The 70,942-nt window shown below is 39.7% G+C and overlaps 5 protein-coding genes and 1 pseudogene across 7 annotated transcripts; 2 read left to right on the forward strand and 4 right to left on the reverse strand.

Annotated features, from left to right (window-relative positions):
* Window positions 1-607: 607 nt before the first annotated feature.
* Window positions 608-12,970, reverse strand: LOC114827739 (cytochrome c6, chloroplastic-like). The gene is made up of 6 exons (XM_029110159.2): window positions 12,838-12,970; window positions 12,640-12,769; window positions 12,149-12,246; window positions 12,027-12,058; window positions 1,164-1,227; window positions 608-1,071 (listed from the first exon to the last, which is right to left on the reverse strand). Exons 1-6 carry the CDS (start codon window positions 12,892-12,894, stop codon window positions 922-924), a joined length of 531 nt encoding a protein of 176 aa, XP_028965992.1. The 5' UTR covers window positions 12,895-12,970; the 3' UTR covers window positions 608-921.
* A 789-nt stretch (window positions 12,971-13,759) lies between these two features.
* On the forward strand, window positions 13,760-18,470 carry LOC114827740 (lecithin-cholesterol acyltransferase-like 4). Its single transcript, XM_029110160.2, has 11 exons — window positions 13,760-14,189; window positions 14,748-14,839; window positions 15,356-15,474; window positions 15,644-15,779; window positions 15,944-15,995; window positions 16,242-16,342; window positions 16,701-16,883; window positions 17,182-17,339; window positions 17,498-17,552; window positions 17,647-17,700; window positions 17,810-18,470. The coding sequence occupies exons 1-11, from the start codon at window positions 13,949-13,951 to the stop codon at window positions 18,221-18,223; spliced, it is 1,605 nt and encodes a 534-aa protein (XP_028965993.1). The 5' UTR covers window positions 13,760-13,948; the 3' UTR covers window positions 18,224-18,470.
* An 882-nt stretch (window positions 18,471-19,352) lies between these two features.
* Window positions 19,353-20,439, reverse strand: LOC114827741 (cysteine-rich and transmembrane domain-containing protein WIH2-like). Of its 3 annotated transcripts, none has more exons than XM_070807281.1 (4): window positions 20,268-20,429; window positions 19,902-20,151; window positions 19,764-19,871; window positions 19,353-19,658 (listed from the first exon to the last, which is right to left on the reverse strand). In XM_070807281.1, exons 1-4 carry the CDS (start codon window positions 20,299-20,301, stop codon window positions 19,595-19,597), a joined length of 456 nt encoding a protein of 151 aa, XP_070663382.1. In that variant the 5' UTR covers window positions 20,302-20,429; the 3' UTR covers window positions 19,353-19,594. The 3 variants fall into 3 exon arrangements, with proteins under 3 accessions (XP_070663382.1, XP_070663381.1, XP_070663380.1); XM_070807280.1 differs by having other exon boundaries at window positions 19,353-19,537; window positions 19,572-19,658; window positions 19,764-20,151; XM_070807279.1 differs by having other exon boundaries at window positions 19,764-20,151; window positions 20,268-20,439.
* Window positions 20,440-21,943: 1,504 nt separating this feature from the next.
* Window positions 21,944-26,345, forward strand: LOC114827742 (phosphatase IMPL1, chloroplastic-like). Its single transcript, XM_029110162.2, has 10 exons — window positions 21,944-22,384; window positions 22,877-22,944; window positions 23,134-23,267; window positions 23,675-23,763; window positions 24,083-24,140; window positions 24,240-24,292; window positions 24,435-24,533; window positions 24,674-24,787; window positions 25,558-25,659; window positions 26,005-26,345. The coding sequence occupies exons 1-10, from the start codon at window positions 22,079-22,081 to the stop codon at window positions 26,101-26,103; spliced, it is 1,122 nt and encodes a 373-aa protein (XP_028965995.1). The 5' UTR covers window positions 21,944-22,078; the 3' UTR covers window positions 26,104-26,345.
* Window positions 26,346-33,858: 7,513 nt separating this feature from the next.
* Window positions 33,859-42,847, reverse strand: LOC114827743 (protein PHLOEM PROTEIN 2-LIKE A9-like; annotated as a pseudogene).
* A 26,508-nt stretch (window positions 42,848-69,355) lies between these two features.
* LOC103413972 (protein PHLOEM PROTEIN 2-LIKE A9-like) lies at window positions 69,356-70,729 on the reverse strand. The gene is made up of 3 exons (XM_008352398.4): window positions 70,531-70,729; window positions 70,331-70,410; window positions 69,356-69,971 (listed from the first exon to the last, which is right to left on the reverse strand). Exons 1-3 carry the CDS (start codon window positions 70,585-70,587, stop codon window positions 69,566-69,568), a joined length of 543 nt encoding a protein of 180 aa, XP_008350620.1. The 5' UTR covers window positions 70,588-70,729; the 3' UTR covers window positions 69,356-69,565.
* Between the last annotated feature and the right edge of the window lie 213 nt (window positions 70,730-70,942).

Below are 70,942 nucleotides of genomic sequence, written 5' to 3' on the forward strand. Positions count from 1 at the left end.
GGCACAAAAGTTGAATTGGGGTTGGATCATCCTCCCACAACTCAAACCAACGACTTCATGTGCATGTGACTAGAAAGTCAAAACCCAACCCAGTCATGCCTTCTAATTACTTGACATTTAGCCCAACCCAGTCATTTGCCCTCTCCTTTCCTGTCCTCTCCCTCAGGAACAAAATCATAAGCCAACCCCAACAGAATTTTTTGCTAATCCTCTTAGCCCGACCCGCATAACAATCCGTGATTGACTTAAATACTCAACATGACATCCCAAGTCAAGGCATGAGCAGGCTTTAGATACCGCCAGCGCAGTACTCCAGGTGCAGGGAAGTCATTTTCCATGAGCTAGTGCCCAAATTAAATCATCTTCTACTTCAATGGAAGATGTTGGAAGCAGAAGCTGCTCATCCAACCTTTTCCATGGTCCAATTTGGAAGCAGAGGTTCCAACAGATGACCTTCTTTATGCATTCACGACATACATGTTCTATTTCCTTGTATGACACATCACATTTAGTGATCGAGTGAGATCGAAAAATCAATGTCTCTCCTCACTCCTCAGACTTCACACGTGTCATTACAAGACTGAATCAAAACAGTGCTCGATCTACATATCTGTAGAATTTCCATTAAGATCATGAATCATTGAAGTATAAGGTTTACAAATTACAATCCTAAGAAATATGAATATATGAAACCAAGCTCATGAACGTGCAAGAAATTACACAAAAGGCGTAAAGGCAGAAATGGAACATTATCTTCCTTGCATGTAATCCAGCATTACGTCGATCAGTGTTCATTTTTGAGAAGTGAACATGGCGTAGAAGGAGAGTGTAAGAACACTAGCTACACTAAATCATAAACCAACAGATTCATGCCAGAATTAATGTACCGATTGAATATATGCAAATAAACAAAGAAGCATTTTACCGAAAACTTGAGTCAGCAATTACAATGTTCGGCCAGTTTTGATCAGCCTGTAACTTCACAAACTCAGCCAAAATCTTTATCTCTTCATCCTGCAAACGGGCTCCAAACGTGCACTGGCCCCTTGGTGCGCATTTCTTATCAAAACCCTAAAAATTCCCACAACATACACTATCTTCAATTAGATGCAAACATGATGGTTTGAAGGAAAAGTTTTCAAATTAGAATTGGAAAAACTTACCGGCATTCTTCCATTGCCAAAGTAAGTAACACGGTGTATCTCCTCTTCTATGTCAATTCCGTTTCTACAGAACAAAATGTTCAGTTCTTTTTTATCATTTAGTTAATTTAAGACAACTAAAATCATGGCATACTATTACACTCATTCAATATCAAGTAGTTCAAAAAGCTGAAACAGGTCCAAATTAAGAAAACATGGCCTTGTTTCTTCCTCCTTAGTCATGATGAAAGGACTAAATTACATTGCACATACATGGCTGAAAGCAACATCGTACTAAAAAATTCTCCAATATCGATCATTCAATTCCATTACAGAAGGGTATTCAAATTGTTATCTGTTTGCCTTGTTAAGATGCATGTTTCTAACCAAACAATTGATGGAAGTTGCGCCCCATTGATAAAAAACTTATGATTATATTTCTTAATGAATAAGATTACAACAGATGGTTATATATACAATACAACCAATAAACCTATGAAAAATGACAGCTCACCTAACTAATTTACAGCTCATGAAAATTAGCCATAACAGAAAAGTATCTTCTAAGTTTTATCTTTTACAATATTAGCCTTAATATCCCCCCTCAAACTAAATTGAGGGTGGCAAAGAGCAAGTTTGTGCCGGAGAAGATGAAACCGAGGCTTGGACAGAGGCTTTGTGCAAATATCAGCAAGTTGATCCTGTGTGCAGATGAAATGGACTGAAAGCTCTTTAGACAAAACTTTCTCTCGGATATAGTGGTAATCAAGTTCAACATGCTTGGTCCGAGCATGAAAGACAGGATTCTTAGCAAGATGCAGAGCAGAAATATTGTCACACCAAAGCTTAGGAGGAGAGGGAAGTTGCAGACCAACATCAATCAAAAGCTTGCAGATCCAGGTTAGTTCAGCAGCAGAATTAGTTAGCGAACGATACTCAGCTTCAGTTGAAGAGCGAGCCACAGTAGGCTGTTTCTTAGCACTCCAGCTAAGTAAAGAGTTACCTAGAAAGATACAGAAACCACCAGTTGATCGTCGATCCAGGTGACAGCCTACCCAATCAGCATCAGAAAAGGCATTGATGCTAAGAGGTGTGGCAGTTTTAGAAAACCACAGACCAAGCTCAAGAGTACCCTTTAGGTACCTAAGAATTCTCTTGACAGTTTGAAGATGTGATTCCCGGGGTTGATGCATGAACTGACACACCAAGTTGACTGCAAAGGAAAGGTCAGGCCGAGACCAAGTGAGGTATTGCAACCCACCAACAAGAGATCGATATTCCGTGGAATCAGATAATAAGGGAGACTCATGATCCAGAGAAGAAGTGCTGATGGGAGTTGCACAAGGTTTGACACCATCCATTTTGGATTTCTGAAGCAGATCCAAAATGTATTTTGTCTGAGAAATAAAAATACCAGAGGATGATCGTTTTACTTCAATGCCAAGAAAATAGTGAAGAGGGCCCAAATCCTTGATAGGAAACAAAGCACTGAGCTGAGAAATAGTAGCTTGACAAGCTTGAGCATCAGGACCGGTAACAAGGATATCATCAACATATACAAGAATGAATACCAAGGTAGGATCATTTTTAACAAAAAGAGAATGATCATTCTGCGAACCATGGAAACCAAGAGAGGAAAGAGCAGAATATAGTTTCTCATACCATGCCTGAGGGGCTTGTTTGAGCCCATACAAGGATTTGTGCAGTCGACAAACATGAGTTGGCTTTGTAGGATCTTCAAAGCCGGATGGCTGAACCATAAACACAGATTTAGAGAGGGTCTCGTGCAGAAAAGCATTGCTGACATCCAATTGATTGAGAAACCAATCGAATTGAGCTGCCATAGTAAGAAGTAACCGAATAGTGACAGGTTTTGCAACTGGACTGAAAGTCTCTGTATAATCCAAACTTTGTTGTTGATGAAACCCTTTGGCAACAAGTCGGGCTTTATACCGGGCAATAGTACCCTCGGGGTTCCTCTTGATGCGGAAAACCCATTTGCAACCTACCAAGTTTTGAGAGGGCTGGGATGGAACAAGAGACCAAGTCCCAGTGTTGAGCAAGGCATTGTACTCTTCCTGCATAGCCTGTCGCCAATGAGAGTGTTTGGAGGCTTGTAAGTAGGTATGTGGAATATAGTCTAGGGATAGAGAAGAGGGAAGATGATGTTTGGTGGCTGTGTAGGCTTTAGGCTTGTGAATCCCAGATTTAGAGCGGGTTTGCATAGGGTGATTATTAACCGAAGGTGAAGAAGGGTGAGGAACTTGAGGTGGCAGAGAAGGGGATGAAGGTGGGGAAGGAGGGGGTGCATGATTAGGATTAGAAGAAGAGGAAGAAAGGGACTGAGACAAAGATGTGGGAACAAGATTGGTAAAGGTTAAAGATGTGGGAATGGGATTGGGACAAGTACTTAGAGGGGGAGACAAAGAGGGAGAGGTGAGAATGTGATGAAAAGGAAAGTGGAGTTCATCAAAAAGCACATAACGGGAGACATAAATCCTTCGAGTAACAACATCGAGACACTTGTAACCTTTAGTTGCAAACTGTACCCCAAAAGTTTTGAGTGTACATAAGGTTTTAACCAGGGACAGCACTTGCAACCAAATATTTTGAGTGTATGATAATCCGAAAATTTGTGAAAGAGAGATTCCCAAGGAGAACACTTTAAGGCAGCGGGAAGCCGATTAATTAAATATATAGCTGTAGTAAAGGCATCAATCCAAAATTTATGGGGAATTTTAGAGGCAGCAAGAAGGGTTCTTGCGGTCTCAATGATGTGCCTGTGCTTCCTTTCAGCACAACCATTCTGTTCCGGGGTGTGGGGACAGGTAAGTTGATGTATGATACCATGTGTTTTCAAGAAACTGGAGAACTGAGTATTGGTAAATTCCCCACCAGAATCGGATTGCAGAGTCACAATTGTGGATGCAAATTTCTTCCTCCTCGATCTTGGACGATTTTGCACCTACAAAACAATTAACACCTTAGGTTAAGGCCAAGAGCCTCACGCGCCCACGATGAATGGGGGGGCTTTGGCCGAAGAACCTCCGATGCCAAAGTTAGAATTTAGAGAGAAAGAGTGTTTAGAGAATTTTGGGATTTTTGCCAAAGTGTTGGAATTAGCTTTTTGGTGAGAATGAGAGTATATTTATAGGGATAGGAGGTGGCTAGGGTTTTTAGGTTTAATTTAGGTTTAATTAGCCAATTTATTATGATAAATTTGCTAATTAAACATAAAGGGAATAAATGGATGGTTATAGAATCAATTAGCTAGCTTAATTGGGGTAGTAAAGTGGGAAAAGATAGGGAAGGTAGAAAGCTTAAGGGGATGGCCGGCCATGTGATGTTTTAGGGTTGAATTGGTTGTATTTTGTGGTTAATTGGATATAATGGATGATTTAATTGAGAATTAATGGGTTAATTAGGCAATAAACCCATTAATTAGCCAATTAACATAATTTAAAGGGAATGTGTTTGGGAATTACCTTGTAGAAAGGATTTGATGAGATGGACTTTGAATTGTTACCTATTTTGGGCACTTCTGTCTTGGTTGAAAGAGGGTTGCCCGCTGCTTGCGCGTAGGAACCTCGTTGTACTGCAAGGGTATTTTTTTCCTTTTTGTCCAAAAAAACCATGTGTCGCCTTGTGAATATTTTTGGCTCCACAAATGCCCCCACACCTGTTGGGTTGCTCGCAGAAAAGGGCAGCAGGTGTAGAGATTTTCTTGCTTTAGGAAACTTAGGACTGCTTCCTATTTTGATGTAGATTCTCTCTTTAGTAGGAAATTAGATCCTTCTAGGAAAGGGAAATAAATTTCTCTCAAAGCCTATTTAAGTCCACCTTAAGTGGGTTATTAAATCAACTTTGGAGAGCGATTTCTTCTACCCTACAAGAGAGAGATATCTTAGAGGATATTTGTTCCCCCTCCTCTAGCAATCTTCTACATCTTGCCCGTGCAAAGGACCGTCTTTCGTTGTTTTCTTCGTCTTTTTCGTGCCGCACCAATGTAAGAAAAATTTAATTTTTCTTGCCTTATTCTTGGATAGTGCTATTGCGGGGTAGCCATCGGGGTGGTGCGGCACGTCGGCTGGTAGGGGCCAAGAGCTAGCTTGGCATAAGCTGAGGAGATGTCGTGGCAGGGACCACTGCTTGGGCAGCTTGGCTTGGCTTGAGCCAAGGGCAACTTGTGCAGCTGGGGTCGAGGATTGTGGCGCTAGGGCACAGTGTTAGGCGAGCCGCATGGCTCATGTCCTTTAGGCTCTTGGACCTGAATCGGGCCAGGCTGGCGATTGAGAGAAATAAGGAGATTGCGGGTCTCTTGGGCTGCTGGAATATTGGGCATGCAGGCCTTCTGCCTGCTGGAATGCTGGGTTGAGCTCCCATGCTGAGTACCATGAATGTCGTTGGCTGCTTAGTCTTCTTTGCTGAAAGAAATGTGGGTTGCTCCAGAAAGATGAGGTAAAGAGGATCAAGGCGGATGCATTGGCTCGTCTGATCGCTGTCGTGGAGCTTACTATGAATGAAGATGGAAAGAAGAGATCTTCCCCGCCTGCTCATGAAATGCCTAGTTAAGAAAAAACTGAAGACTTCTTCTGCTGCTCATGAGGGTCCGCTTGCTACCGAGAGGTATGTGATTGACATGACTTCTTCTAATGGGAAGAAAAATAAGGCTGCTAGATCTGAGCATGTGGCATCTTCCATGTTGAGAATGGCTAGTACAATTATGGATAAGATTGCTCAGCGTAAAGGTTTTATCATGCCCCCAGTGCCGAAGTCTGTACCAGGACGTTCTTTGGGAGCCAAGTCCGGTTCACCTTTGTAGAGACTTGCTATTATGAAGAGTGGTAAGGTGGACTCTGCTGTTAAAGTGGCGCCAAAGCCTGCTCCCTTTGCTGCTGAGATTGATTCGCCTCAGATTCAAGATCTTAAGCTTGCAATTTCTGAGCTTCGTTTCGCTGCTTATGCTAAGAAGGGAGTGGATGAGCTGCAGCGCGTCTGTGTTAGTCTGCTTAAGAAGAATGAGCAGTTGAAGGGTGAGAATGATGGGCTTGAGGTTTTAAGACCTTCTCTATTTCTCCGAAAGACTTGCTTGCTTTTACTTTTAAGGCTTCCATTGGTGAAGTAGTTGGAGAAGTTAGTGCCCAGAATGGGGCAGCCGGGGGTGAAGCGCGGGATGATGTCGTTGCTAAGAGTGTTACGGCTGTTGAAGGTGTGGCGACCGAGTAGTCGTGGGATGTCCAAGCTGCTGTAGTGTAGTATTTTAGGTAGCCTTTAGGATTTTCTTTGTTTTTCCTTGTAGCTCTTGTTTTGCTTGAACTCCTTCGGCCTTTGCTAGTTGTTTATAAACATGTTTTCCTTCGTTTTTCTTCATCTTCACTTCTTTTGTTCATGCCCTAACCTTTAGACTTGATAGACCAGTGGCAGGCATGCTACTTTTTTATAAGCAGACAAGCTCGCATAGCCTATGCAGCCGTAGGTGTTGGTGTAGAACTTTGCAAAGTTGTTAGCCATAGGGTTGGCAGCCGGATGCCTTACTTACAGAAGAAGACAAGTCCGCGTAACCACTAGGCTGTTAACCTTGACTTTCTTCAATTCCGTAGGTTGCGTAGCAAGTATCACAACACTTTAGGACTTGGTGTAGGTTGTTCCGCGCTTGGCAGAGGTGAAGCTTATCGACTACGTAGCATGTCGGCAGTGGATAAAACTTCGTATATGCGCGCTAGCTTGTTTAACCTTTCACAAGAATGTGCGGTTGTATAAGTCTAGCGCGGCTTTACTGCTTGAAGGGCAAGCCGTAGGCAGTCTTCCGGAATCCGTAGGCTACCTTAGTGCACTCGGTAGCAACTTTAGGATTCCAGGGTAGCCGTCCATCGGATGTACTGCATAATGTGCCATCTCCGTCTCTAGGGCCCGGTTCCCCACGGATTAGGCCAAGAGACCCAAAATCCTTCAGTTAGCTAAGCCTTGAAAAAGACCATTGCGGCTACTTCTAAGAATCCCGACGCAAGCCATCGTGCATCTAGTTATACTAGGGCAGCCAGGCTCATCCACGTCTGGATATTCGGAGTGTAAAGTTTATCCTCCCGTCTTGGAGAGCTGACCCATATGGGTGTCAGGGAATTGGTTTACCCTCTCGCACTGGAGAGCAATTAGTTTACCCTCTCGCACTGGAGAGCATGGTTGGTCCCTCGAGGGGTGCAATTCCTGCGATGGGTCCCTAAGAAGGGCACGGTCTTCTTTTGAAGTGCTGGAGTGATCACTTGTTGTAAGCATGCAGCCGAGCCAAGTTGTGATTACTTCTGAATTCCTCATTGAAAAACGAGTGAAACGAACGAGAACTTAGCTGTAAGGTAGGAACTGCATAACAACTGGATAGTCCTCGACTTGTGAGGTGGTGCCCGTCGAGCTTCTTAAGTCTTCGGGCTTTGATGTAGTCGGAGGTCACACATGGTACTTCTTCAGATTGTAGGCGCTCCACTACTTTTCGATCTTTTTATCGTTTCATGGTAGCGGGGGTATAATTACTCTTACCGCCTATTCTGCTGAGCTTGTACGGACCTTTCCAGATGAGATCCATCTTCTTAGATGTTTCGGCCTGCCTATTGCCTTGAGGATATCTCAGCATGGACATATGCTGCTTGATGCCATATTTTTTGAAGAACTTCGCCAAATCTTTGCCCACGAATTGCAGGCCGTTGTTGGTGACGATGGATTAAGGGATGCCAAATCGGTAAATGATGTTCCTCCATATGAAGCGCTCTATGTCCGTCTGAATCGTGGTCGTCATGGGCTATGCTTCCACCTATTTGGTGAAGTAGTCGGTTGCCACGAACCACAGCTGCTCGCAAGCCTTTGTAGTTGGATGCGTCGTTGACATGCGAATGCCAGAAATCTCCATTAAGGGAATATGTGCAGCTAAAGTGTGCTCGACTGCATTCGGGGCATCGTTGGGTCGAGTTGTTGAGTTCGTCAGAAAACTTTGCATCTGCCAGGGTCTACGCCTTTATCGTCGCCGGTTTGGATTCGGCGGAATAGTGCGCCATGATGATGACTGCAGGTAACTGTAGAATACAGGTAGTCGGGCCCCCAGCTCTTCTCGCATGATGGTAGAGCTTATTGCTACTTTAGATACCGTCAAACATGCGAATAAGTCCTCCGCTGCTTCTAGGGAGGTGATGTCGGGTACTTCTTCAAGTCCTTGAATGTGCATTGGCGAGCCTCATCCCAAAGTGCATGCTTCTCTGCTAAAGCAAAAGAGTCTGCCAGAGTTAGATCTTCTTTCATGATCAATTTTCCGAATAGCGGGTGGTCTGCTGGAAGTCCTTTTTGGAAGGCTGTTCTAGCTATCGAGTCGTTGCATCTGACTATTTTTGCCTTCTCTACTTTGAACCTCCTCACATAGTCGCGAAGCGACTCCTTTGGGTTCTTCTTGACGTCGAACAAATGGTCAGATTTCTTTTTGATCGAGCGATAGGATGAATATTCTTTGGTGAAAACCAAAGAAAGTTCGTAGAAATTCCGGATGGATTGTGGCGGCAGGGTGTAGAACCAATCTTGCGCCTCGCCTTGTAGAGTGGTGGCGAATATCTTGCATATGAGATCATCGTTGTTTCGATAAAGGATCATTTCACTTTGGTAACGTTTTAAGTGTCTCTCCGGGTCTTCATCCCCTTTGAAAGATGTGAAATGTGGCATGCTGAACTCGCGTGGAGGCTCTGCCTGCTCAATCTCCTCCGTGAAGGGTGACATGCTTATGTTGGTTATGTTCCGTCGTAGTGCCTCGTCAGTGACCTCATTTGTGGAATTTTCTAAATTTCTAGCCATTATATTTTGCTTATACGTTTTATTAAAGAACCTTTGCAAGTAAAAAATTCTAATAATAAGAACGTATGAAAAATATTCAAATGGACTAAAAAATAAAGAAAAAACCTTTTTGTGCGAGAGTCTTCTACGAGTATGGATTTCAACTCTCAATGAAAGCACCAATTTGTGGATGCAAATTTCTTCCTCCTCGATCTTGGACGATTTTGCATCTACAAAACAATTAACACCTTAGGTTAAGGCCAAGAGCCTCACGCGCCCACGATGAATGGGGGGGCTTTGGCCGAAGAACCTCCGATGCCAAAGTTAGAATTTAGAGAGAAAGAGTGTTTAGAGAATTTTGGGATTTTTGCCAAAGTGTTGGAATTAGCTTTTTGGTGAGAATGAGAGTATATTTATAGGGATAGGAGGTGGCTAGGGTTTTTAGGTTTAATTTAGGTTTAATTAGCCAATTTATTATGATAAATTTGCTAATTAAACATAAAGGGAATAAATGGATGGTTATAGAATCAATTAGCTAGCTTAATTGGGGTAGTAAAGTGGGAAAAGATAGGGAAGGTAGAAAGCTTAAGGGGATGGCCGGCCATGTGATGTTTTAGGGTTGAATTGGTTGTATTTTGTGGTTATTTGGATATAATGGATGATTTAATTGAGAATTAATGGGTTAATTAGGCAATAAACCCATTAATTAGCCAATTAACATAATTTAAAGGGAATGTGTTTGGGAATTACCTTGTAGAAAGGATTTGATGAGATGGACTTTGAATTGTTACCTATTTTGGGCACTTCTGTCTTGGTTGAAAGAGGGTTGCCCGCTGCTTGCGCGTAGGAACCTCGTTGTACTGCAAGGGTATTTTTTTCCTTTTTGTCCAAAAAAACCACGTGTCGCCTTGTGAATATTTTTGGCTCCACAACAATCTTAGTGCACAAAAGATTCTCAACCATAGATTTGAATTGAGTAAACACAATGAAAGCTTCAGACTTGTATTTAAGTGGAAAGAACCAACAATATTTGGAGAAATCATCAACAAAAATGATATAGTATCGGAAACCTTGAACAGAACTAACTGGTGATGGTCCCCATATATCAGTATGAAAAACTCTAAAGGCTTGCTTGATGAACAAGAAACAGAAGGAAATGGTAATTTTGAACATTTTCCCATTGCACAACTGGAACACAAAGACTGATGGGAACTACCAGTGAAAGAAATACAAGAAGTGGAAGTAATCTTATTCATTATTCTAGATGAATGATGGCCTAATCTTTGATGCCATATATCCTAAGATGTCTTGGATGTTGCTGCAAAAGCATGTTGAGTACTAGCAGAAGAAATTGTAGTAGGAAATGGATAGAATCCATCGCGTACAGGTCCGTTAAAAAGCACCTTCTCCGAAGAAAGGTCATTCACAAGAAAGTGGAAAGGATACAGATGAACTGAGCATTGATTATCAAGAATGAATTTGTTGGCAGAAAGCAAATCTTGCTTTAATGCAGGAACATGTAAAACATTCTTAAGATCAAAGCAGTGAGTATTAGTAGAGGCACGAGAAGAGCCAAGATGAAGAATAGGCAAACCTTTGCCATCGCCAATTTATACCTGTTCAAGACCAGAGTAGGATTCAGGATTTTGCAGTTTGGCATAGGAGTTTGTCATGTGAGAAGAAGCTCCAGAATCAAGCAACCAGGTGTGTTGAGATGCAGAGGTAGTAGCACAGAAAACAGATTGGGATGGAGCATCAAAATTAGGGTTGAGGCACTGAGAACACTCCTTAGCTTCATGGTCAAATTGCTTGCAAATTTGACAAGTCAGTCTTCTTCCAGAAGTAAAGGAATTGGAATTGTTGTTGAATCTGAAGCCACGATTATGAGAATACCTCTGATTATTAGGTCTAGGGTAGTGATTACGTTGATTGTTACCCCTGAAATTTCCTCGATTCTGCGAATTTCGGAGATGTGAGCCATGGCCTTGATTGGAGGAACTCTGAGCAATGTAAGCCTAAGAATTAGGAGGATCAGTAGGTGTAGGCAAAATACTCGTAGAAGTATTGAAGGCTTGGATCGGTGCAGAGGAAAATTTCTTCCGATTTTTTATCTGAATTTCTTTGCTCAACAAAAGATCGTGTAGTTCATCAAGAGTTGTAGAATCGACTCGGAATTGAACAACATCAACAAATGAGTCAAATTCAGGAGGCAAACCATGAAGTGTGACAGAAATTAACTCAGAATCATCAACCGGAGCACCAGTGCTGGCCAAAGCGTCAGCAATTTCTTCAATTTGTTGAAGAAACAAGGCGGCGGAGGACTCGCCTTTGGTAATGGTGTGAAGCCGAGATCGGAGCTCATGAATGTGAGAGTGCGATGCCGTCGCAAGTCTTGATTCAAGTTTATACCATAGCTCGCGAGAAGAATTGACACCAACAGTATAAGGAATCAATGAATCAGAAAGAGTCGAATTTATCCAGATTAGGATATTCTGATCATTTTCATACCAAGAAACAAAATCAGGATTCAAGGTAGAAGTGCGATTTCCAGAGGAATCACAGAGGTACTTCGGCGGAGCCACCTGAGATCTATCGACAATACCGGTGAGATTATAGCGCCGGAAGATCAGAGCAAATAGTGCACTCCAGGTGAGATAGTTGGTGGTAGTGAGCTTAATCGGCACCATTGAACCAATATTCTGGATAGTAATGGAAGAAGGTGACGAAGAAACGGCTGGAGAAGGAGGAGAAACAGAGACATTATCAGAGGAAGGAGATGCAGACGCCGCCATTGATGACGATTAGGGTTACGATTTGGGGAAGAAAGAGGCGGTGCGAAAGCAGTTTAGGGAAAGGATCGAGAGAGAGTCGTGAGACAGATGGCGAGAGATACCATGATAAAAAAAATTATGATTATATTTCTTAATGAATAAGATTACAACAGATGGTTATATATACAACCAATAAACCTATGAAAAATGACAGCTCACCTAACTAATTTACAGCTCATGAAAATTAGCCATAACAGAAAAGTATCTTCTAAGTTTTGTCTTTTACAATATTAGCCTTAATACCCATTACCTTTGTAGATCTTTAGTAAAGAGTGTTGAGCCCTAGAAAGAAGAGGAAACAACGAGATAAGAACAAATAAATATTTTGAGCTTAAACATGTGAGATCTGTTTACAGGTAAATGGAGGCTTACTGGTTGTATTATGTTACCACCTGCAGCATGGCATCCAATGCAAGTTTTACGAAATAATGCAGCTCCTTTTTGAACATCTACGGCTCGTGCATGTGAGACTGCACAACAGCAACAACAACAACAACCAAATTTGATAAAATATTTGTTTCAATCTATATCCTTTTACCTGCAACGGGGTATTGTGTTCGAATCCCCCCTCGACCACATAGAGACTATCTAGATTCGAAACTAAACCGACTACAACTACTATTAAAGCACAGAACTACATGGTTTTAACTGATTAACCTATTATCTGTAGAGCAGCAGAGCCAAAACATCATAAACAAAGTTTACAAACATGCCCAACACCAAAGCATCACTGCATCAAAAGCAATGGCAGTGTTGGAAATTTGAGGGAAATGCAGGAGGAATGATTAAACTATGTACGGGAGGATAAACCCTGAGGAATTTTGTGACAAGTGTGTGGTTGGTTACTTAACACTAGTAATTACCAGGAGTGATGGAGAGTGGAGATAAGGTCAGAACTGCAGCCATTAGAGGGGGAGCCAAGCTCTTGAGAAACTCCCGTTCTTCTTGCTTTTGGGGAATTGGGTTGTGTCCTCCTCCTTGCTTCACTGCACCCTTTGAGAACATTCTCAAACTTCAGAATCTTCCATCTGCCAATAAAAAGAGAGGGAGAGAGATATTACCTTAGGGAAGCAACAAGTACCGTTACTGCTAGTAGATATCAGAGATGTAAGCTGCATCTCTCTCTCCCTCTTCCTCTCTCTCTCTCCCCCTCTCTCTCTTGGACGACACAGTGAAAATGTGCTTGAAACTTGCAGGCCCAAATGCAAAATAACACAACAATATATGCTCACGGTTTTTTTGTATTTTTTTTTCTCTTTTCTTATTAACAACTCTTTTTTTTTTTTTATTTGATAAAATTTCCATCTTTTTATTTGTTGTTGGACTTCATAGAGGAAAAAGGGTTTACACCACCAAAATGATAAATTTCTTCAAAATAAAATTAGTGTGTCAATATTATTTGTAAATTTTAACAAGAACAGACCAAAATTTTGAATGTTGTGTTATTCGTAAATAGGTGAATTATATATATATTAAACTTCAAAAGTACATAATATGTGAATAATACTAATTTTGATTTAAAAAGCTGCATACTTTGTTGTATCATTTTTACATTTACTGCAATAACTTCATAACATATACGTTTTAGATAACTTGTTTTCGCCAAGGTTGATTAGTAATTTTAATCTAAAATTATAAAAATTATAAATTTAATTACAAGTGATGTCATAGGTGGTGTTGTCAATGCCAATTTGTTTTATGTTTAAAGAGTTGTCAAAGACCAAAATTAATGAAAAACTTACCCACCTTATGGACATGGGTCATCTCAGGATCCATGTATCTTAATCTATCAAATCTATGTATCCGAATCATTGAAATTTAATCAAATGGTTAAAGTTATAATAAATTTTAAAATGTATTTATATTTGTAATCGTTAAATCAAATTTCAATAGTCCAGATACATAACTTTGGTGAATTAGGATGTCTCAACCTTATACGCCGTGTGACCGTATATAGAACCCGTCCAATAATTCTGCCGATTTGTCGTTTTGCGAGTTACATCTCTCTATATCTTGTCATCGTCTCCCCTACTTAACGCGGAATTGCATACCTTCCTTCACGGCTCAGGAGCCCTAATTTCCCCAACTTCCATCAAATTTCAGGCTCCAATTTCAGCATTCGACATCTGTTCAATTCGAAATTCGTAAGTTAGGGTTTTGATTGGGGGCGAAATGGCGATGCTGTTGGAGGATATTTTGAAGTCGGTGGAGCTCTGGTTGAAGCTCATCAAGAAGCCCCAGCCCTACGTGGACCCTCATCTCGACCCGGTTCTGCTGGTTCCTGGTATCGCCGGTTCGGTCTTGAACGCTGTCGATGAAGAGAGTGGTGCGGAGGAGCGCGTCTGGGTTCGGATCCTTAGTGCTGACTACACGTTTCGGACCAAGCTTTGGTCTCGTTTCGATCCTTCAACAGGTAAATTCGTTGATAAGTTTGAAATTCCTGGGAAGAAATTTTGGCTGCTTTGTGTTTGGTTGCTAAGAAAATTATAGAATTTAGAGAGGGAAAATTCTGCTGGTTCTAATTGCACGATAAAGTTTCTTGTGTATACGAGTTGCCATAGTTCAATTTTGTTTCTGAAGCTGAAATTGTCTAACATACAACTTTTTCATATGAAGGGAATGCTTTGTGATACAAATGTGATAACAAAGTATCGTCTTTTTTTTTATTTACATATACGTAATTTGAAAACCAGCTCTGACAATTTGCTGGTTAACTTTTAAGAGTTTGTTACTTCAATTCATGTGTGGCACATGTGCCCTACCTACAATGGTGTATGGCAGGGCACGAAAACATATCAGCTCTAGCTTGAATTGTTTGGAAAGCTTTCTAATGCATTGGTCAATATCCTTGCACTCCCTCACATGCATATAGGAAAAGCGGGTTTTCGATTGGAACTATATGAATGCATTATATATAATTACAGCGGTGCTTCTATGGAGCAATAGAAATAATGATCTATTTGTTAAACAGGTAAAACTGAGTCTATGGATCCAAAAGCAAGGATAGTGGTCCCTGAAGGTAGATATGGACTTCAGGCAATTGACGCCTTGGACCCTGACATGGTATGTTACTACATTGTGTGTTCTAAATTTGCATTACACATGTATAACATATTACTTAAAGAAGATAACTTTGATTTTTTATGGTTCTTTTCATGCATGCTCCTTATTATAGATTTCTTTGTAGGTTCCTTTTTTACACGCCAGACTGATATTTTATACCTTTTGCTTCTTTCCTTGCTAATTCCTACACCAAATGAAACTTCGTTTCTTCCCAACAACAATCTAGAACTCTCAAATAACCCTTTTATTTGTTTTCTATAATTTGTGCAAGCGGTTTTTTTTTTTGGCTATTTATTTGTTATAAGTGGATGATTCATTACATGCCAAACTGATATAGCAGTGTTGTTTAAGTGAAAACTTATAATAATAATAATTTAACTTATCAAAATTTCGTACAGTATTTAATGCTTATATTTCTTGTTATAAGAAATCTTATCTCATGATTTCTTGAGTGGTTTTCTGGAGTAATGAGGTTGAACCAATGATAAAATACTATTGACGGTTTGTCCCTTGCAGGTGATTGGACAGGAAGGTGTATATTATTTCCATGACATGATTGTTGAATTGACCAAGTGGGGTTTCCAAGAGGGGAAAACAATTTTTGGGTTTGGATATGATTTCCGCCAAAGCAACAGGTATCTGCTTTATTTGAATGCCACTTAAAAGTTCAAAAGATTTATTTGAAAGTTTATAAATGGTTTTCGCCCTTTCTCCAACTCAACATCGAATTGTGAAGGATTTGCTTTGTTTAGGTGTCCACCATGGTCATGGTTTTCAATATGGTTATGCTTTGTTGTCATTTAGGCTGCAGGAGACATTGGATCGCTTAGCTGAAAAATTAGAGGCAGTGTATGAGGCTTCTGGAGGGAAAAAGATAACCATCATAACTCATTCTATGGGGGGCCTTCTTGTGAAATGTTTCATGTGCTTGCATAGTGATGTAAGGAGTTCACTCTGCCTCTTGAGTAATAATATTCTTGTTCTTTTTCTTGTTTTGCTAAGGCCACCCCCCTTTCCTTCATTGAATCAAATGCAGCTTAATAATATGGTCTAATTTGTGTGTTACAAATTATATCCTATAATTTGATGCCATTTGTTTCACAGGTTTTTGAGAAATACGTGAACAAGTGGATTGCAATTGCTGCACCATTCCAGGGTAAGTGTTCATGTGCAATTATTATTTGTATAACAAAATGTAAACTGAAGTTTAGTTTGAAGTCAACCTCTAATAGCTAGTTTGAAGTGTATAACAAAATGTAATTTGAAGTTTAGTTTGAAGTCAACCTCTAATAGCTTGTATAATCTCAGTTGTTATGCTGCTCCTAGATTCATTTCTAAAGGTTTAACTATTCAGGTGAAAGATTAAACAAATGCTAATTTGTTGCTTTTCATTGTCGTGCAGGTGCACCTGGATATGTCACATCTACCTTTTTAAATGGAATGTCATTTGTTGATGGGTGGGAACAGAATTTTTTTATATCAAAATGGAGCATGCACCAACTGGTATGAGTCCATTGATATGGGCTGTTAACAACTTAACAATCTAGACCTTAAGCACATACACCCCATTTATGGAATTTGAAACAAAATCGTCATTTTTTATGGGGTGAAGAAACTTATTTGTTAGAAGACAATATTTTTAAATTAAAACAAAAAAAGAACATAAGATGGTAGACGTATTTGAAAGTATAGCATTTGACAAAAAATTCTTCATGAATTAGTTGGATTGTTAAAGGAAGATGCTAGTGGGTCCATAGACACACACATGTATTATATTCCAAGTCTCTGCATTTCACAAACATATATTTCTTCTTTGCATCCATTTTTTTTTTTCTTACTGATGATTGTTGCAATGTTCCAGCTTATTGAGTGCCCATCAATATACGAGTTGATGGCTTGTCTTAATTTTCAATGGGAACATCCTCCGCTTCTGGAAATGTGGAGAGGTAGGCCTGATGGTGACGGGAAATCTCAAATTATGCTAGAGTCTTACCCCCTGGTAGAGAGTGTACAGATTTTTAAGGAAGCTCTTGCAAATAATACGGTAAGCGCCACCATATATTATTTGGTGTTCTTTTGAAATGTAATTTAAAGAAGAGTTTGCTTACATGGTCCCTTCTCTCCTATGAGATGAGGTTGCATTGTCTCTTCTATCCTAGATTTTATTTTTATTTTTTATTCTTCTCTTTAAAGTTAGCCGACCCCACTTAGTGGGAAAAGGCTTTGTTGTTGTTGTATTCTTCTCTTTAAAGTAATAATAATATCTTTATAAATTGGTTTTCCTTTTAATGTACACTTGTATGGGTTATCTAAACTTGCACTGCATGTTTTCATCATGTCAGGTCAATCATAACGGTGAAGATATTCCCCTACCATTTAATATGGAAATCTTGAAATGGGCTAATGAAACACGCAAGATCATATCTCAGGCGAAACTTCCTCCTCAAGTTAAATTCTACAATATATATGGGATGAATCTCGAGACACCTCATAGTGTTTGGTAATACCTCTATGAAATGCTTTAATAAAAAATTTCTGCTGCTTCCCTGCTATTTTAGATAATTCTAGGATAAAAGTTTCAAGTAGTAATAAAACGCTTCCAGGTACGAATTTCTTTTTATCATGGCTTAGTTTAACATCTAAGTCACTACTCTGCAGCTATGGGAATGAAGGAACACCTGTCACAGATCTACAACAGCTGCGATATTTCCAGGTTATTATCGTTTCATGGTGGTGTTATGATGTGTTTGTATGATTTTCAAGGAGATTACAATTATAAAACCTAACCCAATTTCACATTTGATCAGCCTAATTATGTATGCGTTGATGGTGATGGGACAGTCCCAGTGGAATCTGCTAAGGTTTGTCAACTTACCTGCCCATACTTTAAACTGGATTTTCACTCATTCAAATCTGTTTTGGTCATATGAATTGCCAATATTAATAAGCTTCCATTTTTGTGAATTCCAGGCAGATGGGCTTAATGCTGCCGCAAGGGTTGGAGTCCCTGGCGAGCACCGAGGAATTCTCTGTGAGCACCATGTATTCCGGATACTGAAGCACTGGCTGAAGGCAGACCATGACCCGTACTACAACCCTGTAAACGATTATGTGATTCTACCCACTGCATTTGAAATGGAGAAGCACAAAGAGAAAGGTCTGGAAGTAACTTCTCTAAAAGAGGAGTGGGAAATCATCTCAGAATGCCAAGACGCTGATCACAAGAATTCTCATTCAGCCGCCGCTGATGAAAAGCCTGTGGTGAGTTCCATATCCGTTTCTGAAGTGGGAGCTGAGGCCTGCGCAACTCTTACTGTTCACCCTCAGAGCGAGGGAAAGCAGCATGTGGAGCTGAATGCTCTAAGTGTGTCAGTCGATGCCTGAATATAAGTAACGCATCCTCGGTTGTATTTCATGAAACAATGCTCTTCTGTATATATCCATTCATGTGCTCGGATTCGCTTGTGTGATTGTAACGTGTAGATAGGAGCTGCTCATGAAAACAGAGCTGCATTCTTTCGTGAATGTTGGATATGCAGGTGTCCTTGTATATATAACAAGACCTTCAACTCATTGGCAGATAATACAATGAGTTGTTCTAACTGATGTCAAATGACACTTTTGTGCCTTATTTCTTCTCCCTTCGTTTATTGTTCACGCGCAATAGGGTCTTGTATGCGGGTTTAAGTAGTTACGTATATAACGATGAAATGATTTGTCCTAAAATTTCGATGTTATCTTATTTAGACGAGAATGGTGAAGCACTTGATCATCTTCTTTCAAGACCATGCAATTCGACGAACAATAAGAGTCTGTTTGGTACTCTACTTGAATTCAATTTTTTAAACTCAAAAATAATTTTCAAGTTTTAGGCCTTAAAACCTAGTTTGGTAGAATTATTTTCAAAAACTGAACTCAAGATTAATTCAAAAATATAGTCTATTATCTAAAAACATAAAAAGTGAGTTTTTAAACTTAAAACCCACTTCTTTCTTTTCTCTTCCTCCTTCCCTCTCACTCCAAATCTATCTCTCTTTTCTTATTTCTCTTTCCTCTTTTTATTTTTTATTTTTTACCTCTTTCGTATCTTCTTCAATCCGCTCTCTTCATTCTCTCCTCTTCATCTCTATCTCGTCCGATCCTCTCCCTTTTTTCTCTTTCCTTCAATCATCTCTTACTTTCTTTCCTCCTCTCTCCTCTTTCTCCCTCTCCTGCGACCCGCTCATTTTAGATCTTTTTGTCTAGTTTAAGTTGTAAGATTTAAAATTTTTAAATCGCAAACCAATCAAGTTTTTAAGTCTTAAAGAAAATTGTTTTCAAGAAATGTTTTGAGAAATGATAAAAATTTTCAAATAAGATACCAAACAAGCCCTAATTAACTTGCGCATGAAGAAATTTAACTTTTAATTGAACTACTGTGAATCGAGTGGGGAACTTGCTCAATGGATTTCTCTATGTATAGAATAAATCAAGACTTCAAACTGAATTTAAGCGCGCCGGAAATCTATAAAAATCGTGGTTGAAATCGTTGAAATATATTACGAAGTACATAAAATGTGTGTCAAAAATCGTGTGCCATTATATATTACAAAACTTTACACATAAGAGGATGAATCTTCACTGTATGGAAATCAGCTAGCATAGACAGAATTAAGGAAAGATTATTGAGATTTGAGAGACCGGCCGGTCGGTGCACGCACGAACCAGATACAAATCAAATTTATAGTTACAAACGACGGATGATCTTCTAAAAAATTAAAAGATTGAGCAGGGCAAGCAGCATAAATCGCAGAGACAGCAGCAAAACATGGCAGAACAACTGCAATATATATACATAAGAAATAGTTAGTTGATTTTGATTACATATTTTACAGAAATTAATTAATTAAGTAGGAGGATATATTAAGAAAGAATGTTTAATTACCATCCGGCCCAAAATCCACCACCTCTGTGATGGCGATGAGATTTTGGTGGCTGTTGCTGCTGCTGATAGGGAAGTGACTGTTGCTGCTGCTGATAGGGAGGTGGCTGTTGCTGCTGCTGATAGGGAGCTGGCTGTTGCTGCTGCTGATAGGGAGGTGGCTGTTGGTGCTGCTGATAGGGAGCTGGCTGTTGGGGGTATCCAGCTCCAGGACCATCATTTTTCATAGGGTAAGCAACTGGTGGTGCAACAACAACATATGGACCGCCTTGAGTACTAGTATTGTATCCTTGATGAATTTGTGGTGGTGGCGGATACGACGGAGGCAGATACCCTTGGTATGCGCCGGCAGGCGGCGGAGGGTATGAGATGGGGGGTGGTGGATATACCGCTGCAATTCGGTACGTCAAATCAAATTATTATTTTGTTGAAGATAATCATAAGTACTAATTAATATTACTACAACCACTTAAAACAATTTTGTAAATATGTATGGAAGATTTTTACCTGGAGCCTGATTTTGATGGTTGTAGTGACTCATGCTACAGATTTTTTACAGAAAAAATGAATTTAATTAGGAGAATGCGGATTTAGGGTTTTGAGAGCATATGGTTTTATGTATATATAGTTGTTTAGTCCTTCAATATAATTTTTCAGACTTGGCGGCCCCAAACGCGTGAATATATGAAGTTTCGTTGCATTTGTAGGAGAAATCTGAAATTCTGAAATAATCTATCGCCTCCATTTCTCCCTCCCTCTCTCTTAAGGCAGATTCTCTGCCATTCCACTTTCCGTGCCCTTCCGTGCCCTCCTATTTTGTGTAGTCACAGTTAAGCCATCAACATTTTATATTATTTTTTATAGAGATAATAAGACAAAAATGAATAGTTATATAAAATGTTGACGTGACTTAACCGTGATCACACAAACAGGAGGGCACGGGAAGTGGGAGGGCAGAGAATCTACCTCCCTTACATAAAACTCATGCAGACCTATCAGTTTTTGACATGTGGCATACTGACCTGCTCCTCCTTCCTGGTTGCTTGTTTGTTTGTTGGGTGGTTGAAGATGCTTTCAAAGTCAAAGGAGAAGCTTCTCTGCTTTATTTCCATTCAAACTGTGAAGTCTTGAAGATGATGGAGAGAATAAACACAATAGGGGCTCGTTTGTTGCACCGTGTGATGTGGGAGTAGAATAGCTAGGATTAGTAGTCCCGTGCTTGCTTAAATAGTATTAAATTGGATTCAGTTTGACAACTGCTCCACTAAGGTTTCGTTATTAACTTTTTAGCACACATATCCCACCATTTGTATAGTAACACGTAGTGTACCATCCCGTGTACTGGTTACATTGAAAAATCTCTCATCACTAAGGCTTCGTTATTAATCCCGACCGAAAATTTGGTATTAGACGGGACTAGAAAGAAAAGGAGGCTTCCGATTGCACCCCACCCCATCCGCGCTTCACTTAAAAAAATTGCTCTTCTAGATGGACAGCAAGAACATCGGTTTAAATCCTTACATATACCTTACTTCTAAAACTTTCGATCGAGGCTACAAAGTAGAAGTGAAGAAGTCCATCAGATTACAATTAGGCGGATAAAGACCCCCGTTATGAAAGAACGGTAGCTTGCCGAGAAGTGGGTTGCTCGCTCAAAAGCTCCGGGTCGATCGTGGGTAAGGTACAACTGGATTGAAGAAGCCTTTCTAGCCATGGAAATACATGTTGGAGTATAAGCCCCAACCCTTCCGTTTGGTATAAATTTACTTCTTAGATAAACATTGGTATAAATGAGTTTTCAGTATGCACATCCAACCATTTATTACTTTGATGTCTGTCATAATACTAGAGCACATAATAGAACTTCTATGGTATGTAACATCAATCCAATCTCTCAACTTAACACCATCTCTAAATACAAAATTGGATGTAGTTTCATGCCAAATTAACTAAATCATTAGCAAACATGTTAGCTTCTTTGGAAATGTGTGTGTATATTATATAATGGTTAAAATTGCTATCTGCTCAATTAAATGTTACAAACCGATGGTAGCAAAGAAAGAAAAGAAAAAGCAGCAGCAAAACTTAGTGAGTGAAAACATTAGAGAGGTTAAAGTTTTTTTTTTTTTTTTGGGGGGGGTGTAAAATATGAAGGTAAAAGTAAAAAAAAGGGAGGAACAAGTGTCCAAAGTGTGTGGAACACAAAAAGATGCTTCCACCTTCATCACCTGATACCCTTGAGCAAATTTCGTGGCAGAAACACACTGCAAGTTAATACTGAGGAAAAGTAGCAACGCCTTAATCTTCGTTCGGTTCAAATGGGCAGGTCTCTGGTTTTCTCCCCAAACGTTCCTCTGAGAATTTCTCAAATACCCAGATCAATTTTACCGCCCAATAGACCTAACCACTCACTTTTACTGAACTCAAAGCAAAAACTGCAACATGGGTTTCAAAGATTTGGACTTTCAGTTGCCAAACCGGCGAGAAGTCTCTGCACAAAGGCTGTGTTGTCTGAAATTCCGAACCAGGAGCTGTATGTGAAAGTTGGCGCCAATTCAACTGGACCAATTCCAATTGGTCAGCTCGTTGGAGTGGTTGAGAAGGCTGCTAAGACTGGCGCTGAGGTTTTCTCTTTAGCACTCTGCTTTTGTGATTCTTTGAATGTGCCGGCATTTCGTAAATTCTGTAATTTGAAGAAGAACCCAGATGGAATTTGCGTTGTTTCTTCTGGGGAATGCTTGAATTTTATTGTTTTTAATCCTGTTGAGTTAGGTTAATTTGATTTTGGAAGCATTGTTGCCTTTTGATAATGCCTTTGTTTGCTCTGAGAGTGTGTTAATTTACTCCGAAAACGCCTTTTGCCCGTTAAATATATGTTTAGGGGATGAAAGTTGTTAAATTTCATCCTGATAGGAGTTAGCAACTGCATATAGTTAAATTATTTCCACTAAAAAGCGGTATTAAAGGAGAAACATTGCCGTTGCGATATATCATATTATTGTTTTGTTGCTAGAAAGTATGTTGATTCACGCGTTATCTGTAGTATGTGCCGTTTTGTCCATTATTGAATCATCATGAACTTCTTATAGCTTATGGTATTTGCATCTTTTTTTCAGGTTGTGATGGAGGCTGTTAATAAGCCTCGGAATATTACCTATAAAGGACTAACAGACTTAGTCACTGAGTAAGAACTAAATCGACGTGCTTTCACTAGCGGCGTATGCTTTCATCTTTAATTGACTTGTAATGATAACACTTTATAATATAGAGTAGAAGTTTAAGGTTGAACCTTTTACTTACAAGTAAGATTCACTAATCATGAAGGGAAATTCACTTATCAGGAATTTTCGTGTGATATGACAACAATTTGCAGAACAGATAAAAAGAGTGAAGCAGCAATTTTAGAAGTTGTGAGAAAGAACTTCGAAGATCACCTTATTCTTGGAGAGGAGGGTGGAATAACTGGAGATACATCATCTGATTATATGTGGTGCATTGATCCTTTAGGTTAGTATCTTCTAAGGTGCAGTATAGCTATGCTTGTGCATATTGGGGTTTTCAAGACTCTATCAAGTATGATATGGTTTCTGATATTGGTGTTTCGGAACATGATTTACTATAAATCAATTACCAGGTTGTTTCAGCTTTCATAATTCTTGCGTCAATATTTTTGACCATTACTTTTTCCATAACTAATAGTAGCTGTAAACCTTATGTTTATATAGATAGCCGAAAGTTCATATGAGTGAAAGTGTAGAGATGGACATTCTAACGGCTGAAATAAAATTGGAAAGATATTTTAGGGTGGTAGCTGGGGTAGCGTTTTATGTCCAGATACCCGTTATTTAACTAATAGTAGCAGTAACTTGAAAATTCCTTAGTTTTGTCTTATCTAACATCTGATATCTTTGTAGACGGAACAACAAATTTTGCACATGGTTATCCGAGCTTTGCAGTTTCTGTGGGAGTTCTATTTCGAGGAAAACCTGCTGCTGCTGCTGTGGTACTGATCACATAGAATAGATTTTATTTGACATGTTGCTTGCATGATTGCATAATGTGTTAAGATGTCTATTTTATTTTCTTGTACTCCCCCCTCACATATGGGCCTCACTATTAGAGTCAAAAGTGTTATATTTCAAGGTTGCAATGCAATGATTTGAACTCAGGATCTCTTACTTTGTTACCATGACAAATGTTATTGATTTATCATTATTCTCAAAAGCTCAAACTGTTATGTGGACCAACAATTATGTTATACTATAATGTCTATGATTGACATAGTGGGGAAATAACGTGTTGGTTTTCCGTTATATTTTCAGGTAGAGTTCGTTGGGGGGCCTATGTGTTGGAATACTCGCATTTTTTCTGCTAGTGCTGGTATGAAAGTTCTGTCTAAATAGTTGTCTCTGCTTTATTTGATTTTCTAAGTATACAGTGGAGCTTTGATTGATAACCTGTGTTATGAACTTATGATAGGTGGGGGAGCATTTTGTAATGGCCAAAAAATTCACGTGAGCCAAACAGATGAGGTCAGTTATTGATTTTATTAGAAGGAAAAAAGCGTTGAAATTTGTAAGAGAGAATGATGAGCTATCTCATGTGTCAAGGCGTACTCTGTAAAGGTGAAACCATTTCATATTTCATTGAGGCTCATACTTTTCCATACTTCAGGTGGGACGATCACTTCTTGTTACTGGATTTGGTTATGAACATGATGATGCATGGATCACCAACATAGAGTTATTTAAAGAGTTTACCGACATCAGCAGGGTATATGTTCACCTTTTTTTCAGTATCAAGCTATTTTTATTTGTGCTTTAGGATTAATTAACTTCCTAGTTCTCTCTCTCTCTCTCTATGAGTTTAACCCTTTGTTCGCCTTGGTTTTATCCCCATATTGTAATGTTCAGGGTGTTAGAAGGCTCGGTGCAGCTGCAGTAGACATGTGCCATGTAGCTCTTGGGATTGTAGAAGCATACTGGGAATATCGGCTAAAGCCATGGGATATGGCAGCTGGTGTTTTGGTAATGTGTTTTCTCACACATGCATCTGTCAGGGTTTACAGCATAATTATTTTAATCCACAAGCGGTCAAATGAATGCTTATGTGGAAGTATTCATTGTTATAGCACACTCAACAGAACACCTTCATGTTTTCGTTTTGTTAAAACATAATAGTGGCCGTAGCATTTTCTTTTTTATCTCTTAATTTTAGTTTTATTGTTTTTCTAGCAATTTGGTCCGATTTAACTAGCATAATTCTATAGCAATTTGGTCCTATTTAACTAGCATAATATGATATTGTTTCTTTTCTAACAATTTGGTCCGATTTAACTAGCATAATTCTATACCAATTTGGTCCAATTTAACTAGCATAATTCTATAGCAATTTGGTCCTATATAACTAACATAATATGATATTTACTTAGTTTAACTTTCAATACATGGTAAGTTTTTTTTATTTTTTATAGTCTGGTTGTACTTAATACTTGGAAAAAGTTGTGAATACTCAAAGTAATCATCAGGAATCAAGCACGTAACGAAATAATATGTCAATGAATAGTTTATTCATGATGAATATACAAATAGTAGACTTTCTGTCATTTACATATCCTTTACATTTTTATGGCAAGTATTAGGAAGTGTCGTGTAGGAGTAGGACAATCTAAATCTCATGTAACAAGATGCTTAAACTGATGCATGAAGATTTAGTTCCCCTTTCCCTCAGCAGATATTTTAGTGACCAGATGTGTGACTTCAATTATTCATAGAATATGTAATGCAATTTTGAGCAGATAGTTGAAGAGGCCGGAGGATATGTTACGTGCATGGATGGCGGAAAATTTTCTGTATTTGATAGATCTGTCTTGGTATCCAATGGTGTGCTGCATGGCAAGGTTAGTCTTATCTTCTTCTTTATCCAGAATCTGTTTACAAAACCTTATGTGTTGAGATCTAACCACGCTATATAATGCATGATCTTAATTTTCATTGCCCTTCCGTTACTACCACTAATCTCATGAAGAGATAAGTTTTCCTTTCCCTTTTCCATTTTTGTCCTCCAATTTTTGGGTTAGGGTAGGTCGGGGGGAGTGAGTAGAGCAGATGATTACTGTAACTCTGTAACAGAGCTCTGAGTAGTGCTTTAATTTCCTTTGAAAGACGTCGTAGATTGTAATTGTATTAGATGCACTAGTGGGTTTAAAGAAATAATTCTAGAATTTATTTATTGTACAAAGCAGCTTTTGGAGAGGATTGCACCTGCAACTGAGAAATTGAAGAGCAAAGGAATCGATTTCTCATTGTGGTACAAGCCGGAAGATTACACAACAGACATTTGATGCACCTGTCAGTTCTTTTTTCTTTGTTTTTGCCAGTCATGCTGAGAACATATCTTCAACAGGAAGGTGGTCTCTCATTGTTTCATTAGCGACGTTTACTGTAAATTACATGTCAAGCGCAAATGATATGTATTATATATCAGCATGCTTTCCTTTACTGATATGAAAATGGTGTAAATTACAGCATAATGTTTCGTATGTTGCTATAGACAAGTGACCGGAATGGGTTTTAATTGTTCAAATTCAGAAATAATCGTCGTTAATGATCATGGACCGATCTTTGTCGTCGATCCTATGTGAAATCATTTTACTCACTTTACTGAAGAAGTAAGAAATAAAAATGTGAAGTTTGGGGAGTTGTTAAAAGTGTATCATTGTTTTGTTATTCTGTTCCGATCATTTCTTACATATCCACTTCTCTCATTTCTGCTTTAATAAAAAGGCCCAGAACGTTATTTCTGTGCTCATCAGCGAAGTTGTTGAGTACTCTGCAAGGACGAATGACGACGCCCTTGACGATAACTAGCCCTTTCTTCCATTTCCCACCTCACTGCTCGATAAGTTGCTTAAGTTTTGATCATTTGGAGCTAACTTGGTAAGGATCTTTCACTATGGCTTCATAGTTATGTGGGAGCTGCTGCTGCTGCTGCTGCTGCCGCCTGACTTGCTGTGCTGCTGTCCTTTTCTCTACTTCCTTAACTTCTTTCGCTGCTGCGGCTTCCTGGTTGTTATCCACCGACAGTTTGGCCTGATGATCAGCAGCTCTCTCTACTGCTGTGGGTTTAGAGACAGTCGGCTTTGCTTTTGCTCCTTTCTCCGCTTCTACCTTACTGTTAGTCGGTTGCTCACTAGGCTGAGACTGAGTGTGAGGCCTCATCTTGTGACCAACTGGTCCCCATCTCTTCATGCAGTTCTTCAATTCAGTGATGTTTTTACTTTATATAGATAGCAAGACAGGGCTAAACTAGTTGTTTCTACGAGTGAGGACTACAGTTTTTGCTTGAAACCCAAGAAGATCCCCTGCGAACCTTTTATTCTTTGGTTTCGGACTCTCAGAATGTTGATATCAAGCATGATTAGCAAGCAATGGCTTGGAAACTTTGAAATTTTGACCATGTGGGAAAGCACTAGATTGGGAAGACTTTCGGAAAAGCCTTTATTCCATGCGTGGTAAAACTTTTGTTTGTTTACGTGGTAAAAGCTTCATTCTCAAATCAGATATCTGACATCACATCCGATATATTATTCTCCTTTATAATGTAACCATTGTTTTTGCAAGTGATCATGAGTGTGGGAACATAAAATATCACGATCAACAGGAACACGCCACATTTACAACTTATCAAATATGACTACTTTATCCTTGAAGGAATACACAAATCATTAGTCAAATCTTAATGGACGACTAACATGTTACATTCTTTACGAAGGTCTTAGAAGCCCACAATCAACATGCACCTCTGAGCCCAATTCATCGCAAACGGTCGAAGTTGATCGCAGTTCGACCTGCGAAGATTCTCTAAAGCATATTCCAAGAATCTCAAAGGAATATTCCAAGAATTTAAATTGAAGACTCCCGAACAACCTTCAAGCTGACCGGTTTCTACTGCCAGTATCTCTTTTCGGAGGTGAGTTTTTGCTCCTGCAGTTGGAGTTGTTTTAGTAGGATTTGATGATTTTATGAACTAGTTTTCTGAAAAAAATGAAGAACATGAAATGAACAAATGCAGTTGCTCTATGAAGGAGAGTGCATTGCTCTCTATTTCATTCCTTGTATTTTCTTAGATCCGATTACAAGGGGAAGCCATCACGCATAAAGTGTGATGCTAGCAAAGGACAAAGTAATACCGTTAGGATTTCACACGGTTCACTCGTATAAGAGTGATCACGTGCACCGCATGGGTAAACTTAAAAACACCAATCACTAATACACGTGACTAACTCTACATCGTTTAGATGTTCTCATCTAGGCCGTTCATTCCATTTGAATATTGAGGACTTTAATGAAAAATTTCTGGTACTGTTTATTTTAACGAAAAACCACATTTTTACAATAAAAAGTCAATCATGGTACTATTCACTTTATCCTTTATTTTATCTTTATCGTTAAAACTCAAAGAAAGAACATTTGCTTCAATTTCGAGCTACGCACTGTGATGCACTCCAACCCTTTGATCTTCATCAGCAACATCCTTATGCTGCAACAAGTTTGTCACTATATTCTTGTTTAGTTAGTGACTCACAGTGGAACGAAAGGGTTGGGTAACTTGGGTTAATCACGCTAGCTAACTCATGAACCCGAGTTCCAAATCTTCAAAATTGAGTTTGTTTAGTTCTACAAACTAAATAATAATGATTTATCGTATATAAACAGTCACTTTTGTTCAGTACCAGGATGATGATAAACGTCCCTTATTAATCCTGATTAAAGAATAATGTTACGCAGAAACTGGGAATTAATTGCAGCATCAGCACATCTAGCTACATGCGAGTGTAGTTCCCGTAACCTATATATGAGTGCGCTATATGTTTAAATTCCGTGAGCAGTGATTGGTTGTCTTGATGGAATTTCGGCCTTCTGAGTTCTGCGTGTTTTAGTTCCCCTTCCTCCAATTCTTGCTGAGTTGCTGGTGTGGTGCATCCTTTGAAAATTTGGAGCTAAAACCACGCATATATATACTTGGTGTACGTATACACATACATGTATTTCATTAACTGGCTCTGAATATATAAGAAATAATTTATTCATGTGACTGAGATACAAATACATGCTACAGTAGCAAATACTATTAGAGTTTGATTTCGGGTAGATTCAATGGAACAGTAAAATGCACACACAGAGAGCAGAGCTTTCTTCAAAGGTTTCAGTGTATTCAACTTGTTCACAAAACAAAGAGCTCAAAGAGCATGTTTTAACGTTGGAGGAGTGAGAAACAATTTCACCCTCTCACAACATTACAAATCCATCACAACCATTCATTTCAAAGTCATCATATAAGATGCTTGCACATGTCATGAGCTATGACTCATTCTAATCCAATCTAATCTAAATACCAATTGGAATATGATCCAAAGGTTTACATTAGATCCTACACTTTGTTTATAATGAAACTACCACAGCAAATACATTTATACTTCAATACTCCCTTCTAAATGTTTTGCTGATTTCACACCAAGAGCAGTTCTCAAGTATTCGAATCGATCCTTAGGAAGAGCCTTGGTAAAGATGTCTGCCAATTGCTCCTCTGTGCTGCAATAATGCAGTTCAATTGTCCCGTCTTGAATGGCATCTCTTATGAAATGATACCTCCGATTAATATGCCTGGTTTTATGATGAAACACTGGATTCTTAGACATGGCTATGGCAGAAGTGTTGTCACACAACAAAGGTGTAGCCTCCACTTGTTCTTCTCCAAAATCAGATAAAACAAACCTCAACCACATTGCTTGTGTTGTAGCTTCTGCAGCACTTACATACTCGGCCTCTGCAGTAGATAAAGCCACACTGCATTGTTTAACAGAAGCCCAAGAAAACACTCCTGAACCTAAACTGAATGCATAGCCTGAGGTGCTCTTCATGTCATCCAAGCTTCCTGCCCAATCACTATCACAGTAGCCTATCAACACAGCAGCTTTTCCTTTCACATATTCGATTCCAAAATCCAATGTACCTTGCACATATCTCAAGACTCTTTTAGCTGTCCCCATGTGTTTTCTAGTAGGTTTGTGCATGAACCTTGCTAGCAAACATGATGCATACATTAGATCAGGTCTAGTAGCTGTCAAGTATAACAAACTACCAACCACTGTCCTGTACAAACTTTCATCAGCATCCTCACTTCCATCTTCCTTAGATAACTTGTCATCAACTGCAAGTGGTGTTTTTACTGCTTTGCATTCTTTCAATCCAAATTTCTCAAGTAGTGACTTGGCATATTTCTTCTGATGAATAAATATACTCTTATCTGTTTGAACTATGCCTAGACCAAGGAAGTGATGTAACAATCCCAGATCTGACATCTCATATTGCTTCATCATATCCTTCTTAAATTCTTGAATCATTTCATCAGAATTCCCTGTGTAGATAATGTCATCTACATACAGAGATACAATAAGCACACCTGCATCACTGAACTTTGTATACAGAGTAGCTTCACTTTGGCTTTTCTCAAAACCAGATCGATTGAAATAATTGTCTATCTCATCATACCAAGCTCTAGGAGCTTGTTTTAGACCGTATAAAGCATTTTTCAACTTGTAGACCTTATCTTCCTGTCCTTGAACTTCAAATCCCTGTGGTTGATCCACATATACTTCCTCATGCAGTGTACCATTTAGGAATGCAGATTTAACATCCAATTGAAACAACTTCCATTCCTTTTGAGCTGCCAAAGCAATGAGAGTTCTAATGGTATCAAGCCTTGCCACAGGTGCAAAGGTCTCGTTGAAGTCCACTCCGGGCTTTTGAGAATAACCCTTAGCCACTAGCCGTGCCTTGTTCTTCTGTACTGAACCATCCAGATTGAGTTTTGTTTTGTAAACCCATTTTACACCAATTACAGGTTTATCAAATGGTCTTTTGACCAACTCCCATGTATCATTCTTTTCGATCATCTCAATCTCTGTGGACATAGCTTTTCTCCAAGCCTCATCCCCTGATGCTTCTTCAAAACATTCAGGTTCTATCACACAGAAATTGCACCTTTCATAAATTTCATTCAAGCCTCTGAACCTTAATGGAGTATGATCATACATTTGTGAGCTGGTATGATCTATTTGCTCTTCTTGTCTTGAAGAAGAAGCAATAACTTGCTCATGTTGTTCCTGTAGTGATTCTGTGCATTCAAATATTGCATCATCTTCAACAGCTTCAGTCTCATTCTCTTTGCTTCCATCAACATCACTTGGAACTGAGATGGACATAGTCTTCTTATTACCAGATTTCCAATCCCAACAAGAGTTCTCATCAAATATTACATCTCTAGAAATAACAATCTTGTTAGTTTTAGGATTGAACAACCTGTAACCCTTTTCACACGTTCCATAGCCAAGGAATATGCACATTACACTTGTTGCATCCAGTTTCTGCCTCATTTGTGATGGAACCTGTGCATAACATAAAGATCCAAACACTTTTAAATGTTTTACTCCAGGCTTTCTTCCACTGTAAGTTTCAAATGGAGTCTTCTTATTCAAGACCTTGGTAGGACATCTATTGAGAATGTAGACTGCAGTATTCACTGCTTCTGCCCAAAATTCAAATGGAATCCCTTTCTCCAACATCATGCATTTAGCCATTTCTACAATGGTCCTATTTCTTCTCTCAGCAACACCATTCTGTTGAGGAGAATAGGCCACTGTAAGTTGTCTTTCTAGACCAAGATTTTCACAATATTGAGAGAATTCCAGAGAAGTATACTCCCCTCCCCTGTCACTCCTTAATTTCTTCACTTTGAATCCACTTTGTAGTTCAACAGTTGCCTTGAACCTCTTAAATATGCCAAATGCATCAGATTTGTTTCTCAGAAAATAGACCCATCCCATTCTGGTACAATCATCTGTGAAAGTGATGAAAGACTTGTTTCCAGCTTTGGTAAGTGTTTGCATTGGTCCACATATATCAGTATGTATTAACTCCAATGGTAGTGCAGCTCTCCAGTTTGTTTCTTTAGGAAAAGCATCTCTAGAATGCTTTCCAATAGCACATCCCTCACATACTGTGGAATTCACTCTGAGCTCAGGTAAACCAGTCACCATGTCATGCTCTTGAAGTTGCATGAGAGCCTTCATATTTAGATGCCCGAGTCTTCTATGCCATATCTCAGCAGCTTGTTTAACACCTGCCCTCATAGCCATTTGTATTCCTGGTTGCAACTTCAAAGGAAAGCTTCGATTTCCCTTCATAGGAATTTTAACAACCAGATTAGAGCATGTAAAATCTTCATAAATTCTGACTTCAATTCCCCCAAACACAAGGTAATATCCATGCTCCATCATTTGTCCCACACTCAATAGATTCTCCTTTAAACCAGGTACTAACATGATCTCCTTGATGTACCGTTTGCCTTGCTTAGTTGCAACCATTAACTCTCCTTTTCCAACTACATTAACCAACTCCCCTGTGCCCATCTCAACTTTGGCAGTAACACTTCTATCAATGTTCTCCAGTAAATCTTCTCTTCCTGTCATGTGATTACTGCAGCCACTATCAACATACCAAACATCTTCTCCCTTCTTCACTGCAGCAGCCATACACACATAGAACATAGTTGGATTGTTCTCCACTTGTTTGACATAATTTGCCTGTTGAGTAACCTTCTTTGACCTGCAATCCTTAACAAAATGCCCTGGCTTATCACAGTTATGGCACCTTGGTTTTCCCTTGAACCAACACTCTCCAAAATGAAGTTTATCACAGTACTTACATGCATTCTTGACATTATCAGAAGACCCAGTAAATTTTCCTTGATGGTGCACAGATTTGTTATCCCATTTCTTACTCTTTGTCTGCCAGTTCTTTGTGGGTTTAAAACTCTGATTGCCATTGTAATTGTTCTTCCTGGGAGCTATACTTAAACTAGCAAATGCCTTTTCATTTCTATCTTCAGAATGTCTATCAATTCGTTGTTCATACCCCTTTAGGGTAGCAACAACATCCTGCACATCAACACTCTCCAGATCCCTAGTGTTTTCTATCACAGCAACAATACTATCATAAGACTTAGGCAAACTTATCAATAGCTTCTGCACAATTCTTTGATTTCCTATATCTTCACCATAACTTTTCATTTGTGACATAAGATCAAATAATCGCACAACATACACAGAGAATGCTTCATTTTCACCCATACGAGTGTATTCAAAATCTCGCCTTAAACTTTGGAGTTTCACAGATCTCACCTGTTTATCCCCAATAAATTCTTGCTTCAGTGCATCCCAAGCCTCCTTTGCCGTCTCCAGTATGGCGATTCGTGGGAAAATTTCATCGGACACAGAACCTTGAATAATCCCGAGAGCCTTAGCATCCTTGATCATGTTCTCCTTTAGCTGCTTTAGTTCAGCGGCATTGAGTTCTTCATCTTCTTTCTTCACCGGAGGTTTATACCCCGTTTCAACCATATCCCACAGATCGTGAGATCTGAAAATAGTCTTCATCTTTATCTGCCAGAAATCAAAGTTTTCCCCATTGAAAATCGGTGCTCGAAGATCAGCACCACTCGATCCAGCCATATTAGACTTGTTATCGAGTTACCCAGTGATTTTTCAGATTGATCTTCAATCGCAGCAAACTCGATTCTCTGTCGAGTTCCTTAGCTGCAACCCTTGTCACAGATTCACGCCCAGATTGAGATCCAACCTGGCTCTGAGGCCATATTAGAGTTTGATTTCGGGTAGATTCAATGGAACAGTAAAATGCACACACAGAGAGCAGAGCTTTCTTCAAAGGTTTCAGTGTATTCAACTTGTTCACAAAACAAAGAGCTCAAAGAGCATGTTTTAACGTTGGAGGAGTGAGAAACAATTTCACCCTCTCACAACATTACAAATCCATCACAACCATTCATTTCAAAGTCATCATATAAGATGCTTGCACATGTCATGAGCTATGACTCATTCTAATCCAATCTAATCTAAATACCAATTGGAATATGATCCAAAGGTTTACATTAGATCCTACACTTTGTTTATAATGAAACTACCACAGCAAATACATTTATACTTCAATAAATACTTCATACTAGCTAGTATATGATCTCAAATAACCGTATATGAGGTAAGTTATCATTATTAAATAGTCACATATATAAAACCCAACGAAGAAAATATTTCACTACATACGTGTATTGTATATATAGAAAATACCATGGGAACTGCGGACTAATTTAAGCTAAGGTCGAAGTTACTTCTGTCACATTTGCTTGATGAATTTTCAAGCCCCCTTCCATTTTCCACTCCAGATTTCATACAGACCAAAGTGAAGCATGTTATCGACACTAGCGGGCAGAACTTCAATTCTCAATGGCGGGCTGGTTTTGTCAGGAATTGTGAATCTGCCTACATTTGGATCCTGCACTACTTTAACTTTGGTCCATTTGTACTTGCCCCTTTTCCCTACCTTGGCCATCAAGAAAGCTTGTATATCTCTCCAACCAAATGAACTAGGTGCCATTTCTACGTCTAAGCTGATTTGGTACGTCTTCGTAGGTATTAAACTAACTGAGCCTGTTACTTCTAGCCAAGAAACCTGTTTCAACTCCGTAGGGTCATTAGAGTCACCTTTGGATAGCCTGCAAAATGTATAGTATGCAGCCAATTATTCACATAGTGAAGCCGAAACAAAAGGGCTTGGTGATATTAGAAGTGGAAACTCCTATATATAAATTGCATATTATTTTTTGTCATATGCTCGATGTGGGATCCTATTCTCCAACAATATTTAAACCTTAATGAGTGCATAATAACAAAAGGAGACTGTCTAAAGTACATTTACCAAACAAAAATCTCAAAAGGCGGGACAAGCACACATAAGTGGAGTAGACGCGTAGCTCCCATACTTATGAGAAATGATATTAGCATTTTCCTATTACCAGATGTATATAACCACAACAACAACAACAACAAAGCCTTTTCCCACTAAGTGGGGTCGGCTATATGAATCCTAGAACGCCATTGCGCTCGGTTTTGTGTCATGTCCTCCGTTAGATCCAAGTACTCAAGTCTTTTCTTAGGGTCTCTTCCAAAGTTTTCCTAGGTCTTCCTCTACCCCTTCGGCCCTGAACCTCTGTCCCGTAGTCACATTTTCGAACCGGAGCGTCAGTAGGCCTTCTTTGCACATGTCCAAACCACCGGAACCGATTTTCTCTCATATTTCCTTCAATTTTGGCTACTCCTACTTTACCTCGGATAACCTCATTCCCAATCTTATCCTTTCTCGTGTGCCCATACATCCCACGAAGCATCCTCATCTCCGCTACACCCATTTTGTGTACGTTGATGCTTCACTGCCCAACATTCTGTGCCATACAACATCGCTGGCCTTATTGCCGTCCTATAAAATTTTCCCTTGAGCTTCAGTGGCCTACGACGGTCACACAACACGCCGGATGCACTCTTACACTTCATCCATCCAGCTTGTATTCTATGGTTGAGATCTCCATCTAATTCTTCGTTCTCTTGCAAGATAGATCCTAGGTAGCGAAAATGGTCACTTTTTGTGATCTTCGCTAGATTGCTCTGGTCATTAGTGTGGATAAGTATATAAATGGATAGAGATAGGAAAGCAAACACAAGATGTACGTGGTTCACCTAGATTTGCTACGTCCACGGAATAGAGGAGTTCTCATTAATTGTGAAGGGTTTACACAAAAGCAAACACAAGATGTACGTGGTTCACCTAGATTGGCTACGTCCACGGAATAGAGGAGTTCTCATTAATTGTTTAGGGTTTACACAAGTACATAGGTTCAAGCTCTCCTTTAGTGAGTACAAGTGAATGATTTAGTACAAATGACATTAGGAAATATTGTGGGAGAATGATCTCGTAGCCACGAAACTTCTAAGTACCGGAGTGTAGTATCGTCTTGACTTGCCTTATCTGTCTCATAGGTAGATGTGGCATCTTCTCTGGAAGTACTCTTCCTCCATCCAGGGGTGGTATCTGTAACTGGTGGAGATGCACAAGGTAATGTATCAATTTCACTTGAAACTTACTTGTAGTTTCATGCTTGGTCAAGCGCGATACAAACCATGTAGTAGGAGTCCCCCAAGTCGCCGAGCTAGGGGATCTGCTGAAAGAGGTGACAGACAAGGTAAGCAATCAGAGCTCCAGCTGATTGTTCACATTCTCCCTATCTTGCAGGCAGCATGAAGGATAAAGAGAAGAAAAATGAGGAGAGATGATATGGGATACTTTTGCTTTTGAAGAAGTAAGTCCATCAAATCTAGAGTACGTTCGACCCTGCTGATATGGGATACTTTTGCTTTTGACAGAGTAGTGGATGTATCGGCACGTGTGCTGTTACGCTTGTCTCCACATGCTTCCTTGTATCCTTCTCACTTGCCCTATTTGTTCCTCAGGCAGATGCGGTATCTTCCCTGGAAGCATAAGATGTTGAAGATGAGTACTCGAGAGCAATGCCAGGTAAGTAATCAGGTAAGGGGTTCCAGGCAGTCAGTTCTTGGCTGGAAGCTTGATTCCAAGTGCTGACTGATTGCTCTCTTTCTCCTTGTCTTGCAGGTAAGAACAAGGCCAAAGGAAAAGACAGGGAAAAAGCATGATATGGGATACTCTTGCTTTTAACCCTGATGATATGAGATATTATTGCTCTAGTATAGCTTGTTTACAAAGGTATTATCGGGGGGAAAGAAAGCTGAATATTTCGAAAGGCTTCGTTGGGAGTGCCCTCTCAGATAAGAGAAAGGGTTGAGCATTTTTGCAGGTCTGCCTGTCCGTTAGGGATGGAGGTCGACATATATAGGAGTCTCCCTAACATCAAGTAATAATGCTATTCCTTTACCCTGCTTGGTTATAGCACGGTAGTGGGAGCTGCCAGCTTCACATGTTTTAACTCTGTCAGAGCACTTTGAAAAAGTGGTCTGTGGTATCTGGAAAGCTGATGTTGCGTGTGAAGATTACAGACAAGCTTTATCCAAGGAGATCCAGCTCTTGAAGTTGGGAAAGTGGTGCCTCTTCGATTTTCGAACAAGCAATCCTGTCGGGGATCTGGCTCTCGAGATTCGGAGAATGATGCCTCTTCGATTTTTGAGAAAGCAATCCTGCTGGGGGTCTAGCTCTCGAGATTCGGAGAGCGGTGTCTCTTCGATTTTTGAGAAAGTAATCATGTTGGGAGTCTGGCTCTCGAGATTCGGAGGGCGGTGCCTCTTCGATTTTGGAGCAAGCAATCTTGTTAGGAGTGTTTTCTCGAATGTGAGTAAAGGTTGGATGTGTTTGCTAGTCTACCTTGCCACGAAGCACAGAGGTTGACACACAGGGACTTTCCAATTATCCAGCAGTGGTACTGTTCCTTTACCCTCTCTTCGATTTTTGAGAAAGTAATCATGTTGGGAGTCTGGCTCTCGAGATTCGGAGGGCGGTGCCTCTTCGATTTTGGAGCAAGCAATCTTGTTGGGAGTGTTTTCTCGAATGTGAGTAAAGGTTGGGCATGTTTGCTAGTCTACCTTGCCACGAAGCACAAAGGTTGACACACAAGGACTTTCCAATTATCCAGCAGTGGTACTGTTCCTTTACCCTCTCTTCGATTTTTGAGAAAGTAATCATGTTGGGAGTCTGGCTCTCGAGATTCGGAGGGCGGTGCCTCTTCGATTTTGGAGCAAGCAATCTTGTTGGGAGTGTTTTCTCGAATGTGAGTACAGGTTGGGCATGTTTGCTAGTCTACCTTGCCACGAAGCACAGAGGTTGACACACCGGGACTTTCCAATTATCCAGCAGTGGTACTGTTCCTTTACCCTTGTGGGTAATAATATGGTAGCTAGACCTTCAAAATTTATGTGTTTAAACTTTGTTAGTGTTGTTTCTTTGCAATTTTTTTACCCTTCTTGGTCAGAGCGATGTAGTGGGAGCTGCAAGCTTCACGTGTCTCAACTTTGTCAGAGAACTTTGGCAAAGTTATCTTTGGTACCCATGAGCTACTGTTGCGTGTGGGAAGTGGGTGATTGAACAGTACGATTCATGTGCTTTCTACTTCGTCAGAAATCTTCGACAGAATGCCCATAATTTCCGCAAAGCTGAGTGTGCGTGTGACAGGTGCTGACAAGGCTGGAAAAGTAGGTGCCTCTTCGATTTCTGAGATCGGCCCTCGTGGTCTCTGAGCATCCCAGCTTTTGAGAAAGCAAGCCTCTTCGATTTCTGAGATCGGCCTTCGTGGTCTTTGAGCAGCCCAGCTTTTGAGAAAGCAAACGCCTCTTCGATTTCTGAGATCGACCCTCGTGGTCTCTGAGCAGCCCAGCTTTTGAGAAAGCAAACGCCTCTTCGATTTCTGAGCAGGCGCCTCTTCGATTTCTGAAGCTTCGTTGAGTGCAGATTTTTATAGGGGCTGACATTAAGTTCCAAAGCACACTTGAATATCCACCAGTAGAAGCTCCATTCTTGCACTTCTAAGATCTTGATTTGTCCGACCTCTTCTCTCTTCAACACCTTTGAAAATGTCTGGCCCCTCCGACCGTCGTTTTGACTTGAACCTTGTTGAAGAGGCAACCCCGCCTTCTCCAGACAACATATGGCGTCCATTCTTCGTCTCCCCTACTGGTCTTCTTACCGTTGGGGATTCCGTGATGAAGAATGATATGACCGCTGCGGTAGTGGCCAGGAACCTTCTCACTCCCAAAGATAACAGACTACTTTCCAAACGGTCTGATGAGTTGGCTGTTAAGGATTCTCTGGCTCTCAGTGTTCAGTGTGCAGGTTCTGTGTCTAATATGGCCCAACGCCTATTTGCTCGAACCCGCCAAGTTGAATCATTGGCGGCTGAAGTGATGAGTCTCAAACAGGAGATTAGAGGGCTCAAGCATGAGAATAAACAGTTGCACCGGCTCGCACATGACTATGCTACAAACATGAAGAGGAAGCTTGACCAGATGAAGGAATCTGATGGTCAGGTTTTACTTGATCATCATAGATTTGTGGGTTTGTTCCAAAGGCATTTATTGCCTTCGTCTTCTGGGGCTGTACCGCGTAATGAAGCTCCAAATGATCAACCTCTGATGCCTCCTCTTTCTAGGGTTTTGTCCAGTACTGAGGCCCCGAATGATCCTCCTCCGGTGCCTTCTCTTTCTGAGGCTCTACCGACTGCTGAGACCTCTCCTAAGCAACCTTTGTGAAGGCTCCCTCTTGTTTGTTTATTTTGACTCAAGTATATGTACATATTTGTAACTTATCGGGGATATCAATAAATAAGCTTTCCTTCATTTCAACGTATTGTGTTAAATACACCAAAGCCTTCTTCGCTAAGTTCTTTGAATTTTCTTTTGTTGAAGCTTGTATGTTGAAGCTTTGTGAGTGGAGCATATAGGTTGAGGTAGTGTTCCCTTAATTTCCCGAGTGAGGAAAACTTCTTGGTTGGAGACTTGGAAAATCCAAGTCACTGAGTGGGATCGGTTATATGAATCTTAGAACGCCATTGTGTTCTGTCCTGTGTCATGTCCTCCGTTAGATCCAAGTACTCTAAGTCTTTTCTTAGGGTCTCTTCCAAAGTTTTCCTAGGTCTTCCTCTGCCCCTTCGGGCCTGAACCTCTGTCCCATAGTCGCATCTTCTGATCGGAGCGTCAGTAGGCCTTCTTTGCACATGTCCAAACCACCATAACCGATTTTCTCTCATCTTTCCTTCAATTTCGGCTACTCCTACTTTACCCCGGATATCCTCATTCCTAATCTTATCCTTTCTCGTGTGCCCACACATCCAACGAAGCATCCTCATCTCCGCTACACCCATTTTGTGTACGTGTTGATGCTTCACCGCCCAACATTCTGTGCCATACAGCATCGCCGGCCTTATTGCCGTCCTATAAAATTTTCCCTTGAGCTTCAGTGGCATACGGCGGTCACACAACACGCCGGATGCACTCTTCCACTTCATCCATCCAGCTTGTATTCTATGGTTGAGATCTCCATCTAATTCTCCGTTCTTTTGCAAGATAGATCCTAGGTAACGAAAACGGTCGCTCTTTGGTATTTCTTGATCTCCGATCCTCACCCCTAACTCGTTTTGGCCTCCATTTGCACTGAACTTGCACTCCATATATTCTGTCTTTGATCGGCTTAGGCGAAGACCTTTAGATTCCAACACTTCTCTCCAAAGGTTAAGCTTTGCATTTATCCCTTCCTGAGTTTCATCTATCAACACTATATCGTCTGCGAAAAGCATACACCAAGGAATATCATCTTGAATATGTCCTGTTAACTCATCCATTACCAACGCAAAAAGGTAAGGACTTAAGGATGAGCCTTGATGTAATCCTACAGTTATGGGAAAGCTTTCGGTTTGTCCTTCATGAGTTCTTACGGCAGTCTTTGCTCCTTCATACATATCCTGTATAGCTTGGATATATGCTACTCGTACTCCTTTCTTCTCTAAAATCCTCCAAAGAATGTCTCTTGGGACCCTATCATACGCTTTTTCCAAATCTATAAAGACCATGTGTAAATCATTTTTCCCATCTCTATATCTTTCCATCAATCTTCGTAAGAGATAGATTGCCTCCATGGTTGAGCGCCCTGGCATGAACCCGAATTGGTTGTCCGAAACCCGTGTCTCTTGCCTCAATCTATGCTCAATGACTCTCTCCCAGAGTTTCATTGTATGACTCATTAGCTTAATACCCCTATAGTTCATGCAATTTTGTACATCGCCCTTATTCTTGTAGATAGGCACCAAAGTGCTCATTCGCCACTCATTCGGCATCTTCTTCGTTTTCAAAATCCTATTGAAAAGGTTAGTGAGCCATGTTATACATGTCTCTCCCAAAACTTTCCACATTTCGATTGGTATATCGTTTGGGCCTACTGCTTTTCTATGCTTCATCTTCTTCAAAGCTACACCCACTTCTTCCTTCCGGATTCTACGATAAAAAGAGTAGTTTCTACACTCTTCTGAGTTACTCAACTCCCCTAAAGAAGCACTCCTTTCATGTCCTTCATTGAAAAGATTATGAAAATAACCTTTCCATCTGTCTTTAACCGCGTTCTCTGTAGCAAGAACCTTTCCATCCTCATCCTTGATGCACCTCACTTGGTTTAGGTCCCTTGTCTTCTTGTCCCTTGCTCTAGCTAGTTTATAGATATCCAACTCTCCTTCTTTGGTATCTAGTCGCTTATACATATCGTCATAAGCCGCTAACTTAGCCTCTCTCACAGCTTTCTTCGCCTCTTGCTTCGCTTTTCTATACCTTTCACCATTTTCATCGGTCCTATCCTTGTATAAGGTTTTACAACATTCCTTCTTAGCCTTCACCTTTGCTTGTACCTCCTCATTCCACCACCAAGATTCCTTTTGGTGTGGGGCAAAGCCCTTGGACTCTCCTAATACCTCTTTTGCTACTTTTCGGATACAACTAGCCATGGAATCCCACATTTGGTTAGCTTCCCCCTCTCTATCCCACACACACTGGGTGATTACTTTCTCTTTGAAAATGGCTTGTTTTTCTTCTTTTAAATTCCACCATCTAGTCCTTGGGCACTTCCAAGTCTTGTTCTTTTTTCTCACTCTTTTGATATGTACATCTATCACCAACAAGCGATGTTGATTAGCCACGCTCTCTCCTGGTATAACTTTGCAATCCTTACAAGTTATACGATCCCCTTTCCTCATTAGAAGAAAATCTATTTGTGTTTTTGACGACCCACTCTTGTAGGTGATCACATGTTCTTCTCTCTTCTTAAAGAAGGTGTTGGCTAAGAAGAGATCATATGCCATTGCAAAATCCAAGATAGCTTCCCCATCCTCGTTTCTCTCCCCAAAACCATGGCCACCATGAAAACCTCCATAGTTGCCTGTCTCCCTGCCCACGTGTCCATTTAAATCTCCTCCTATAAATAACTTCTCTGTCTGAGCAATTCCTTGCACCAAGTCTCCAAGGTCTTCCCAAAATTTCTCCTTCGAACTCGTATCCAACCCTACTTGAGGTGCGTACGCACTAATCACATTGATAAGTTCTTGTCCTATTACAATCTTGATTGCCATGATTCTATCTCCTAGCCTCTTGACATCTACAACATCTTGTGTCAAGGTCTTGTCCACGATGATGCCAACACCGTTTCTCGTTCTATTTGTGCCCGAATACCATAGTTTAAACCCTGAGTTTTCTAGATCCTTTGCCTTACGACCAACCCACTTAGTTTCTTGTAGGCACATAATATTTATCCTTCTCCTCACCCTAACTTCTACTACTTCCATAGATTTTCCCGTCAAGGTTCCTATATTCCACGTTCCTAAACGCATTTTGCTCTCTTGAACTCTACCCTTCTGTCCTAGCTTCTTCACCCTTCCCCGTCTAATAGGATTAAAGTACTTCTTTTGTGTGTCCCGTGTAAAGTTGATAGGAGCATATGCTCCCAAACAACTTTGAGTGGAGTCGTTCGAAAAGAAGTTTCTATAGCCCCCTTGCTCATTTAACACTGCATTCGGGTGCCGATGGAGATACAGCGACCCTTGCTCACTTATCACTGTGCTCAGGCCACACAGCGCGCCACTTACGGGTGACGCCCTAGCTTTAGCGCGATTTCGTTCTGGATTCATTTTCATAAGGATTCGACGTGATCATGGAGTGCCGGCTGTCGACTACCTGACGCCCTCCCCCTCCTCCTTTATCCGGGCTTGGGACCGGCAATGTAAGATAAACTTACACGGCGGAGTTTACCAGATGTATATAACCAATTATATTTAAGATTTTGTCGTAGTTCCAGATAATTGACTCCTTACTTCTTAGGTAATTTCCAGTAGTGTTCAACATTGCCCCATACAATGCTAAGTCCCCGTGGTTTGAGGATGTAACTATCTCCCTGTAAAACACAAATATACAATTAATCTCTTTTTAACAGAAAGGGATTAGATATATGCGAAAGATTGTTTTCCGATATTAACAAGACATTTAGCAATGAATTAAAAAATTTGTGAGGCCTTTCCTGTTTTTTTATTTTATCTTCCTCTGCTTGGAAATGAGGTTTAGTACTCAGAGACATTTCGAAACCTAACTCGGTTTTCTTCTTCTTCTTCTTCTTCTTCTTCTTCTTCTTCTTCTTCTTCTTCTTCTTCTTCTTCTTCTTCTTCTTCTTCTTCTTCTTCTTCTTCTTCTTCTTCTTCTTCTTCTTCTTCTTCTTCTTCTTCTTCTTCTTCTTCTTCTTCTTCTTCTTCTTCTTCTTCTTCTTCTTCTTCTTCTTCTTCTTCTTCTTCTTCTTCTTCTTCTCTAGCCTTTTTATAAACCCATGATCCAGTGGGCCGAAAAGAATCTAATGCCTCCAGAAAACAAAACGAAAATGTAACCAAAACAAATTAATAATGAAATTGAATTAGGCATAGAGAATCAAGTGATTGGTTTTGACTTGTTACAAGGTCCCTTGCCTTTTATTTTGAAAGGTTCCTTAGCTTTTTAAAAGAAGAATATATATATATATATATATGGATTGCTAGTAAACGGTATTGAATAAATGTTCCAACGTGCGATATATTTTCTTTGATTACCATGTAAAATATGAATTAGTATTAGAATTAAGCCAAACTTTATAAGTCAACCTATTTTCCCAATTTTCAACGGTGGCAACCACTTGTTAGTCAGTACTACGGTCTAGTAATATTCCTCTTTATTTAGAAGTAAGAGGTCTTAGGTTTGAATCTCATGAATGGCGAATTCGATACCAAATTAAGTTGCACATTATGTGGTTTACCTGAACTCTCCATCCCTTTAATGTGAAAATACATCGATGTACTCAAAAAATAAAATTGTGGCCGCCACTTCATATACTGTTTCTTAATTTTCATTGCCCTTTTCGGGAGGCAAATTGATGCGGGAGCAAGCATACACCTTAGAAATTGCTCACATGCATTGGAATTGGAATAGGAATAATAATGACAGTGCACTTTTAATTACTTAGAAATTTGTTAAGTCCATTTAGAATATGGTGAGTCTTTTAGGAAGTTGTAATTCATTTATGCTTCCTTTATCTTTGCTTTAACTTATGATGTAATACAACCATTTGGCAGACTTAAATGAATTAAAATATTATTTGTTTTGTGCAATTGAAGTGAGTTGTTTCTCCTTCTAAAATCAAGCATTTGGCTTGGTCGTGTGAGCAAATCCACGATTAGCAACGTCGAGCGTGTTTCGTTGCCCCTGGTTGAGCGATTCCTAGGTTTCTATCCCCTGTTTTTTCGAGACACATTGTTTTCTTTTCTGCATCACCAATCATATATAAGTTTACCACCAACGCATAATTGTGACATAAGAGAAACTATTAGATGCATGAACCCCCTACGGCTATTGCCTATTGGTTCTTTTCCAAGGGTATATTTTGCAACTCACACTTTTGGTGACGCAAAGCATTTCGATATATGGATCTCCTCGAATATCACTATTGTTGAGCCAAAAATAATCACAATGTGACACGTGGATTTTTGGGTGAAAATGACAAAATTACCCTTGAGGCACATCGGATTTCCTACGCGCGAACAGTGGACAGTCATTCCTCAATCAAGTCAAAAGTGCTAAAAAAAGATAACAAATTCAAAATTATTTCATCCATCCTCATCTTATATTCACTACAAGGTAATTATTCCATAACCTTCAAAACATTCCATATAAATTGAGTTAATTGGCCAATTAATGGATTAATTACCTAATTGATCCATTAATTACCAAATAAATTACCCATTACACTAAAAAATTACCCAAAAGGCCGGCCGCTCTCTCTCCCAAGAGGGCCGGCCATGCTCTATATATTGAACCCCATTTTCTCTAAAAACCTAGGTCCACACTCTTGCAAAACTCCAAAAACTCCCTAAACACTTTTTTTCTAAATTCTAACTTTGGCATCGGATGTTCTTCGGCCAAATCCCCTCCATTCATCGTGGGCGCATGAGGCTTTGGGCCTTAACCAAATGTGTTAATTGTTTTGTAGGCGCAATTTTGTCCAAGATCAAGGAGGAAGAAATTTGCATCCACAAATTGGTGCTTTCATTGAGAGAAGAGACACACTCGTAGAAGACTCCCGCATCAAAAGGTTTTTCTAGTTTCTTGTCCATTTGTAGATTTTTCATACGTTCTTATTATTAGAATTTTTTGTTTGCAAAGATTCTTTGATAAAACGTAAAAGAGAAATACAATGGCTAGAAATTTAGAAAATTCCACAAGTGAAAATTCCAATATTCAAAAAATGGCACCATCGCTACGGGGCTCCACCATGGCAACCACCGCGGTGGCCACCACGGTCACCACTACCCGCGGCGAGGTCCATGGCACCGCTACCACATCCCGAGTCGTGCCATCCAAGCTTGCACGGGCCCAAGCCCAAGCCGTGCCATCCAAGGCCCATGGCTCCAAAGCCATGACCCAAGCCTCGTACTCGCATGCACTGAGCAGCCTACTTCTATGGCCAAGCCTGCTCTCACAACCAAGCCTGCTCCCACGACCCAACCTGCTCCCACTGAGCAGCCCACTCTCGTGGCCCAGCCTGTTCTCGCCGAGCAGCCCACTCTCGTGGCCCAGCTTGCTCCCGTGGCCCAGCCTGCTCTCGCCAAGCAGCTCACTCCCATGGCCTAGCCTGCTCCCATGGTTTTCCAAGCAACCAAAATCGATCCAATATTAGTTACCGTTCCGGCTCCAAATATCTGGATCGACGATCGAACCGGGAGTATTTTCACCATATTTTTCTTTGGATTTGACATTTCCCAACTCAAATCTTGCGCCCGAAGTCTACCACACTTCCATTGTTCAAGGAAACACATTCCTTCCAAGCTATTCCAACCCAAATAGAGATGAACACTGGTCTCGACAAGTCATAAAGTTGACGAACGCCCTCGCACAGCTAACGACTTTGGTGAACCAGTTCTTGCAGCGCACCGAGATGCAACATGCCTCAAACGAGGTGTCCCGAAGTAGGATAAGGGCAGACAAAGAACCTTTATAGCAGCGTCCCAATAAGCAGCCACTTGACCAGCCACGAACTGAGTATTCTGGCAGTGTACACTTCCGATTGGGCCTCCGAAATAACGTATACTCCTGTTTTAGCGTGCGGATGAGTGTGCACTCTAGACTAGGCCCATGGACGAGCGTACATTCATGGTTGAGGTCACACTCTGATAGTCAACATGAGCAATCTTCCAAGCGAAGTGTTCATTCGTGGCTAAGCCCGTAAAAAGCATCATCCACTTCACATCGGAGTAGGCAGCACAACGGACGGAGAGAAGCAGTCACTCAATCCAGCTCAAGTTCAATAGGCAGCTTGCAAAAAACTCGCTCGCTTGCTAGGGATGCACCACACTCACCGCATCTACGGCATAGATGAGCCAAACATATAGAACAGCAGCCTAGACTAGCAAGTCGAGGTTGAGGGCAGCCGAAAACTTCACTACCCCTAACAAAGGCAAATTCAGGAAGAAGTAGGGAGATTATTGACCAAGCTATTGAGTAATTTCTAACACAACGAGATTACTGACGAGGCACTACGACGTAACATGACTAACATAAGCAGGTCACCCTTCACAAATGAAATCGAGCAGGCAGAGCCTCAACGCGAGTTCAACATGCCACATTTCATATCTTTCAAAAGGGATGAAGACCCGAAGAGACACTTAAAGCACTACCGAATCGCAATGATCCTCTATCGAAACAACGACAATCTCATGTGTAAGATATTCGCCACCACTGTACAAGACGATGTGCAAGATTCGTTCTACACCCTGCCATCACAATCTATTCAGAATTTCGACGAACTTTCTTTGGTTTTCACCAAAGAATATTCATCCTATCGCTCAATAAAAAAGAAGTCCGACCATTTGTTCAATGTCAAGAATAACCCAAAAGAGTCACTTCGCGATTATGTGAAGAGGTTCAAAGTAGAGAAGGTAAGGATAGTCAGATGCAACGACTCAATAGCTAGAGCAGCCTTCCAAAAAGGACTTCCAGCAGACCACCCGCTATTCGGAAAATTGATCATGAAAGAAGATCTAACGCTGGCAGACTCTTTCGCTTTGGTAGGGAAGTATGCGCTTTAGGACGAAGCTTGCCAATGCACATTTAAGGACTTGAAGAAGTACCTGACATCACCTCCCTACTATCTAAACCAGAAGTAGCGGAGGACTTATTCGTATGTTTGACGATATCTAAAGCAACAATATGCTTTACCATCATGCAATAAGTGTTAGGGGCCCAACTACCTGTATTCTACAGTTCAAAAGCTCTCCTCGATGCTATTAGAAATTCAAAAGCTAACTTTGATGATAGTTGTTGCAACTCGGAAGCTCAAGTTTTACCTTCAAACGCATGCAGTTATCCTCATGATGCCCTATTCTGCCCAATCCAGACACGCGACGATAAAGGAGTAAGACGCTGATGAATGCAAAGTTTTCTGACGAACGTAACAACTCAGCCCCAAAGGCACACCAAAGGCAGATGAACACTAAAAAGACACACTCAGAAGTAAGTTTTGTCTTTGTCGCCCCAAAAGATTCTACATAGGAGCAACGTGTATCGGCAGTTGATCACCATCTCTTGCTACGTGTCACACAATCCTAGCCTACCACACATTCATGACATAACAAAGCGGCCCAACGATGCCTTGGAGGTAGCCGAGGTGTCACAGGTTAGTACAACTCCAAACTGACAAGATTCCATTGTAGACTACCTGGTCAATGGCACATTCCCTAAGAAAATATTGAAGCCTAGGAATCTCTAAATCAAGGCAGCATGCTACTACATGTGGAACAACATTCTCATTTGAAAATTCTACACCAGACCACATCTCCGCTTCTTAGTGTTTCCCGATGACTTGAAGGTTCTAAGCTCAATCCACGAAGGTGTTTGTGGAAATCACTCCAGAGGTCGATCCTTAGCACAGAAGGCTCTTAATGCGGGCTACTACTGGCCTATCATGCACCAAGACGCTAAGGAGTTGTACAAAAGTACGACCACTGCCAACGTTACAAGCCCGTACCAGCACTATATACTAGTGAGCTACATCCGTAGACGAGTCCTTAGCCGTTTATCTAGTGGGCAATCAACCTAGTATGACCTATGCTGCCTGTTACTAGGGGCAGATGCATAATGATCGTGGCAACCGACTATTTCACCAAATGGATAGAAGCAGAGTCATGATGACCATAACTTAGACGGACATAGAGCGCTTCATATGAAGGAACATCATTTATTGATTTGGCATCCTATAGTCCATCGTCACTGACAACAGCCCGCAGTTTGTGGGTAAAAATTTGGTAAAGTTCTTCCATAAGTATGGCATCAAGCAGAACATGTCCATGCCGAGATATCCTCAATGCAATAGGCGGGCCAAAGCATCCAACAAGGTGATCATCAACTGCCTCAAGAAATCCCTCACCAATAAGAAGGGAAAATGGCCAGACGAACTCCCCGGATGTCTATGGGCATATTGCACCATCAAAAGACGAGCAACCGGTGAAATTCGTTTCTCTTTGGCATTTGGCTCAGAAGCAATCATTCATCCCAATGTCATCAAGCTAAGTATCATCGCTCTACTACCAAGCATTGAGAAGAACAGTAAGGAGATGGCCACAAGCTTAGATCTGGCAAAGGAGAAGCGTGAGCAGACCATCACCCGCATCGCAGCCTACCAGCAATAACTCTTCTCCAGCTACAACAAAAGGGCCAAGATCCGGCAATTCCAGCCTGAAGATCTAGTCCTAAGAAAAGCCTTCATCACTGTTCGCAGAGAAGGTTCAAAAAAGATGGATCCTATCTGGTCCATATAAGATCAGCGGAGTAGGCGGCAAGAGTAATTACACCCTCACCACCAAGAAATGACAAAAAGATCAAAAAATAGTGGAGCGCCTACAATCTGAGGAAGTACCATGTGTGACCTACTGCTACATCAAAGCCCGAAGACTCAAGCAGCTCGACGGGCACCACCTCACAAGCCGAGGACTATCCAGTTGTTATGCAATTCCTACCTTATAGCTAAGTTCTCTTTCGTTTCACTCATTTTTCAATGAGGAATTCAGAAGTAATCACAACTTGGCTCGGTTGCATGCTTACAACAACTGATCATTCATGCACTTCAAAAGAAGATCGCACCCTTCTTAGGGACTCATCGCAGGAATTGTACCCCCCCCAATGGACCAACCATGCTCTCCAATGCGAGAGGGTAAACTAATTGCTCTCTAGTGTGATAAGGTAAACCAATTCCTCGACACCCACATGGGTCAGCTCTCCAAGACGAGAGGATAAACTCTACACTCCGAATATCCAGACATGGATGAGCCTGGCTGTCCTAGTATAACTAGATGCATGATGGCTTGCACCGAGATTCCTAGAAGTAGCCACAATGATCATTTTTAAGGTTTAGCTAACTGAAGGATTTTGTGACACACCCCGACCGAGATCAAGGCATGTTGGTCGTCACGTGAGAGTGACGTAGCCATGTGCACAATGCGGAAGCAATAAAGATAATAATTATACGAATAATTAAAAACCGAATTACTAGAGTGCACTACTAAACAGGAAGTGATAGAAGTTAGTTACAATAGTAAACACTCCTAAGCAGAGCATATTAAGTCTAGGTGCAGTCCAGTAGGACAAGTACTAATTATACAGTACCAGGAATGTCCTACTATTATTTAGATAGGTCAAAACCGCCGCGTCCTCAAGCCACCAACAACAAGCTTAGTTAAAACCTGGAGGGGTGCAAAACAGAAAACGTGAGTGGGCAAAAACAAATGTTTTACAAAATCATTTTCTTTATCAACATATCTACCCTCTCGCTGTAAAAACATGTATAATTTTTCCCAGAATCAGAATATAAGCATATACATAATATATATATATATATATATGAAATTATATCAATTCAATTCATGCTTCACATAATCATATTCAAATATATGCCATGCTAATATATAACAGAGTAAGCAATTCAGGTAAAAATAAATTCATAGAAATATGATATGTTAGCAGGAACCCCTGTGGTAGTGTACAAAGTTGAATTCATAGCTCAAAGTCAATCTAGCCGGAGTCACTACAATGACCTATACGGCAATATACTACACATAAGTCAGAACCGCTAAAAAAGGTCTGTACGACAAGATTGGGTGTAATATAATTATGCTCAATTTTACTCTCTCATAATAGCCGGGCGATAAATCGCTAGTCACCTACAAGTCGGAACCATAAATAAGGTCTGTACGACAAGACTGTGCACTTAAGTTGAATCCAATATGAGCATATAGTGCGGGAGGTGACATAAATAAACAGGCATGTAGTTCATATCTCTGGCTAAATCACAATCACCCTATGTGCAGTTTTATGTGCTCAACATCATTCAATCACATATCACATCATCGATGATTCACATAGCCAAACATAACTTACCTGAACTTACATGTGCCTCCATAGCACCACATTTATATATATATGCGACCATGAAATGCATATTCAGAATATAAAAGCATTTGGCAGATTATTTCAAAGCATACTTTCCTTAAAAAATGCATTTCTGGGAATTATATCAAGTATATAAATATATACTAAAAACAAAAGCCCACTCACTGATATGTCGACGGGTCATAACCCTCGAGTCGCCTGTGGATACGCTCGTCCTCAGGATAAGTCTCACCTATATGCGAATTAACTATAAAAACGTTATTTTAAAGCACATAGACAAAACTAGCTAATAACTTCTCATACATTACTCAATTTTGGTATTTGAATATACCAACGTGACCTGCACAACCTCACGATCATCATGAAATGCATATTCAGAATATAAAAGCATTTGGCAGATTATTTCAAAGCATACTTTCCTTAAAAAATGCATTTCTGGGAATTATATCAAGTATATAAATATATACTAAAAACAAAAGCCCACTCACTGATATGTCGACGGGTCATAACCCTCGAGTCGCCTGTGGATACGCTCGTCCTCAGGATAAGTCTCACCTATATGCGAATTAACTATAAAAACGTTATTTTAAAGCACATAGACAAAACTAGCTAATAACTTCTCATACATTACTCAATTTTGGTATTTGAATATACCAACGTGACCTGCACAACCTCACGATCATCGTGATATTTTTAAAATAATTTTTCTATTGCTCACGTGCCGGGGAGGGCACGGCCTCACACGCGGCGCATGCGCATGCACACTAACGGATTCCCTAATTGCCGTTAGGGAATATTATGTTAAAATCTAACAGATTCTATTAAAACTGACCGACGGCGTCAGCATATTTCATCCAAACTGACGGAATATGCCGTCATCTTCTTTGGCAAGTCACCGGTCGTCTGAAAACTAGGTAAAACTTTAAAACATCTATTCTCGCTCGTTTCTTAACCGTTTTTCAAGAAATTTGAACCATTGGAAAACTAACAACATGAATAATCACGTTATACTATTTTTAAGCCTTCAAATCCACTAGATTTTACCTGAGGAAGCTCCATAATCCCGTTAACTTTGAAAACCTTCAATCTCGGCCCTCCGACGTCCAAACTCTTTCAGCGAACTACCCCGAGCTTCCTTAGGACTTCCTAAAGCTCCCTATAAGCTTCAAATTCCCTGAAACAAGTAGTTTTATGTCCATGTGAACAGTGAATGAAACTTTGTTTCTTGGGTTCTTAAGGTATCAAAAGTATCCTTACCTGAAATGGATATCAATCAACTCATAGCACCACGAGGAACACAATGGTGCACTTAAAACTTTCGATTTGCAAAATTTGGGGTGTTCTTGCCCTTGTCCGTACATATAGCAAGGAGAGAGAGAGAAAGAAACTACGGGAGAGAAAAGAGAGAAAGGGTAGGGATGTGTGTGTGGTCCCAAAAGGCACACCAATCACAACTATGAGAACACTTAGTTCTAATTGGATCCAGTAAAAGGGGAATATAGCTAATTGGTCCAAAATCTAAGTTTAAACCACAACATCCCATAATAATTCTCAACGTCCAAGGATATTTAGGTAATTTCACACTGTCGATAGCATAATTAACGTACATCTCCGGGACGGGCTGTGACATTTTGGGTCTATTGGCCTAATCCGTGGGGAACCGGGCCCTAGAAACGGAGGGGGCACAGTACACAGTATGCCTGACAGACGATTACCCTGGAACCCTAAAGCTACTACCGAGTGCACTAAGGTAGCCTACGGTTTCTGAAAGACTGCCTACAGCTTGCCCTTCTAGCAGTAAAACCACGCTAGACTTATACAACCGCACATTCTTGTGAAAGGTTAAACAAGCTAGCATGCATATACAAAGCTTTATCCACTGCCGACATGTTATGTAGTCAATAAGCTTCACCTCTGCCAAGTGCAGAACAACTTAACCAAGTCCTAAAGTGTTGTGATACTTGTTACGCAACCTATGGAATTGGAGAAAGCCAAGGTTAACAGCCTAGTGGTTACGCGGACTTGTCTACTTCTGTAAGTAAGGCATCCGGCTGCCAACCCTACGGCTAACAACTTTGCAAACTTCTACACCAACACCTACGACTGCATAGGCTACACGGGCCTGTCTGCTTGTAGAAAAGTAGCATGTCTGCCATTGGTCTATAAAGTCTAAAGGTTAGGGCAAGAACAAAAGAAGTGAAGATGAAGAAAAGCAAAGAAAACATGTTTATAAACAACTAGCAAATGCCAGAGGAGTTCAAGCAAAACAAGAGCTACAAGGAAAAACAAAGAAAATCCTAAAGGCTACCTAAAAGAATATACTTCAGCCACTTGGACATCCCACGACTACTCGGTCGCCACACCTTCAGTAGCCACGACGCTCTTAGCAATGGCATCATCCAGCGCTTCACCCTTGGCTGCCCCAACCTGGGCACTAACTTCTCCAACTACTTCACCAATGGAAGCCTCAAAAGTAAAAGCAAGGAAGTCTTCCGGAGAAATAGAGAAGGTCTCGAAACCTCAAGCCCATCATTCCCACCCTTCAGCTGTTCATCCTCTTTGAGTAGGCTAACACGGACGCGCTGTAACTCATCCACTTCCTTCTTCAGACTTTCGTTGATCTTTAATACACCTTGAAGTTCCAACACTTGGGCTTCAAGCCTATTGACGATTCTCTTGAAGTGGATCACTTAATTATAAGAAGCAATCAACTATTCATTCTTTGCATAAACAGCGAAACGAAGCTCAGAAACTGCAAGCTCAAGATTTTGAAAATGAGATATGTAACATCCAATCTCCTTCTCTGTACTTTCATACTTAACTTGGATCACGTCAGGCTTAGTCTTCAAGTCAACAATATCTTAGGGAGCGGTCTTAAGCTGCAGAGAAGTGAGGGTAGAAATATTAGACCCTTTCAAAACAACGAGCTCAAAATCCAACCTCTTGATCTCATCGGTCAAGGAATAAGTTTCAGCTGCCATAGTCTTCGCCACCTCCTTGGCAACCTTGCTATATCTACATCATAGCAAGCAGAGTAGTCGTTCTATATTGGGTTGCATGCTTTGCAAAGGAACTTGGGCAAACAAAACTTTCTAATCGCCATCAACAAATTTGGCACAAACGTCCATGTCTTCAAGTATATATGGTTTCAAGAACACATAGATCTCAGCGGCCTCCCCAGAAGCAGACTTAGTAGATTTCTCATAGCTGCCCAGTCTCATCCTCCCTAGCAGGCTAATCAGTCTCAGCAGTAGAGGGAGTGGGCCTTAGCACCACTTTAGCAGTAGAGTCCACCTTATCGCTCTTCATAATAGCAAGCATTTCCGAAGAAGAACCAGACTTTTCTCTCAATGGACGTCTTGGCACAGACTTTGGCACTAGAGGCATGACAAGACCTCTACACTGAGCAATACTATCAACAATCATACAGGCCATTCTCGACATGGCAGACACCACATGCTTAGATCTAGCAGCCTCATTTTTCTTCTTATTGGAAGAAGTCATGTCAATCACAGGACTTTCGGTAACATGCGGACCCTCACAAGCAGAGGAGGAAGTCTTCAGTTTTCTCAACTGGCATCTCTTGAGCAAACGGGAAAGATCTCTTCTTTCCACCTTCATTCATAATAGGCTCTACGACAGCGTTCAGACGAACCAATGCATCTGTCTCGATCCTCTTTACCTTCTCTCTCAGAAGCAACCCAACTTTCTCCCAGCGGAGAGAACTAAGCAGTTAACGCCATTCACGGTACTCAACAGGAGAGCTCAACCCATACTGGCTTTTCCCTTATTTTTTCTCTCAGACCAGCAGGCATAAGGCATGCATGCCCAGCATTCTAGCAGCCCATGAGGCCCGCGACCTTTTCATTTCTCTCAATCGCCGGCCTAGCCCGCGTCAGGACCAAAAGCCCAAAGGACAAGAACCATGCGACTCACCTAGCACTGCGCCCCAACGCCTCAATCTGCGGCCCCAGCCGTGCAAGCTACCCTTGGCATTAGCCAAGCCAAGCGACCCAAGCAGTGGTCCCTGTCACAACACCTTCTTGACCCATGCTGAGTCGACTCCTGGCCCCTGCCAGCCGACGTGCCGCACCACCCTGATGGTTGCCCCGCGACAACACTATCCAAGAAGAAGACAAGAAAAATTAAATTTCTCTTACTTCGGTGCGGCACAGAGAAGACGAAGAAAGCAAGGAAAAATGATCATTTGCACGGGCAAGTGTAGAAGATTGCTAAGGGAGGGGGAACAAATATCCTCTAGCTTTCTCTATCTTGTAGGGTAGAATAAATCACTCTCCAAAGTTGATTTAATAATCCACTTAAGGTGGACTTAAATAGGCTTTGAGAGAAATTTATTTCCCTTTCTAATTTCCAATTAAAAAAGGAATTTACATCAAAATAGGAAGCAATCCTATGTTTCCTAAAGCAAGAAGATCTTTACACCAGCTGCCATTTCCTGCGAGCAGCCCAACAGGTATAGGGGCATTTATGGAGCCTAAAATAATCACAAGGCGACATGTGGATTTTTGGGTACCCTTGAGGCACATCGGATTTCCTACACGCGAGCAGTGGATAATCATCCCTCAATCAAGTCAAAAGTGCCCAAAAAATGTAACAAATTCAAAATTATTTCATCCATCCTCATCTTATATTCACTACAAGGTAATTATTCCATAACCTTCAAAACATTCCATATAAATTGAGTTAATTGCCAAATAAATCACCCAATACACTCAAAAATTACCCAAAAGGTCGGCCGCTCTCTCTCCCAAGAGAGTCGGCCATGCTCTATATATTGAACCCTGTTTATACCATATTTAGGGCCTCGTATTTAGATCTCGTATAAATACTCGGGGGACTTAAAATGTAATTATGTAATAAAAGAAGGGGCAAATATGTAATAAGTGATGAGTCCTTATTCTATAAAATGACCCATCACCCTCACAATTAGGGGAGGCCATTTCTTAAGGCCCCTTCATCCTCTCAAAGCTCTCACATTACAGAGCTCCCTCACTCCCCTCACCTCTCAGATAAATACATAATCAGTGTGGACATAGCCCAAACCTTGGGTGAACCACGATACATCTTGTGTTATTTACTTTCTTGCATATTCACGGTCGGATTTACGTTGTTCCAAGACCTCCAGTTTTGTGCATCAACAAACCCCATTTTCTCTAAAAACCTAGGTCCACACTCTTGCAAAACTCCAAAAACTCCCTAAATATTTTTCTCTCTAAATTCTAACTTTGGCATCGGAGGTTCTTCGGCCAAAGCCTCTCCCCAGTCATCGTGGGCACATGAGGCTTTTGGCCTTAACCAAAGGTGTTAATTGTTTTGTAGGTGCAATTTTGTCCAAGATCAAGGAGGAAGAAATTTGCATCCACAACTATCTAGGTGCAAACCATGGGTTAATGGAATAAGACTATCACTGGATCGTAGTGCTAACGACTACTACTAGTTGTAAACTTGTAAACCAAAACAAATAGTTAACAAAAACAACTTTTCGATTTCGCATATCAACTAAATTAACAGGAAAGTTCATGCATACATTAGTGACGTTTGGGTTTCACTCTTTTGTTGTTATATCTATGTCCACCTAGAAGGGGATCATACCCTTATGATTTTACATACAAGTAAGATTCACTAGTGTGTAGGAGAGATTGATGAGCTATCACATGTGTTAAGGCGTACTCTGTAAAGGTGAAACCATTTCATATTTCACAGAGGCTCATACTTTTCCATACTTCAGGTGGGACGATATCTTCTTGTTACTGGATTTGGTTATGAACATGATGATGCATGGATCACCAACATAGAGTTATTTAAAGAGTTTACTGACATCAGCAGGATATTCACCTTTCTTTTCAGTGACAAGCTAGTTCTATTTGAGCTTTAGGATTAATTAACTTCCTAAATGTCCCTCTCTCTCTCTCTCTCTCTCTCTCTCTCTCTCTCTTCTCCTTTTCTATGAGTTTAACTCTTTGTTTGCCTTGACAAGCTAGTTCTATTTGAGCTTTAGGATTAATTAACTTCCTAAATGTCCCTCTCTCTCTCTCTCTCTCTCTTCTCCTTTTCTATGAGTTTAACTCTTTGTTTGCCTTGCTTTTATCCCCATATTGTAATGTTCAGGGTGTTAGAAGGCTCGGTGCTGTTGCAGTAGACATATGCCAGGTAGCTCTTGGGATTGTAGAAGCATACAGCTGGGAATATCGGCTAAAGCCATGGGATATGGCAGCTGGTGTTTTGGTAATGTGTTTTCTCACATATGCGTCTGTTAGGGGTTTACAGCATAATAATTTTAATCCACAAGCGGTCCGATGAATTCTTATGTGGAAGTATTCATTGTTATAGCACATTCAACTGAACACCTTCATGTTTTCGTTTTGTTAAAACATAATAGTTGCCGTAGCATTTTGTTTTTTATCTCTTAATTTTAGTTTTATTTTTTTTCTATAGCAATTTGGTCCGATTTAACTAGCATAAGTGATATAGTTTCTTTTAAAAAATATATATATATTACATTTACTTAGTTTAACTTGCAATACATGGTAAGTTTTTTTTTTTATTGTCTGATTGTACTTAGTACTTGGAAAAAGTTGTGAATACTCAAAGTATTCATTAGGAATCAAGCACGTGCCGAAATAATATGTAACAACCCGTCCCAATTATTTAAACATATTTTGGAACGGAATGGCACTTTGGTAATATCTTGGTTTTGGGTGAGATATTTTGGAAATTTTTGGCTTTTGGCCTTAATAGGTGAGCCACATGGGGCCCACCCTTGAGCCCTTGTTCCCCCGGCCTCTCTCCTTTCTGCTCTGCCCCGAGTTCTCTCTCGCACAATTCACTCCCTCACACTCTCTCTCGGATTTCTCTCTCTCTTTTCTTTCCTTCCCGGATGACCAACGCACACACCCTAGGATCCTCCCAAGCAAGAACTCGAACCTAGGACAAGTCCGTGGTGCACCACAATGGCGAAGATCAATGTTCACTTCCTCTCTTGTTGAACTTCGGCGAGCTCCTTTATCCTCGACGTAGATAAGCCCCTTAAACCTCTTGGTTAGTGTTTGTATGTGAGTTTGGGAACGTGTTGAGTTGTTTTGGTGGCTGTAGGACACATAAACGATTAAGATAGAGTTCCCAGTTGCCGGTGAGTAACTGTGGCTTCCAGGGCGTTTTCCGGCCACCACACACCTCGAAAGTGGTATAGATCTTTTCCTCTTTCCTTGGGCTTCATTTTGGTATATTATTTGACATATTTTGGTGTAGTTTCGAGGTTAACCAGAGCTTGAGAAGCTCCAGCTTCCTTCCTCTTCGAAACCTGGCCTTTTTCCACGACGAAAATCAAACCAGGCCCTTAAGGCTGTGTAGGACTAGGCCTTCGGGTTGTTGAGTCTGAGCCCAAACCGTAGTGAGCCCAACCCCTTAACCAATTATCCTAGGCCTTTGGGCCAGCCTGCCGAGGCCAACCCACTTCGAACCCAAGCCCAAACCTTTGACCCAGGCCTTACTGGCACAGGCCTTTGGCCCTTTGAACTCGAGCCTAACTCATGGGCCTTCAACCCAACCTAGCCAAGCCCAAAACCCGTTTGACCCAGCCCGTTTAACCCACTTGACGAAATATTTTGGAATATTCTAGTAGGAAATATTCTCTGGAATATGTTGACTTTTTCGAAATTTACGTGGGACCTTTTGTAGGATAATTCGACGTCCTGAATCTGTTTTTGACGTTCGTTTTTTCAAATTCAATCATTTTAATAGAGTTTTATTAATTGGACCCTTTATGTGCTTAGGTGCATTTATTGTGGCGATTCTGTTTTCGCTAGTTTGCATGGCTCTTCGACGACAGAGTATCTGTGAGTGGACCCCTTCTAAAATGCATGTTTTAATAGTAGAAATGCATACATGAAAAGCATGATTTAATGGTTACGCTTTATGAGTAAATTAGATTTACACTTATAATATATCATGCTTTATTGCGAATATTTTGGAATACCATATTTTATCGAACTTATGTTCTTTGTAGTATATATGATGGATGACTATATGCTACTTACGAACATGCTTTTACACACTTCTTTATAATATAGATGATAGATGACTTTATAATATGAAGATGTTTTTGATATATGTGTACCTATGTTTGGAAAGACTATGTTCAATGGTTTTGTGCCTATCTAGTGGTCACTGTTCCACCTAAGGGTGAAGGATATGGTTGTTGGTTGCAGGCCGGGAGAAATAATCTCTGGTTTCGGGTTGAGCGACATGGAGTTGACATTGGGTCGGGAGATACTGTTATTGGATACCATTATTTAGTACACTATATACGAGATATGTTTTATGAAGGTTTTATGGCATGCTAGGGTTTTTGAAAACCTATTACATATTATGCTATTGATGTTTTTATTAAAACTTCGGGAGTTAGTATGTTGATAACTATTTCAGTATTTTATATATATCAACTTGATCCACTCATTTTTGTTTTGCGCCCCCTCGGGACTTAAAGTTGAGGCGTACAATCTCGGTGTCAAGGCACTTCCACCTCGGTATCTTCGAGTCCTCTCGGTGTAAGACCCACTCCTTTGTCCATTCAATTTTATATCATTTCTTTTCTAGTGTATAGAATTAGTTGTATGCTCTGAACACGTTCCTCATTTGCATATTAATTATATGTAAATTTATAAGTCTTATTTATTTCTTGTTCTCATGCATTCTAATATGGCTTCGTCACTTTCGGATGTTGGCCAACACATACCTATCCTAGTGTTCGGGAAATATCAAGGTCGGACGTGTCATAATATGTCAATGAATAGTTTATTCATGATGAATATACAAATAGTAGACTTTCTGTCATATACATATCCTTACATTTTTATGGCAGGTATTTGGAAGTGTCGTGTAGGAGCAAGACAATCATAATCTCATGTGACAAGATGCTTAAACTGATGCATGAAGATTATAGTTCCCCTTTCCCTCAGCAGATATTTTGGTGACCAGATGTGTGAATTCAATTATTCATAGAATATGTAATGCAATTTTGAGCAAATAATTGAAGAGGCCGGAGGAAATAAGGTTACGTGCATGGATGGTGGAAAATTTCCTGTATTTGATAGATCTGTCTTGGTATCCAATGGTGTGCTGCATGGCAAGGTTAGTCTTATCTTCTGCTTTATCCATAATCTGTTTACAAAACCTTATGTGTTGAGATCTAACCTCGTTTATATAATGCATGATCTTAATTTTCATTGCCTTTCCGTTACTACCACTAATCTTGTGAAGATTTTTGGGTGAGGGTAGGTCGGGGTGGGTGAGTAGAGCAGATGGTTACTGTAACTCTGTAACAGAGCTCTGAGTAGTGCTTAATTTCCTGTGAAATGCGTCGTAGATTGTAATAAATGCACTAGTGGTTTTAAGGAAATAATTCTAGAATTTATATATTTTACAATGCAGCTTTTGGAGAGGATTGCACCTGCAACTGAGAAATTGAAGAGCAAAGGTATCGATTTTTCATTGTGGTACAAGCCCGAAGATTACACAACAGACATTTGATCACATATCAACAAGAAAGTGGTCTCTCATTGTTTCATTGGCGAAGTTCACTGTAAATTACATTTCAAGCGCACGTGATAAATAATATATCTCAGCATGTTTTCCTTTATTGATATGAATATGGTTTTAGTTACAGCATAATGTTTTCGTATGTTGCTATGGGCAAGCGGCCGGAATGGTTTTAATTGTTCTAATTCAGAAATAATCGTCGTTAATGATCATGGACTGATCTTTCTCGTCAAGAATTGATCCTATGTGAAATCATTTTACTCACTCTACTGAAGCAGAAGAAAGAAAAATGTGAATTTTGGGAGTAGTTAGAAGTGTGAATTGTATTGCAGAAATATACCAATTATTTATATGATCAAATATATCAAATCAAATGTATAATCACTATCAAACTTATGAAATTTAAATTGGGAAAAAATGAATAAGAAAATATGGCTGTGAACCAAGGAGAGGCGCGATGTCGCTGCCCTAAAGCCGTAGACGCCTCCCTACGTGCAGGTTATGGCGGTGCCTACAACTCCAAGATACAACCCAAAGCCTCACAGGATGTCTGATCCGATATGCACGTCAACGGCAGACGGAATTGCCAAGTAATGATCAATTGCCCAAGAATTATGAAGTATGAATGTAAATAGAATGACAGAGATGTGAGAATTGAGGGAGACAGAAAAGTTTTTTAAGCGTCTTCTGTTTTCTGTATGAGGTTTCATATTTAAAGAACTCCTCATACCCTTTTAAAAAGGAATATGACTTTTCAAATAAAACACAACTCTTAAATATTATAAATAAATAAAATAAAATAAATAATAAGTTTTGAATCTTTAAAATAAAATATTATTAAAATATTTAAAATAACCAACAAAAAGTGTATCATTGTTTTATTATTCTATTCCGATCATTTCTTACATATGCAACTCACTCATTTCTGCTATTAAAAAACCCAGAACATTATTTCCGTGCTTATCAGCGAAGTTGTTGAGTACTCTGCAACTTAGTTATTAGGATAATGACGACACCCTTGTTAACAAGCCCTTTCTTCCTTTCCCACCGTCGTACTCATACATAGAAAACTCCATGTCGCCATGTTTCTCAGGCGATGCCCGAAACTCGCCAACTGGGATCTCGACCCATTGTCCTCTTGGGGTTTGCATCTAATTAACTTTACGCCACTGCTTGGTGCCACGAGGGAGAGTGAGCCTGAAATTGACTGGAACTCCCCATCCATAATTTGCAGCTTTCAGCTTGACCACGAATACAACTTCATAAAGAGTTCCGGGTGACAGCTTCGCTGTTTCAAACTTTCCGTGCACTTCTAATCAACATACATTCAACAATCGATATATTATCCTCGTTGTGATCATTGTTTGTGTGGGAACATAAAATATCACCATCAACAGGAACACGCCACATGTACACTTATCAAATATAACTACTTTGTCTATAAAGAATACACAAACCATTAGTCAAACTTTAACAGGCTAACATGTTACATTTTTTACGAAGGTCCTAGAAGCCCACAATCAACAAGCGCCTTTGCTCCCAATTCATCGCAAATGGTCAAAGTTGATCGCTGTTAGACCTACTAAGATTCTCCGAAGCATATTCCAAGAATCTCCGAAGCATGTTTCAAGAATCTCAAAGGAATACTCTTTCATCAATGTGCAGACTAACACTCTGGTAACAGGTTTAATGAACCTAGACGCTAGGGTTAACTTGTCGGTTCTCTATAAATAGTCAAGGCCACTCACTTTAGTCCAGTTTTCAAAAAACTTTCAGCACACTCTTATTACTTCCTACAATCTTTCTGACTTAGGCATCGGAAACCTTTTGACTAACACGATATATACCAATATTAGTCTAACTATGTTGGTCTCTTTTCTTTGTGTGTAGGTTTTTGCCAATTCAATTCAAGACGGAAATTTGCTCCTCGGAGCATTCTTGACTTACTTTGGGATATCGATTGAGAAGTTTCCTTTACTGTTTACATTCTTTTTTAAGGCCTTCTCCTTTTCTTTATATAAGTTGGAAATCTACCCGCTAGAATTTAAATTGAAGACTCCCGAACATCCTTCAAGATGACGGATTTCTACTGCCAGTATCTCTTTTCGGAGGTGAGTTTTTGCTCCTGCAGTTAGAAGCTTTGTTGTTTTAGTAGGATTTTATGATTTTATGAACTAGTTTTCTGAAAAAAATAAAGAACATGAAATGAACAATGGCGGTTGCTCTATGAAGGAGAGTACATTGCTCTCTATTTCATTTCTTGTATTTTCTTAGATCCGATTACAAAGGGAAGCCATCACGCATAATTAAAGTGTGATGCTAGCAAAGGACAAAGTAATACCGTTCGGATTTGACACGGTTCACTCGTATAAGAGTGATCACGTGCACCGCATGGGTAAGCTTAAAAACATCATTCACTTATACACGTGACTAACTCCACATCGTTTAGATGTTCTAATCTAGGTCATTCATTCCATTTGAATATAACCTTCATACATTCAAAGAAAGAACAGTTGCTTCAATTTCGAGCTGCACTGTGATGCACTCCAACCCTTTGATCTGTTAAACTGTCCCACATCGGTGGTTTGAAGAAAACCAAAGAGGTTTAAATAGTATTACCCCACTCTAACTAATACTGAGGCCTTTTGTGGTAAAACCCCACACCTGACGGATTGGGCAGGTGGCTAAGTTGGGGACAATATCGGTGTCGTTAGAGTGGGGCGGGCCCGACGATCCAAAAATTCCAACATGGTATCAGAGCCCACGGTTGCGGGCCCGTGCAAGCCAACGAGCTTGTGTGCAAGCCAATGAGCTTGTCACCACCCGGAAGGAAACAAGTCTAAGCTCTTAATATAGAGACGATCGCTGAGTTCCATTGAAAACAAGTGGGCCCAACGTGAGCCAACCTCTGAGTTTCAATTACCGATGTGGATCTCCAGGTGTGAACCACTAAATGAGGTTACACGTGAGGGGGAGTGTTAAACTGTCCCACATCGGTGGTTTGAAGAAAACCAAAGAGGTTTAAATAGTATTACCCCACTCTAACTAATACTGAGGCCTTTTGTGGTAAAACCCCACACCTGATGCAAGGAACTGTTGACTATGGAATTAAGTATGAAAAGGGAAATGCAGCTCTACTCATAGGACTTTGTGACAGTGATTGGAGTGGAGATGAAGATGACATGAAGTCCACATCAGGGTATGCTTTCAGCTTTGGCAGTGGTGCATTTTCTTGGGCTTCTGTAAAGCAACAGAGTGTTGCACTCTCAACTGCTGAAGCCGAGTATATGAGTGCCTCAGAAGCCACCACTCAAGCTACATGGCTGAGATTTGTGCTGCATGATTTTGGTGAAGAATTGATCGAACCAACTCCTTTAATGTGTGATAACACATCAGTAATTGCAATGTCAAAGAATCCGGTATTCCATCAGAGGTCTAAACATATCAAGAGGAAGTTTCATTTCATCAGAGATGCAATTCAGGAAGGAACAATTGACCTGCAATACTGCAAAAGTGAGGAGCAACTAACTGACATTTTCACCAAAGCGCTTCCTAAAGACAGATTCTGTGCTTTGAGGGATAAGCTTGGGGTAATCTCAGTTAAGACCTTAGAAGGGAGTGTTAGTTGATTAAGGTCTAAACTGTATTTTCCTTACTTTAGCAAGTGTAAATAAATCAATTAGTGATCAAGGGCTGAGATTAGATAATATTGTGCTAGGCTCAGATGTAAGCATGTGTCAAGTGTTAGAGTATGAGTGTGATTCTCACAGTTTAGTAATAATCATTGTTATTTCAGATTGGTATAAAGATGTCTTAATGTGTTTATAAGAGTTAATTCAACTTTGGTTTGGATTGAAACTCTACTGTTGGCTCGAGAATAGAACTCATACTTATACAAGGATTTGGTCTTGTATTCCTTGTAGGATTGTAATAGGGCAATCTATGTTTAGTATAAAAACATAAGCCACTGCTCTCACAAAAGATACGCTCAATATTGAACTAAGACCTATTGTTAGTTTGAGTACTTTTGATTTTGCAAGAGATGAGAAGCTTGTGTAGATTCGTCCATGGCTTCTTCATCCATGAACATGTCTATGTTAAACTTAGAAACACGGCAGCTTTTCAAATCAATTTCATATCTCAGGCCTTACGGGAAGGCTTTGTTACATACACTACAACATACAAACTTTACAATTTACCGAGAATGCCGTTATTGAAGGAACTGTTTTTCAAAGATTTCCTCCGGACTTGCTTAAGAAGTTGAGTACAGATTATCTTGTAATGCAAAACCATAAATATGGAATCTCACCAAAGAGGCTTATGGAGAACGAGAATCTGTCGAGTTTCTTTAAGATCTTGACAACTTGTACTGATGAAGATGATAAGGTCTATGTGTCCACAGTACACGCATACAACTATCCTGTGACTGCCTTCCAATGACATCCAGAGTTGCACCATCTGTTGTCTTCTGACAGCACACATGGGAAAAACTTCGTCAAACAGTCTGCAGGTACGTGTTGCAGATATTACTTCAGTATTTGCATATGTAGAACATATTTGATGCGTTGGTTGTGATTTAGTTGCTAAATTCTTGTGTTCTTGGCTAAGTATATTATAAAGGCTATGCTTATTCTTACATGTGGTATCAGAGCCATTGAATTTAACAACTAAATTCGATCAAAAATCGTTTCCTAAAATCTGCAACATATAAAGTCTATCTATTTGGTTTTCTGAAGAACAAGGAGTGTGACGTCGTTTTGTGCGAATAATTTTTTATTAAATGACTCTTGGCTGCCCAAAAGAAAACTGGGTTCTTTAAACTATTTTTAAAAGTTTTATAACCATTATCGATTCAAAAGAAGAAAACAACCAGCGATCTTTTGATCATGTCTGCAGACATCTTCATCTTGTTTGTCTCTAGAAGATCCATGTAAGTGATCTGTTAACATCAAATCTCACCAAAATATAATTATATATTTCTGGTAACTATTGCTTCCGTTGCGTTGTTAATGATGTCTACAACTTATGGTATTTTCTGTTTTTCTGATCTCTCTTGTATTAATAATGGTCATAAATATAGAAAGATGTTCTGGGTTTTCAAACCATGATGTCGTACAATGCTTATGAAATATTTACAGACTTTATTTGCATTTTATTGACCCGCATGCTGTTTCTTTTGGTTTTTGATGTTTCAATTGAAATCGCGACTGTAACAATGGCAATGCACTTCGATAATCTGCAATGGTACGAGGTCCATAGGAATTTGGAGTGATGGCAATCCATATGGATGGGTCTCAAGCATTGATGGATAATTTATTTCGTTGATTTGGAGCCAAGGAATTGCAATCGGGTTGACGAATACGGGTCCAATGATGCATTCAGGTAACTCACTTCACTGTTTCATGCATGATTAATTGTTCTCCTATATGCGTGATTATAGTTCGATGAGTTGGAGCATAATGAATTAGGGCTTTTGCTATTTCGAGTATGCTTGTTTATTTATATATATTGTGAAGGCATGATTAAACTCGAAATCCCTATAAATGCCAACTTGTGATTTATGTGAGATGTCTGGAATCATCCTTTGCTGCATAAATAAATTAGTGTATGTCTAGATATACTCTTCTATTTTTCATTAAAGAGTCAATGTGTATGCATTTTTTCATGTATGAATCTCGATACATTTAAATTGCGGGGAGCTACACATGCACATCTTAGTGTCAATTCCTGATTTTCAATTGGTTTGATTTATATCAAGTTTGGGTTGGAATGGATTTGACTGCATATCATATGCAAGTCAGGAGGTATTATAAAGCGACAAAAATAAATGCATATATAAAGTGGATGCAAATTGCTTTGTGATTTATACATAATAGCATATTTGAATGAAATCTGTATATATATGGAGATAGCATTCGTGCATAGACGTTGTAATTATGGGCATGCGTTTTTATATATATCAAATGGAACTTGCATAAGTTTCTCTGCATATTGATGCATGCATGCATACAAAAAAAAAAAATATATATATATATATATATATATATATATATATATATATATAGGAATTGCTTAAGGGGAGGGATCCCCATTTTTTCAAAAAAATGGGGACACGCTCCCCACCGTTGGATTTGAATTAAATGAAATCCTGTGGTTGAGATTCTATGGCCTGTGTTTTAATCTCAACCACACAATTTCATTAAAGTCAATCTAACGGTGGGGAGCGTGTCCCCATTTTTTTTGAAAAAATGGGGATCCCTCCCCTTAAGCTCCCTGTATATATATATATATATATATATATATATATATATATATATATATATATATATATATATATATATATATGAAAAGATGAATATATAAGGTAGATGTTTTATTGACTGCCTATAATGAGTCTTGTGACAATAAACTTTTAGCCATTTACAATATATATATTCTATTATGAATCGGAAAGCAAATAATTATTTTGTCATCTTATTGGAAATTCATAAGATTAATGATATGTGGCTATCGTTATTTTCTCCAAGGACTTGCTTACGAATCTGTATATAATTGATGATGGTGTTGACAATGAATTAAAGGCATGAATATTTTTTTTTTTTTTGGATTATTGTCGACTAATCTTATCATGTATATATCGATGCATGCTTATTGTATATGTATATTTTGTGATTTCATGATGCATGCTTCCGCTATTATATTTTGGTTGAAATCACAAATAGGGAGGAAGATGAACTTCGAGTTCTCCAGAAGAAATAGTGGTCTTGATTATCTCGTTTTAATCAAGACATGTTGTTGTGATATATATCCAGACATTATCAAAATTTGGTTGATCTTGCTCGATGGATATTGAACTAGTTAGGATCAAATTGAATGCAAAAATATTGTGCTTGCTATTCTGATTTTGATCATTGTTGAAACTAGTGATTTTGGGTTTATGTGAGATAAGTTTTTCCGAATGGATTGTGACTATCTTTTGATACATAGACTGTTTGCATAATGGTTTAGGTGTATTTGACTAAACTGAGATTATGCAATTGGTAAGGAATCGGGAATCAATTGGTTCATATCTCTGGTTTCTTTATTGGCTGTGCAGTACATTCTGCTTATGCTTAAGTGGGAGAAGAATGTAAGCATAAGGTTAATTAGGCCGGCCATTATAATCCATTTGGATGCTTGAAAACCAGATTATGGTTTTATTGAAGCAATTGGTAATTATTTATGTTACTTAATTTGTTTAAGTAATGAGAAGTTTAGTGCTATTTGCTGGAACTAAACTTAACTTGATATAGTGGGAGCAAATCAATTTGTGTGTTTGTTCTAGTCAAGTAAAATCACATTGTTGTAAATACAAATTGGATGAATGTGATCATGGAATTTGTTTGCATATTTGTTGCGGCAATTGATCACATTGATAAGACATTCAGTGTATTGCAATGACCATTAGTTAATACAGTTGATATTAACTTATACTTAACTTGTTTGTGTTAAGTATAGCCCAGTTAAGTGGGAGCAAATTGGTTTGGTTTTTGCTATATTGGTTCACATAATTACAAAGTGCAAATTAAGTATGTTGTGACTTTTGAGTTAATTCTGCGATGTAACAGAAAAGATTCTTAAGTTCAATACTTTAAAATGCATAGGTAAGTTGTATGTGAGGTTAAGCTTTTGTTATCCAAAAGATTTTGTGGCTATATGAGTGGGAGTAGACGTCTTGGTTTACTTTTGTGAACATGAACTAGACATTGTGATTTGTAAGTTAAATCTGTATTTTGTGTTGCAGAGGCAATTATAAATTCATTGTTTTGGTTTATGTAAGCTGGTTGTGTCTATGTACTAGTGTGTTGATGAATGACTTATGTCATCACCTTTATATTGAATTTGAGATGATTATTTACTGTTGTGAATCATACTCAAGTGGGAGAATGTTAGAGTATGAGTGTGATTCTCACAGTTTAGTAATAATCATTGTTATTTCAGATTGGTATAAAGATGTCTTAATGTGTTTATAAGAGTTAATTCAACTTTGGTTTGGATTGAAACTCTACTGTTGGCTCGAGAATAGAACTCATACTTATACAAGGATTTGGTCTTGTATTCCTTGTAGGATTGTAATAGGGCAATCTATGTTTAGTATAAAAACATAAGCCACTGCTCTCACAAAAGATACGCTCAATATTGAACTAAGACCTATTGTTAGTTTGAGTACTTTTGATTTTGCAAGAGAGGAGAAGCTTGTGTGTAGATTCGTCCATGTCTTCTTCATCCATGAACATGTCTATGTTAAACTTAGAAACACGGCAGCTTTTCAAATCAATTTCATATCTCAGGCCTTACGGGAAGGCTTTGTTACATACACTACAACATACAAACTTTACAATTTACCGAGAACGCCGTTATTGAAGGAACTGTTTTTCAAAGATTTCCTCCGGACTTGCTTAAGAAGTTGAGTATAGATTATCTTGTAATGCAAAACCATAAATATGGAATCTCACCAAAGAGGCTTATGGAGAACGAGAATCTGTCGAGTTTCTTTAAGATCTTGACAACTTGTACTGATGAAGATGATAAGGTCTATGTGTCCATAGTACACGCATACAACTATCCTGTGACTGCCTTCCAATGACATCCAGAGCTACACCATCTGTTGTCTTCTGACAGCACACATGGGAAAAACTTCGTCAAACAGTCTGCAGGTACGTGTTGCAGATATTACTTCAGTATTTGCATATGTAGAACATATTTGATGCGTTGGTTGTGATTTAGTTGCTAAATTCTTGTGTTCTTGGCTAAGTATATTATAAAGGCTATGCTTATTCTTACATCAAGATCTCATAGGGTCTTGTAATGAATGGTATGATGAGCTCATAGGCTCACGTAGCTTCTCTCTCCCTAGTAGTCATGTAAATGTTGAGGAAAGAATGAATATATGCAGTAGAGCATTTTTTGGCTCTCACTGAGATATTTTGAGAACTCTCTCTGCCTCTTCACTTTCTCTCTAAACTTCTTCTTCCTATACACATTTTCTAAAATACATCACTGCATAACAGGAAAGTCCAACATGATCTTCATCAGCAACATCCTTATGCTGCAACAAGTTTGTCACTAAATTCTTGTTTAGTTAGTGACTCACGGTGGAACGAAAGGGTTGGGTAACTCGGGTTAATCACGCTAGCTAACTCATGAACCCGAGTTCCCAATGTTCAAAATTGAGTTTGTTTACTTCTACAAACTAAATAATAATAATTTATCGTATATAAACAGTCACTTTTGTTCAGCACCAAGAAGATGAGTAAATGTCCTTTGTTTGTCCTGATTAACGAATAATGTTACGCAGAAACTGGGAATTAATTGCAGCATCATCACATCTAGCTATATGCGAGTGTAGTTCCCGTAACCTATATATGAGTGCGCTATATGTTTAAATTCCGTGAGCAGCGATTGGTTGTCTTGATGAAATTTCGGCCTTCTGAGTTCTGAGTGTTTTAGTTCCCCTTCCACCAATTCTTGCTGAGTTGCTGGTGTGGTGCATCCATTGAAAATTTGGAGCTAAAACCGCGCATATACATACTTGGTGTACGTATACACATACATGTATTTCATTAACTGGCTCTGAATATATAAGAAATAATTTATTCATGTGACTGAGATACAAATACATGCTACAGTAGCAAATACTTCATACTAGCTAGTATATGATCTCAAATAACCGTATATGAGGTAAGTTATCATTATTAAATAGTCACATATATAAAACCCAACGAAGAAAATATTTCACTACATACGTGTATTGTATATATAGAATATACCATGGGAACTGCGGACTAATTTAAGCTAAGGTCGAAGTTACTTCTGTCACATTTGCTTGATGAATTTTCAAGCCCCCCTTCCATTTTCCACTCCAGATTTCATACAGACCAAAGTGAAGCATGTTATCGACACTAGCGGGCAGAACTTCAATTCTCAATGGCGGGCTGGTTTTGTCAGGAATTGTGAATCTGCCTACATTTGGATCCTGCACTACTTTAACTTTGGTCCATTTGTACTTGCCCCTTTTCCCTACCTTGGCCATCAAGAAAGCTTGTATGTCTCTCCAACCAAATGCACAAGGTGTCAGTTCTACGTCAAAGCTGATTTGGTACGTCTTCGTAGGTATTAAACTAACTGAGCCGGTTACTTCTAGCCAAGAAACCTGTTTCAGCTCCGCAGGGTCATTAGAGTCACCTTTGGATAGCCTGAAAATTGTATAGTATGTAGCCAATTATTCACATAGGCGAAGCCAAAACAAAAGGGCTTGGTGATATTAGAAATGGAAACTCCCATATATAAATTGCATATTATTTTTTGTCATATGCCCGATGTGGAATCCTATTCTTCAACAATATTTAAACGTTAACAAGTGCATAATAACAAACGGGAACTGTGTCTAAACATTACATTTACCAAACACAGATCTCAGAAGGCAGGAGAAGAACACATAAGCGGAGTAAACACGTAGTTCCCATACTTGTGAGAAATGATATTAGCATTTTCAGATGTATATAACCAATTACATTTAAGATTTTGTCGTAGTTCCAGATAATTTATTCCTTACTTCTTAGGTAATTTCCAGTGGTGTTCAACATTGCCCCATACAATGCTAAGTCCCCGTGGGTTGAGGATGTAACTATCTCCCTGTAAACACGAAAATACAATTAATCTCTTTTTAACAGAAAGGGATTAGATATATGCGAAAGCTTGTTTTCCGATGTTAACAAGATTTAGCAATGAATTAAGAAATTTGTGAGGCCTTACCCGTTTTGTTATTTCATCTTCCTCTGCTTGGAAATGAGGTTTAGTACTCAGAGACATTTCGAAACCTAACTCGGTTTTCTTCTTCTTATTCTTTCTTCTGCCGCTGCAGTTATGTTTTCTTCTTTTTTTCTGGCTTTTTTTTTATTTTTGCCGATGTTTTGATTTTTAGAACCTCTAGTCTACCTCCTTTATATAAACCCTTGATCCATTGGGAAGAAAAGTATCTGATGCTTCCAGAAAACAAAACGAAAATGAGAAACTAAAACAAATTAATAATGAAATTGAATTATGTATAGAGAATCAAGTATTGCTTTCGACTTTTTAGAAGGTTCTTTTTTTGTCGAAAGGGTTCCTTAGCTTTTTAAAAGAAGAATATATATATGTAGATGGATTGCTAGTAAACGGTATTGAA

This window comes from Malus domestica, chromosome 10 (assembly GCF_042453785.1).
Source record: "Malus domestica chromosome 10, GDT2T_hap1".
In the NCBI taxonomy this organism is placed as follows: domain Eukaryota; kingdom Viridiplantae; phylum Streptophyta; class Magnoliopsida; order Rosales; family Rosaceae; genus Malus; species Malus domestica.

Excerpts from the sequence above, each read along its gene's own strand:
- LOC114827742 (XM_029110162.2), top strand. The coding sequence starts at position 22,079 with ATGGGCAGGTCTCTGGTTTTCTCCCCAAACGTTCCTCTGAGAATTTCT. Across the intron at positions 23,764-24,082 it reads AACCTGCTGCTGCTGCTGTG|GTAGAGTTCGTTGGGGGGCC; the intron begins GTACTGATCACA and ends TTATATTTTCAG. Across the intron at positions 24,788-25,557 it reads ATATGGCAGCTGGTGTTTTG|ATAGTTGAAGAGGCCGGAGG; the intron begins GTAATGTGTTTT and ends AATTTTGAGCAG.
- LOC114827740 (XM_029110160.2), top strand. The coding sequence starts at position 13,949 with ATGGCGATGCTGTTGGAGGATATTTTGAAGTCGGTGGAGCTCTGGTTG. Across the intron at positions 14,190-14,747 it reads TCGTTTCGATCCTTCAACAG|GTAAAACTGAGTCTATGGAT; the intron begins GTAAATTCGTTG and ends TTTGTTAAACAG. Across the intron at positions 17,340-17,497 it reads GAGACACCTCATAGTGTTTG|CTATGGGAATGAAGGAACAC; the intron begins GTAATACCTCTA and ends ACTACTCTGCAG.
- LOC114827741 (XM_070807279.1), bottom strand. The coding sequence starts at position 20,301 with ATGAGTCACTACAACCATCAAAATCAGGCTCCAG. Across the intron at positions 20,152-20,267 it reads CCATCAAAATCAGGCTCCAG|CGGTATATCCACCACCCCCC; the intron begins GTAAAAATCTTC and ends ACCGAATTGCAG. Across the intron at positions 19,659-19,763 it reads GGTGGATTTTGGGCCGGATG|TTGTTCTGCCATGTTTTGCT; the intron begins GTAATTAAACAT and ends TATATATTGCAG.
- LOC103413972 (XM_008352398.4), bottom strand. The coding sequence starts at position 70,587 with ATGTCTCTGAGTACTAAACCTCATTTCCAAGCAGAGGAAGATGAAATA. Across the intron at positions 70,411-70,530 it reads AAGATGAAATAACAAAACGG|GGAGATAGTTACATCCTCAA; the intron begins GTAAGGCCTCAC and ends TCGTGTTTACAG. Across the intron at positions 69,972-70,330 it reads CACTGGAAATTACCTAAGAA|GCTATCCAAAGGTGACTCTA; the intron begins GTAAGGAATAAA and ends TACAATTTTCAG.
- LOC114827739 (XM_029110159.2), bottom strand. The coding sequence starts at position 12,894 with ATGCAGCTTACATCTCTGATATCTACTAGCAGTAACGGTACTTGTTGC. Across the intron at positions 12,770-12,837 it reads GTACTTGTTGCTTCCCTAAG|GGTGCAGTGAAGCAAGGAGG; the intron begins GTAATATCTCTC and ends ATGTTCTCAAAG. Across the intron at positions 1,072-1,163 it reads TTGGCAATGGAAGAATGCCG|GGTTTTGATAAGAAATGCGC; the intron begins GTAAGTTTTTCC and ends GGGAATTTTTAG.